Genomic DNA, 72,089 nt, shown 5'->3' with positions numbered 1-72,089 from the left:
ACATAGTAGGGCTGGAGAAACCGGATTTCAAACCTCCTTTGCGAACGGACGGACGGAGAGCCTCTGCAACTTCTGCAACTTCTATTTGAGGATAAATGCAAAAAGTTCTATTTGTAGGCCCAATATGTTCCTAAAAAGTTTTTAAAAACTGTTGGGATTCTTTAATATATATATATATATATATATATATATATATATATATATATATATATATATGTATATATATATATATATATATATATATATATATATATATATATATATCAGTTAAAAGGTACTCCACTGACAGTGTAAAATAATTTTACACTGTCATCCAATAGAAAATGATAAAGGTGTCATGTCATTTAGTTTTTTTTAAATAAAAAAATCTTTAATTAGATACATGGGTGGTGATTGGTTGACATTGTAAAAGTATTTTACACTGTCAGTGCATCACCCCTTTTCTCTCTCTATCTATCTCTCTATCTATCTCTCTATCTCTCTCTCTCTCTATATATATATATATATATATATATATATATATATATGTGTGTGTGTGTATATAAGCCTTCTATATATTTTATATTGTTAACAAACCTAATTTAAAACAAAAATATTTTATATTATTGAATTTATAAAAACTTTAAAATAAATTTATATATAACTTTCTTATGAAACAATTATAATGGATGAATAAATAACTTTTTTATGACCGTCATCGGTTCATCTATAACACGCTTCACACAAAGTTGACAATCGTCAGTTGAATCTTTTACATGGTTATTACATAGTTGACCGTCATCGGTTGAATCCCTGACATGTTCCACACATATTCGGACCTCATCAGTTCATCTGTAACATGCTTCACGCATAGTTAACCGTAATCAGTTCATCTGTTACACGCTTCGCACATAGTTGACCGTCATCAGTTGAATCCCTGACATGGTTGACACATAGTATACACATATTATTGATAAAAAATATTCTCATATTTTTGTATAATAATCAATGACATATATTTGAACATATTATTTTATATGTCATCAATAAATATGTGTATACTGTATTTCATTTTATTAGCGATAAAATATTATATGTCCCATAATATATTTAAACAATAATAATAATAATAATAATAATAATAATAATAATAATAATAATAATAATAATAACTAATAATTGATAAATATTATATTTAAACAACTCACCACGTTTCAATTAACCACCTACTCCCAAAAATTGATGATAACTAACCATTTCTTTAATGATTACCCCCACTAATTTACACACAAAGAAAATTTTGGTCAAATTTTTTTCTATTCTTAAATTTAAATACTTAATAATAATTAAATTAAAATAGTATTACATCCCACTAACTCATTATTATTTATCAATAAAAATTAAAACTATTAACTATTAGTCAAAACGTCCCACTAACTCAATTCACGATCCAACCTCTATTTATATTAATTACTATTAATGATTTAAGAAAATTTTATTAAATTAAAATATTTACCATCGTCAGTCCACACTCCCTAAAAATGAAATAAATCCCACTAAACCATTAACTCCACTTCCTAAATAAAATGATACGTATTCTATCATTAATTAATTATAAAAAATAATGCTTTTCTAAAAAAAACTTCCTCAAAATTTAACTTCTCATTATCTCATAAAACTATATCAATTTATATTTCTTTTAAGCTGGTTCTCTTTCCCCTTCTTCATATTAATTCTCATTTTTAAGGTTTGGTAAAAAATTTGTAAGAATAGGAAATATAATTGTAAAGAGATGGAGGTTAGAAAATATTGTTGTAATATTATTTTGTTAATTGATTTTTGTTATTCAATATTATAGTAATGGAGGTAAAGGTTTTTTAATTTTATTTTGTTGATGTACGTACATTACACGAAAATTTAGTTACAAAATATTATACATGTAAGTTTTAAAAAATAAACAAAATAAAAGAAAAAGAAAATAGAAAAGTACTATATGTTATTAATAGTATGTTTTTTTAAAAGTTAAATAAATAAAAATAAAGAAAGGGATGGATATATAAATGGCTTGCATAAATATATTGTCATGCTGTCACAGTTGATGGATAATTAAGAAAAAATAGGGTTGGCTGGATATGTAAAAAATATAGTTGAGTTGTTTAAAATTTTTGAAAGTGTAATATAAATATAATGTGTAAAATTGAGTAGGACCCATCTAAATACTCATATTTAGAGACTATGGTACATATATAGTATATAAATCAAAATGAAGTGGGGGCATAGGCCTACAGTGTTGCAAACGTGGCTCCGTCCCAATGGTAAAATGTCTTGAAAACCTTCTGTTAGATAATTGTGAGAATATAGTTTTTGAGAAAATATATTTATGGCATTATTTTGAAGATTTAGAATTGTAAAAGTTAAAGAATTTGAAAGGATGTTTTGGGGTTCCAATTAAGAGGAGTAAATGAGATCATCGAGGATTGGAAGCTGGTAGGGTATTGGTAGTTGTGGATATTAAATTTACTTCATCTATACCATTTATAGTTACCACTACACTACTTACTCTTAAAACTTGCATTTGCTGCTGAAACGTAAAGGTGGAAAAATAACATAAGTTCTTCTGTAATCTCTCCAATCTTTTCATCTGTTCATACAATGGCATCTGCAAGGTAAGTTTTAGATCATATGTTAGTATTATTTGTTTGCATGCTCTGTTTAACAAATAATCTTTAACATGGTGTGTTGATTCCAAAACTTCTTTTTGCAGATCTTTTTTTACAGACCACAGTGAAGGGAAAAACGATGAGGAGGCCAGAAGCAAATCACCAGATTGGTCATTGTTGTAGGTTCTGAAACTTTGATCACTTAACTCACACACATAGCTTTTGAAAGTGTAGATTTTATTTATATGTTATTGCAATCATCGGTTATAATTTATATGTTATGATGTAAGCTGATTTATATTTCCTTGCAAAATTTATTTTAGTCGGGATGTAGTGTCTGTTGGTTATGACATTGTTGGAAGTAGGACCTGTCGTTCATCATATTGCTTATGGAAGAGGGAGGTTAAAGATGCGCAGATTGCTCGAAGTAACCTTCTTGTAAGTTAGTTGCTAAAACCATAAACATGTACATATATGAATTTAGTTTATTTTATATTAAGCGTAAACATAAAAACTAACATTGGTTGAGATGTAAACGTGCAGCAAATCCCGCAGGAAGTTGTTATGACTGGCTGTCTTCAGCGAGTGAGGTATATCGACATTGTCGATGGCATAACCGGTGACACCTATCAGTCTGAAGTGCATACTTTTGAGAGGGGAGGCCACACTGAGAAGTATTTAGGTGGCGGCTGGAACAAGTTTGCAAGGAATCTGGGGCTATGCAATGGAGACTTGGTGGGATTCAGCATCAAGTATCCTCCTGCTGAAGAAATCGTTGTCACAGTTTTGAACATTGAACACAGGGGATGGTAAGGCCAGATTTTGTGGGGTTTGTTGAAGTTACTATGTATTTTGATGATGTTTTGAAGGTTGTTGCATGTATTTTGAAATATTGTGGTACTATTATTTCCAAGACTTCTATTTTGTTTAAGAATTAGCTATGCAAGTTGAACATTGGTTGTGTGTTAATTATCTATAGCATTTATATTCCCTATTGCAGTAGTTATATTATATATTGAAATGCTTATATTTATGTTAAATATATGTTGCAAATTTTGGCATATCTGCCCATGTTTGGTTTCTCATGTTTCTGGGGATTGGGATATATATGTCGTTCAGCTTTTCCCATGCAAACTATGTCGTTTTCGAAAAAGGACAAATGCTACAGAAAATACAATTGTTCACACATAGCCACCTCTGCTGGTCCCACCACCCCATTCTTTCCAATACTTTAATCAAAAATAGCATAATATATTGATTTCTTGAGCATTACTTAAAGTAGTACCAGTACTACTAGTAGTACATTATTTTTTCTGCAAAAAATCTACTTTACTGACACAGTTGATATTCACCTTTTGCTTCATTTAATATAGCTTTTTTTTTCACACGTGGACAACACATTCCTTTCCTTCATCCATCTTGACCCATTTGTGCAATAGTAGGCGGTAAAAACTAAATATTCTATGCATTCATTTTACCGCCTAATTAAAATATGGCGCCTTTAAATACACTCCCTCCAAAAAAAACCAAGTGCTGTAACATGATAAAGTGGTGATTTTTCTATGGGCCATATGTATTATTTGAAAAGGTTATTTTAATATAAGTACTTAATTTTAATTGAAATATGTATATTTATAAAAAAAAAACATATTTCAATTGTGCATTAAAAAACAACATATTTATTAATTGGACAAAATAAGAATATTTGTGTTTAAATAGTAAATTTAAGTAAGTATTTAAATAAAAATCTGAAACAACCAATGGATTGGACATTAAAATATATATATATATATATATATATATATATATATATATATATATATATATATATATATATATATATATATATATATATATATATTGATTTCAATATATACTTAACTGCAATATTATTGATTAAAGTATATTATAGTATATATTGATTTAAGGCCAATGCAAAAATAATGATTAAAGTATATTAAAGTATATATGTGTTGACGTTGATGAATTTAAATACTTATTTGGTGCTATAATATTGATTTCAATCTAATGCAATAATTTTCACAAATACGTATATATTTAGTTTAATATTGTTTGAGATGTATCTTCATTAAAAATATAATTTTACAAATACATACTTTACAAATAAATACACATAGTTCGACATCATCAGTTGAATCCCTGATATGTTCCACACATGGTTCGACATCATCAGTTGAATCCCTGACATGTTCCACACATGGTTCGACATCATCAGTTGAATCCCTGACATGGATCACACATAGTTAGACATCATCAGTTGAATCCCTGACATGTTCCACACATAGTTCGACATCATCAGTTGAATCCCTGACATGGATCACACATGGTTCGACATCATCAGTTGAATCCCTGACATGTTCCACACATAGTTAGACATCATCATTTGAATCCCTGACATGTTCCACACATAGTTAGACATCATCAGTTGAATCCCTGACATGGATCACACATGGTTCGACATCATCAGTTGAATCCCTGACATGTTCCACACATAGTTAGACATCATCAGTTGAATCCCTGACATGGATCACACATGGTTCGACATCATCAGTTGAATCCCTGACATGGATCACACATGGTTCGACATCATCAGTTGAATCCCTGACATGTTCCACACATAGTTAGACATCATCAGTTGAATCCCTGACATGTTCCACACATGGTTCGACATCATCAGTTGAATCCCTGACATGGATCACACATGGTTCGACATCATCAGTTGAATCCCTGACATGTTCCACACATGGTTCGACATCATCAGTTGAATCCCTGACATGTTCCACACATGGTTCGACATCATCAGTTGAATCCCTGACATGTTCCACACATAGTTAGACATCATCAGTTGAATCCCTGACATGGATCACACATGGTTCGACATCATCAGTTGAATCCCTGACATGGATCACACGTGGTTCGACATCATCAGTTGAATCCCTGACATGTTCCACACATAGTTCGACATCATCATTTGAATCCCTGACATGGATCACACATGGTTCGACATCATCAGTTGAATCCCTGACATGGATCACACATAGTTCGACATCATCATTTGAATCCCTGACATGGATCACACATGGTTCGACATCATCAGTTGAATCCCTGACATGGATCACACATAGTTAGACATCATCAGTTGAATCCCTGACATGTTCCACACATAGTTAGACATCATCAGTTGAATCCCTGACATGGATCACACATGGTCCGACATCATCAGTTGAATCCCTGACATGGATCACACATGGTTCGACATCATCAGTTGAATCCCTGACATGGATCACACATGGTTCGACATCATCAGTTGAATCCCTGACATGGATCACACATGGTTCGACATCATCAGTTGAATCCCTGACATGTTCCACACATGGTTCGACATCATCAGTTGAATCCCTGACATGGATCACACATGGTTCGACATCATCAGTTGAATCCCTGACATGTTCCACACATAGTTAGACATCATCAGTTGAATCCCTGACATGGATCACACATGGTTCGACATCATCAGTTGAATCCCTGACATGGATCACACATGGTTCGACATCATCAGTTGAATCCCTGACATGTTCCACACATAGTTAGACATCATCAGTTGAATCCCTGACATGTTCCACACATGGTTCGACATCATCAGTTGAATCCCTGACATGGATCACACATGGTTCGACATCATCAGTTGAATCCCTGACATGTTCCACACATGGTTCGACATCATCAGTTGAATCCCTGACATGTTCCACACATGGTTCGACATCATCAGTTGAATCCCTGACATGTTCCACACATAGTTAGACATCATCAGTTGAATCCCTGACATGGATCACACATGGTTCGACATCATCAGTTGAATCCCTGACATGGATCACACGTGGTTCGACATCATCAGTTGAATCCCTGACATGTTCCACACATAGTTCGACATCATCATTTGAATCCCTGACATGGATCACACATGGTTCGACATCATCAGTTGAATCCCTGACATGGATCACACATAGTTCGACATCATCATTTGAATCCCTGACATGGATCACACATGGTTCGACATCATCAGTTGAATCCCTGACATGGATCACACATAGTTAGACATCATCAGTTGAATCCCTGACATGTTCCACACATAGTTAGACATCATCAGTTGAATCCCTGACATGGATCACACATGGTTCGACATCATCAGTTGAATCCCTGACATGGATCACACATGGTTCGACATCATCAGTTGAATCCCTGACATGGATCACACATGGTTCGACATCATCCGTTGAATCCCTGACATGGATCACACATGGTTCGACATCATCATTTGAATCCCTGACATGGATCACACATGGTTCGACATCATCATTTGAATCCCTGACATGGATCACACATGGTTCGACATCATTAGTTGAATCCCTGACATGTTCCACACATAGTTAGACATCATCAGTTGAATCCCTGACATGGATCACACATGGTTCGACATCATCAGTTGAATCCCTGACATGGATCACACTTGGTTCGACATCATCATTTGAATCCCTGACATGGATCACACATGGTTCGACATCATCATTTGAATCCCTGACATGGATCACACATGGTTCGACATCATTAGTTGAATCCCTGACATGTTCCACACATAGTTAGACATCATCAGTTGAATCCCTGACATGGATCACACATGGTTCGACATCATCAGTTGAATCCCTGACATGTTCCACACATGGTTCGACATCATCAGTTGAATCCCTGACATGGATCACACATGGTTCGACATCATCAGTTGAATCCCTGACATGTTCCACACATAGTTAGACATCATCAGTTGAATCCCTGACATGGATCACACATGGTTCGACATCATCAGTTGAATCCCTGACATGGATCACACATGGTTCGACATCATCAGTTGAATCCCTGACATGTTCCACACATAGTTAGACATCATCAGTTGAATCCCTGACATGTTCCACACATGGTTCGACATCATCAGTTGAATCCCTGACATGGATCACACATGGTTCGACATCATCAGTTGAATCCCTGACATGTTCCACACATGGTTCGACATCATCAGTTGAATCCCTGACATGTTCCACACATGGTTCGACATCATCAGTTGAATCCCTGACATGGATCACACATGGTTCGACATCATCAGTTGAATCCCTGACATGGATCACACATGGTTCGACATCATCAGTTGAATCCCTGACATGTTCCACACATGGTTCGACATCATCAGTTGAATCCCTGACATGGATCACACATGGTTCGACATCATCAGTTGAATCCCTGACATGTTCCACACATGGTTCGACATCATCAGTTGAATCCCTGACATGGATCACACATGGTTCGACATCATCATTTGAATCCCTGACATGGATCACACATGGTTCGACATCATCATTTGAATCCCTGACATGGATCACACATGGTTCGACATCATTAGTTGAATCCCTGACATGTTCCACACATAGTTAGACATCATCAGTTGAATCCCTGACATGGATCACACATGGTTCGACATCATCAGTTGAATCCCTGACATGTTCCACACATGGTTCGACATCATCAGTTGAATCCCTGACATGGATCACACATGGTTCGACATCATCAGTTGAATCCCTGACATGTTCCACACATAGTTAGACATCATCAGTTGAATCCCTGACATGGATCACACATGGTTCGACATCATCAGTTGAATCCCTGACATGGATCACACATGGTTCGACATCATCAGTTGAATCCCTGACATGTTCCACACATAGTTAGACATCATCAGTTGAATCCCTGACATGTTCCACACATGGTTCGACATCATCAGTTGAATCCCTGACATGGATCACACATGGTTCGACATCATCAGTTGAATCCCTGACATGTTCCACACATGGTTCGACATCATCAGTTGAATCCCTGACATGTTCCACACATGGTTCGACATCATCAGTTGAATCCCTGACATGGATCACACATGGTTCGACATCATCAGTTGAATCCCTGACATGGATCACACATGGTTCGACATCATCAGTTGAATCCCTGTTCCACACATGGTTCGACATCACATGACATGTTCCACACATGGTTCGACATCATCAGTTGTTGACATCATCAATCACCATGGTTGATCATGAATTCCACACATGGTTCGACATCATCAGTTGTTGAATCCCTGACATGTTCCACACATGGTTCGACATCATCAGTTGAATCCCTGACATGGATCACACATGGTTCGACATCATCAGTTGAATCCCTGACATGTTCCACACATGGTTCGACATCATCAGTTGAATCCCTGACATGTTCCACACATGGTTCGACATCATCAGTTGAATCCCTGACATGGATCACACATGGTTCGACATCATCAGTTGAATCCCTGACATGGATCACACATGGTTCGACATCATCATGGTTCGACATCATCCCTGACATGTTCCACACATAGTTAGACATCATCAGTTGAATCCCTGACATGTTCCACACATGGTTCGACATCATCAGTTGAATCCCTGACATGGATCACACATGGTTCGACATCATCAGTTGAATCCCTGACATGTTCCACACATGGTTCGACATCATCAGTTGAATCCCTGACATGTTCCACACATGGTTCGACATCATCAGTTGAATCCCTGACATGGATCACACATGGTTCGACATCATTAGTTGAATCCCTGACATGTTCCACACATAGTTAGACATCATCAGTTGAATCCCTGACATGGATCACACATGGTTCGACATCATCAGTTGAATCCCTGACATGGATCACACATGGTTCGACATCATCAGTTGAATCCCTGACATGTTCCACACATGGTTCGACATCATCAGTTGAATCCCTGACATGTTCCACACATGGTTCGACATCATCAGTTGAATCCCTGACATGGATCACACATGGTTCGACATCATCAGTTGAATCCCTGACATGTTCCACACATGGTTCGACATCATCAGTTGAATCCCTGACATGTTCCACACATGGTTCGACATCATCAGTTGAATCCCTGACATGGATCACACATGGTAAGACATCATCAGTTGAATCCCTGACATGGATCACACATGGTTCGACATCATCAGTTGAATCCCTGACATGTTCCACACATAGTTCGACATCATCATTTGAATCCCTGACATGGATAACACATGGTTCGACATCATCAGTTGAATCCCTGACATGTTCCACACATGGTTCGACATCATCAGTTGAATCCCTGACATGGATCACACATGGTTCGACATCATCAGTTGAATCCCTGACATGGATCACACATGGTTCGACATCATCAGTTGAATCCCTGACATGTTCCACACATGGTTCGACATCATCAGTTGAATCCCTGACATGGATCACACATGGTTCGACATCATCAGTTGAATCCCTGACATGTTCCACACATAGTTAGACATCATCAGTTGAATCCCTGACATGTTCCACACATGGTTCGACATCATCAGTTGAATCCCTGACATGGATCACACATGGTTCGACATCATCAGTTGAATTCCTGACATGTTCCACACATGGTTCGACATCATCAGTTGAATCCTAGACATGTTCCACACATGGTTCGACATCATCAGTTGAATCCCTGACATGGATCACACATGGTTAGACATCATCATTTGAATCCCTGACATGGACCACACATAGTAAGACATCAACAGTTGATAATTTAGAAAATAAGAAAATAATTTAGAAAATACTTAAAAATTAATAATTAATAAGAAAATAAGAAAATAATTTAGAAAATAATTAATAACTTTGTGAAAAAAATTAATAAGAAAATAACTTTGTGAAAATAATCAATAATTAATAATTAATAATATAGAAAATTAATAATTAATAAGAAAATAACTTTGTGAAAAAAATTAATTAAAAATTCATAAGATAATAATTTAGATAATAAATCCACTTTGCCATTAATGAAAAACTATTTTTCCTGTTTGTGTGTTTTGGAACATCAAAACATTGAAAATTAAAAAAATAAAAACAGAGGTTAATCATCAGTTGCATAAAAAGTAAGGGTGAAATTAGGGTTTATTTCCATCTTCAATCGATACTGCTACTGCCAACGACATTGCGCGAGATTCACGGACACACACGACCATGGCTGAATGGGGAAGGTTTGTTCCAAAAATTTGTTTAATTCCTTGATCTTAAACTGTTCTTCTGCTTCTCCAATATCGGGTTTTCATGTAATGTGTTTGTATAATGTCTATAATGCAACCTGATAATCATACTGTATTTGAAGAAGACAGTAATATCCGTGTAAAAAGTGATACGGGATATTGAAGTGGTTGTTTGTTAAAATGCAGGGTGAAAGAAGGAAGCTGCGATGAGGATGATTCCCAGGAAAGGAAAATACCTGGGAAACGCACAAGGAGCTTTGTTTTGAAGCAAATGTTGGAGGAGGTCGCCAGGAACAAGAAAGAAAGCAAAGTTAAAGGTAAAGACGGTCAAGGAGAGATGCCATCATCTGCATCCCAAAGGTACTTAACTTATGATTTTTAATAACATGAAAACCAATTTCTCCTTGCCATTTCTTGTTGAGTAGGATGCAGGTATGATTGTAACCATTAAGTGTTTTATTGGACCCTGATATGATGAACTCACTACCAGGAAACATAGTCTGCATAAGGATACTTCCAACATTAGGAAGGAAAAAGGCACCATGGAGAAAGGAAAAAGGAAATGTGAGAGAAGTGGTGAGGTAGAGAAAGGGAATCTTAAAAGAGAAGGATGTGCTGAAGGTGGTGTTGGTTGCAGCCACAAACATAAGGGTAACAACATGGAGTCTTCGGACCTCCACGACATTCAAAGAGATGAGCATGAATACACAACTATATCATCGGATAGCGAGAGGTAAATCAAATGTGTACTGGAATTGTGTTGAAGTAACTGCATAAGCATTTGTTTGACCTTTTTATACATTGTGTTCGTATGAAGCGCCGACACGCCATTCAGAAGGCGTGTCGCCGCGTCGGACATGGATACTCGCACGACACGCGTATGACACGTACATTGCATTGTTATATTAATATATAAAATATGTTCTTGCCGTGTCCGTGTCCTATGTTTTCTGTATTAGCGGAGTCCTCGTGTCCGATGATATGTCCCGTGTCCGAGTCCGGGCTTCATGTTAATTGTGATTTTGTTTCAGTGTCAGGGTGTATAGCCCTATAATTGTGGATCAGGACGAAGAGATGTGGTCGCGAGAAGTAGTTGATGCGAAGAGGACGCGGAGTAATGTTATGGTAGGAAATGAAAAAATTTGATCTGTTGTATAATTTCAATTGTGTTTGAATTGTATTGAAGCTGATAATGATTTCTACTTAATTTGCAGCAACTTCCAGCCAACGTCATCGACAGCTGCCAGCTGCGAAACTTTTCAAATATTGAGCTCTATGACTGTGACAATAATGAACCCTATGACTGTGAGATTAAGAAGAGTTCGAAGAAGAAGGAGTGTTATTTGTGTGGGGCTTGGTTTGACTATATAAGGCATGCTGAAGTGCAGGTTGGTGACAAACTTCGCTTTGCCATCCGTTACCCACCTGTTGAACAAATCATGGTTTATGTTGAGCGCAGGGGTGATACCGCAGGAGGACATTGAAAGGATCCGTCGTGAATGAATTGCTGCGGAATACTCAGTTTTTTTTGTAAACTGTATGTTATGTTGGGTGCTGAAATACTTGTAAAACATAAGCACTCATATTGAATATTTCAGGTTTTAAAAGAATACTTGTAATGTAGTTTATTTGTCTATTTTATCTATTAATATATCTAAAATTTGTTTTATGTGTATAGTTAATTTTAATTTTTCATATTTCAAAAAATTTCATGATATTAAGTTGGATTTATTTAAAAAATAAATATATCTATTAATTTGAAAATATATGTTTATTTTTTATTTTAATACAAGTTTTAATCTATAAATATCATCTACTTGCTTACAATTTGTATTTTTTATATGACCAACATGATACTTGTCTTAATATTATTGGTGGGTCAACAAGTCAAGTTCTATTTATTAGGAATCATTGGGGGTGTTGGTGTCACTCTTGGCTGCATATAAAAAACGAAGCCTTGTTTATATATTATAAGTGGAAGGCATGTAAATAAATGAATACATTGTTTGCCCTAGTGGCTCAGCTCTTGCCCTTAGTCTTCTCCCTTCTCCAAGGTCTGGGGTTCGATCCCCTCTCAGACCTTTTGTTCATTTTATTTTTAGTTTTAGCTGTTTTGTATTCTGGTCAACAATATTATGATGCTTTTTTTTTCCAACTTTTTCTTTTAACAATTTATTTACTTATACATAATTTTTATAAATAATTTAAATTTTAACAATGTTAATTTTACTTTGATAATTTTTATAGGTCAATATAATTTATTTAAACGTTAAAATAATTGTTTTTAAATACAATAACTTTTAATTTAAATTAACGTGAGATTTCTAAATTTAGACATAATTTATTTTTTAAATTAAAAAAAATCAAATTTTATAAAATACATTTAGCGTCAGATTTTGTAAGTTAATTTTTTTTAATTTAAGTAAACATCAAGTTTTTAAATAAAAAACAATATTTTTTTAAATTTAAAAAAAAAATAAAATTAACGTGAGATTTTATAAGATTAATATAATTCATTTTTTAAATTAAAAAAAAAATCAAATTTTACTAAATAAATTTAGCGTTAGATTTATTAAGTTAAATTTTATTTTTTTTAATTTAAATAAACATCCAGTTTTTAAATAAAAAATAATATTTTTTAAATTTAAAAAAAATTAAAATTAACGTGAGTTTTTATAAGATTAACATAATTTATATTTTAAATTAAAAAAAAAAAATCAAATTTTACAAAAAATATGTTAACGTATTTAAATAAAAAATATGTTAATGTATTTTAAAAAAATGTTATTGATTTTTTTAATTTAAATGAATATCAAGTTTTTAATTTAAATAAATAAATATGCAGTTTTTAATTTAAATAAATAAATATGCAGTTTTTCTATTATTAATTTTAATTTTAGTAATGTTTATATGTTAATGAGAGGGGGTGCATGTTGCAAAATTAGAATATAATGAGTTGGTGCAGGTAGCAAATATGAAAATCAAAGATCTATGCATTCTTAATTTGCTGCATTTCTCAATTTTGCTCCCTTCCGATTTTTCTTTTATTTTTTCAATTTTTTCAGCACTCAATTAATGCATAATCATTGGCTTGCAGCATTTTCAGCTTTACTGTACAATTTGCATTGGAAACAGCAATGTGAGAAACTATCATTAAAGCATTTTTATTGTGTGTGTTTGGTACACCATAGCATCCATGGGCCCAATTCAATCCAATGGTACCCCAATTTAATCCAATGGCAGAAAAGCATTTGAAACAAAAAAAAAAAAAAATTAAGTCTCTCACGGTGAGAGACCTAAACAGGCCTCTCACCCTAGCCTGAGCCTTTCTATACGGATCTATCGTGTTATCTAAGAAGCCAAAAGAGTTTATGTTTTAGAAAAAAGCTTATGGAAAGTAGATGCAAGGTGTGTGTGACTGGTGGTGCTGGTTACATTGGTTCTCTCTTAGTCAAAAAGCTTCTACAAAAGGGTTACACTGTCCATGCCACTCTTAGAAACTTGAGTACTCATTCCTTCATTCTCTCTCATTTTTTTCTTTTTTTCACCTAAAATATTATTAACCGTGAATTCATTGATTCATTGCAGAGGAGGAGTCCAAGGTAGGTTTATTGAAAAGCCTTCCTCATGCAAACACTAGACTTGTGTTATTTGAAGCTGACATATACAAAGCAGATGAGTTTTGGCATGCAATCCAAGGATGTGAGTTTGTCTTTCATGTTGCTACTGCCTTTCAACACCAAACTCATTCTCAGGTTCATTGCTCAAATATTATTACTCTTTTCTTTTCTTTTGTAGCATGAACTTGAAACTTTGTCCCATTAAAAACTAGTATATAGACAAGAGAAATATATCACGAATTCGAAACTACATATCCAATAATAATTATAATTTTTTTAATTAAAAAATCTATTTGCAAACTCAAATTTTAATGTTCTAATATGATTTTTTTAAAGTATGATCTAATAACTAACCATAAATATGGAAAAAAATTATGATGCAAAAACTTCTTTAAACTCGACACTATAAAATAATATTTATCAATAAACAAGATAAATTTATATCATTTTCTTAATTCTTTAAATTATAGAAAAAAAATACTAAATGAATACTTGATGTATAACCAACTTATATTCTCATATTTATTATGAAAGATGAATTGATATTAAAATAACTATTACATAAAACTTATATATTATTTAACATGATAACTAAAATAAAATAATTTATTTTAATACACATAACTATTAAAAGTTATTATATTATTTTATTTATAGAAAAAGATTAATAAAACTCATTAAATTTATTCAGTATTATAAAATCCAATAAAAAGTATTCATTATATTTAAAATATTTAATAAAATTACAAACTAAACAACTAAGAATTCTTAGACTTCTATATTCTCTTGTTTTTAATACAAAAATTAGTTTTAAAACACAATCTTATACCAGCGCTTTTTAGGATAAAAGCGCTTTCGTAGCCTACCCCTATAGCAGCGCTTTAAAAAGCGTTTTCATATCCTTCCCTATAGCAGCGCTTTTGTAAAGCGCTTTCATATCCTCCCCTATACCAGCGTTTTTGAAAAGCGCTTTCGTAGGATCCCCTATAGCAGCGCTTTTTTCCCTTGATTTTTAGTTTTGTTTTTAGCGAAACCTATAGCAGCGCTTTTCCCTAAAAACACTCTCGTATGGGTGTTGCTAAAAGACAAATTTGACGTAGTGAATAAGCAAAATGATAAAAATAACACATTTATACTCTCTCTCTCTCTCTCTCTCTCTCTCTCTCTCACACAGAGCACTAAGGAAATTTCTAGTGAATAAAAGTGATAACAGAATGAGAATGAGTGAGATAGAAGAGACTAGATAATTCACAAAATTTATAATATGGAAGTGAGGAAAACACTACTTTATATAGTAAAAAGTTTAGCTTAAAAGGTAATAATCTATGAGCTTGAGCATTGTCTATTCAATTAGAAACGATAAGCTAGTTGATTAGAATAAATCAGAAAAGGAAATCCTAATATGTTACGTACCTTAATCTATTAAAGGGCTTTCTAACCAACTAAGAGTTGAACTTGCTCCGCAATCAATAAGATGAAGGCTCTAATCGATTAGACAATGAGTTTAACTTTCATAATTGATCAAAATTTATTCTTAATTAATTAAGCATTTTCCAGAATTGGTTTTTAGAATAAATGAGGAAAATATGAAAAGTTTAAACTAGTTTTAGTGCGTGCGCGCATTGCCTTATTACTTCAAGATTTACTCCTACTTAAATTACACTCAATTGATCAAATACATGATAAAAACACTAAGTGCTTGATCAGGCTAGCATTCCCATACTCAGTTACTTTTGTATGATTAATTTGACTCTTTTTAGCTCTCCATAGAGGATTTTTGATACTTTTATTTGAGCTTTCTTCTTGATTGATGATACTTGCGATTTAACTTTTTCTTGTTCAATTGTCATCATCAAAATCTTTAGAATACTTTAACTTTCACAACACATAGAACCATAACCTTCTCAACCACAATATTTTTTGACTCGATCATGTTTCATATGAAGTACAAACGAATATCAAGGTGCTTTGTCTTCTCATGAAATAGTTGAAAATTAGCCAAGTGAATCAACCTTTAAACATGAAAATTTATCTTCACACATTTTGGAGTGATCCATAATTCCACAATCATGCCTATTAACAATATGACCTTCTTGACCTCTTCAACAAGGAAATTATATTTTGCTTGAGTAGTAGATAAAATGAATACTAATTGTTGATTTTCCTTCTAACTTATAGTTATTCTAAGCAACATAAACTTATAATTCGGAAGACATTTTCTAGTGTCCACATTATCTACATAGTTCGCATCCACAAAACCTTTTTAAAAATATTTATCTTGAGTTATCTCTGTGTACTTCAAGTCAACCGTCAATGAACCATTCAGGTATCAAAGTATCAATTTTAAAGCTTACAGGTGAACATGACCTTAATTTGCCAAAAACTGACTTACTATGCTAACTACTTATGTTAAGTTTGGTCTACTACAAACCATACCATACATGATGCTTACAATCCTACTTTCACATGTAATAATCTCCATCATCTTCTTATCTTCTTATGTTTGAAGAAGTCATATAGTTAAAAATTTAGTGTGATGATACAAAGGAGTGTTAACAATTTTAGAATCTTACATTCTAAACCGCTCCACCACATTCTTCAAGTAACTATATTGAGACAATAACAATTAACTCCCTTTGTAGTTTTTTGTGGTATCCATCTCTATGATTCTCTTAACTTTGCCAATATGTTTCATCTAAAATTATCCTCGAGCTTGCTGATATCTTCCTTGCTAGAGCTGCCATTAAGATATCATCAACATACATAATAAGATAGATAATGATTCCCTTATTCTCAAAAAACCATGTTTCAGAAAAATTTCATCAAACCGGCGATACCACTTCCTTGAGATTTTTGCTTAAACCCATACAAGTATTTCTTTAATAAAAAAATAATAGATTAAGCCAAATACAACACTACATTATATTTTATCATAAAAAAATCATAAGCATTGAGTTGATCATATGATATATGTTAAAATATTTAATAATAACATTTGTTAAAAGGTCATTACTCAAAGTTTTTATTAAAATAAAAAGTTAGACTAAAATTAAAAGTCTATGGACGAAAGATGGACAAATATTTGTTGTCCTAACCTCTATTAAAATACACAAAAATCATATATGGAGTTTAATAATATATATATAAAAAAGTAATAAAAGAAATAGTAAATAAAAATATTAAGGAATTCCACGTGTATTTATAAAAAAATTAAAATGCCACGTGGACTGCCATGCAAGCAGACAAACAGAGGGAATCTTTACTACAATGTGGCAAACATGGGTGTATCTGTGAGAATCTGGATATTGCGAGGGGAGTTTTAAAAAAAAAACCTTTACCAGGGGCTAAAATCAAAATTCGCTAATATTACAGGGGGTTTTGTATATTTAACCCTTAAAAAAAATCATTTTATGAGAATTTTTAAAAAAATATTAAAAGTTATTTTCAATTATTTTTTATAAGTAAAAAGAATAACTTTTACATCTAATTACTTAAATATTTATTATTTAAAGATTTTAATATAATCAAAACCATGTAAAATTTTTTAAATGATATATCTAATAAATAATTTTTTTTATAAAATCAATTTAAAATAATAAATTTAAGTGATATTTTTAAAAAATAAAAATTATAAGAATAATAAAATACTTAAAATAATATTAAAGAATTAAAATAAACTACACTTTGTGATTTTAAAATAAATTATAAAAATCCTAAATTATTATGTAAGTTAATTTCTGATTTTAAAATGAGATCATGCAAACCCTTTATCGTTAAATTATAGCAATTAAATTGCTAATATATATATATATATATATATATATATATATATATATATATATATATATATATATATATATATATATAATTGAACCTAAGACAAGAATTTACATTCTTCCCTGAAAACTCAAGCATGTCCACTAGGACATTTGTTAATTTTGTAATTATTGCAAAGTATAATATATTTAATTTATACATAATTATATTTTTACTTAAGTCCATATATAATTTTGAGGATCTAAAATATTTGAGGCATGTGCGGTAGGCTTGGCTGCACATCCACAGGGCCGTTCCTGCCTGTGTGAATCCCAACTTATTAGTTTGTATAGTGGTGTTATTTTCAATCCGCTTGAACTTAAATAAAGGCACTGTGAATATCACATAAACTGTCTCCTAAATTTCCTCAATGATTCGAAAGTACAGTCTATGTGTGCCATTATAAGAATCTTATCATTAGAACTTGAGAAATACATAGATTCAGCCTTAACCATAATCCCACTATTTTGCATTATACTACCACCATCCTTTAAATTTGTATAAAAGGAAAAATTACTAATGTTGTATGTAGTCCAAGTTATTACTTTATATTTAGACATGTATGACATCCATTTAATTGTCTTGGATGAACTCTCATCATTAGAAATCCTTTCATTCGGCCAATTTATGAAACTCTTGTTGTGCTCTTTCAACAACCACTTGTAACTCATCTGCAGGAATGTTTCCTTGATAAATCTTTTGTGAATGGATATGTAAGGTTGAACTTCATCAAAATTATTCAATATATAAAATATGCTTGAATAACTACATCCGAGCCACTAACTTAACATTTAAACCTTGTGTAGCTCTACCTTCAGATCTTCCATCATGACGAAACTTTGAAATTGCTATAGAGTCTTCTTCTGAAAAATAGTTTGAACAAAACGCAATAGTTTCTAGATAGAGTTTGATATATTAGGGGGAAATGTGTTCTTTTTCCTAATTCTTTTGGGCCAAATCTTGTCATATACCAATCATCATCATGTCTAGACAGAAATTCTTGCCATCTTTTGTCTTGCCTTAATATTTAGAAGTGTTTCAATCAAACCATCACACATATTTTTCTCTACATATGTCACATCAAGACAATATCTTATACTGAGACTAGACCAATATGGAAGATCAAAGAACACCAAACTCTTTTTCTATATATTTTTCTCAACGAGCCCTTTTTGGCTATTTCCAAATATAACATTAATAAATTGTTTTTGTTTATAAATTTCCTCCCCAAATAAGGGCTTAAGAGTGATATCAAACTTATGCTCTCTATTAAAAGCCTTATGTAATCTATGATATGGATGATTAGGGTTTAGAAATTTTTAAGGCCCAAGATAGATAGTCTTTTCCATGTTGAAGTTGGTGGGAGCATGTATTAGATTCACATATATGACACACTTTATATCCCTTGACGTTGTATCCTACAAATTACCATATGCAAGAAAGTCGTTGATTGTGCAAAATAACATGACACACATCTTAAACTTCTTACTCCACTTACGCATCATCAAGTCTTCATCCCAAAAATAATTAAATCTTTAATCAATGGACTTAGATAAACATATATGTCATTTTCTGGTTATCTTGGCCCTAAAATCATCATAGACAATAACATATATTTGTGCTTCATGCACAACCATGAAGATATGTTGTAAACCATGAGAAGAACATGCCATTAAGTATGGTTAGTACCCATATTATCAAAGGAGTTCATTCCATCAGTATCAAGTACAATCCTAAGGTTTCTTGGCTCATGGCCAAAATCTAGATACAACAAATCAACCACTTCTTTCTCATACAAGAAACTTAATCTATTAGCTTTCATCCAACTATGATCCATAATAAGTTCTGAAATTAAAATAAAAAAATCCATGGAAAATCATGCATCTTAAATGAAAATTTTCTAAGTCACATTATAAAAACAAAGCATTGCTAAGTGACAACAACACATAACATTCTCAACAAGACAAAAACACAAAAACAGTCTCAACCTCACTCTCAATCACAACAACATGTAAGATTCAAAACTTTAATAAGTCACAATACCTAAATAACAACAACAACAACAACAACAAAAATCACAATCTCAACAAAACAAAATAATAACTACATCAACAATAAACCTTTTACTCATCTAAAAAAAAATAACAAAATATAACATTCAATCTCAATATAAACAACAACATTTAAACTTTAGGATTTAGGATCTCAACAACAACAACAATATATTGAAAACACCCTTTCTTGTTGTTTTGTTGATGTATCACCAACTTTGAAGGTTTAGGCTTCAAAGATGCAAAAACAGTATATTGAAAATTTTAGTTTGAAGATTATGTAAAATTTTATTTTATCAACTTAATGGTATTCTTGAACCTTTTCATTAATTTTCAAGATATTAAAAATTTGAGAAGATATTACGACACAAAATGGGCTTAAAATGAATGAAGAAATAAATTGTATGTGCTGAAACTTGAAGCTTGTCCCTGAGGGACATTTCTCCACGTGTGGAAAACCTGACCGTGATTAAAAGTTATTTAATTTTAATTAAAAAATAAAAAAGGAACATGCCATATTTCACCACAATTTTTATCTTTAATCGAGGTGAAATGTGTCTTGAAATTTAAGAATAAAGAAAGTCACCTATGTGAAAGTTTGTTATATATATATATATATATATATATATATATATATATATATATATATATATATATATATATATATATATATATATATATATATATATATATATATATATATATATATATATATATATATATACATATATAAATAAGGGCATATCATATGAGAATGCCTTCTTTATATGAGAATGTGAGAATGAATCTGAATCATTGAATTTTAAAATAAATGGTGGAGATTATGTGTGAATCTTTTTTTATCTCTCTTCAATTTTTTATTATAATGATGGAGGAGAGAAAAAAAAATTCACACATAATCTCTGCCATTTATTTTAAAATCCAATGGTTCAGATTCATTCTCACATTCTCATATAAAAAAGACATTCTCATATGATATGCCCTATATATATATATATATATATATATATATATATATATATATATATATATATATATATATATATATATATATATATATATATATATATATATATATATATATCAAAGATTTTATAATTCTTATAACAATAAATTCTAAGAACTTTTTATCTGTATCTCTAAGTTTATCTTTAGAAAATACATTCACACAACAAAAGTGATAGAAAAACACATTTATATTTTCCCAGAAATCGAGAAACACCTCTAAAAAACCCAAAGTGCACCTTGCGCGCCCATGCCAAGTTCAACATATTGAAAATGTTTATTATTACTATGATGATTTTATTTTGAATATGCACCAACTTACTATGATTAAATTTTTCAATTTGTAATCATATTTGATTTCATAGTTTAATTATTTTTTTATATTTTTCGTTAATTATTGAAAAATATTAATCACGTACTTTTTATATCTATCATAATACTCACCCATATGTAAATGTTTGTGGCAGTTTAAGAGCATTGAAGAAGCTGTAATAGCAGGTGCAAAAAGTATAGCTACGAATTGTATTAAATCAGGAACGGTAAGAAAACTGATATACACTGGCACAGTTGTTGCTTCTTCTCCATTGAAGGATGATGGAAGTGGCTACAAAGACTTCATTGATGAAACTTGTTGGACCCCTCTACATCTTCCTCTCACTGCTCTCCATAAGGTAGAAATTAATAATTATACACCTCTCCATGACACTTCCAAAAACGAGAGTATATAACAAATCATAGTTAATTATTTTGTTAGGAATATGCTGATTCCAAGACACTAGCTGAGAAAAAATTGTTAATTAGTTATGGCAAAGAGGCAAATGGAAGTGGTGGAATTGAGGTGGTTAGCCTAACTGTTGGCCTAGTGGGAGGAGATTCTCTTCTAAGTTACATACCAACAAGTGTTGCAATGCTTATTGCTCAGCTTAAAGACAATGAAGACATGCATCAGTCTTTGAAATTCTTAGAAGATATATGTGGAAAAATTCCATTAGTCCATGTTGATGATGTTTGTGAAGCTCATATCTTTTGTGTTGAGGATCCATCTATCAATGGAAGATTCTTGCTTGCAAACTCATATGCATCGTCAGTAGAGATAGCAAATTATTATCTTCAAAGCTATCCAGAATTCAATTTGAAGGAGAAGTAAGTTTATATTATTGATGAAAATTGAAAAGTAGAGTATTGAATTATAAGTATGTAAAATGTGAAAATATTTGACATTTGGTTTTAGGTATTTGGAAGGGTCAAACAGAGAAACCAAATGGGCATCAACAAAGCTAACTGATGAAGGGTTTGTTTACAAGTATGATCTCAAGATGATATTGGATGATAGTATTGAATGTGCAAGAAGGATAGGCGATCTCAGTATGTAATGATATATACATGGGGATTTTTCAATCCACCTTTTATATGCTTGAATCTATCACAATTTACTACTCAAAGGATCTTTGTAATATTGTATTTTCAGTTTAAATAAATTTTCAGAAGAATCTTTTTGACATATCCGAGTAGAATCTTTTCAACCAATCCCAATATTTTAGAGGATAATTAATAAACTCTATATAATTAAATTATGTTTGTATAAACTCTCTATTTATTGATAAAATCTCTTTTTAGAATTTGCATGCATATAATTTTAAATTGTTTGGTAGAATTTTATCAAATAATAGTTAGTCTTTGTATTGAAGAAAAAATATTATCGTAGAATTCATTAATGAGTGAGATAAGTCATATGATTAAATTTTTTGGAGTACAAGTTAGGGTTAAGATAATTTTTCTTAATAGTGGTAATAGTGTATTAATTAGGCAAGATTGGGATAATGCATGATGAGTTTAGTGGAGGTTAAGTTAAGGTCATGTATAACAAATGTAGAAAGGTTAAGGTCATGTGTGATGAGTTTAAGGATGGTTAAGTCCATGTGTAGAGTTGATAAGTGATAAATTTTGCATGAGAGCCAACTCATTCTCTTCCCATTTTCCTTTCTAATTCCTATACCATTCCCTTTATCCCATTCATGCATGAAACAGAAATTCTCTTAAGAAAATATCACAAACTTTTTATATATTGATCTTAGTTCAATTAATTTTTTTCTTCCTCCTCAAGTTTCTTTAATCTAGGGGGTCTAATTTTTCTACATTTTAAAAATTAAACATGATCAATTTCTTCTCATTTTCACATACTTGTAAATTTTGTTATGAAAAATTTGATCTTCTCCAATGAGGCTTATTTGAGTCACTTTGTACTTGCTTGAACCACTTATGTATTAGGGAGGTCAAAATTCAAAAGTTTATAGTTTAAAAAAAAGTGATCTATCTCTTAATAGAAAAATTTCAAAGAAATAATTTTGGTTCTGAAAAATTTATAAAAATAACTTTTAATATTAAAATTTAATTTCTATTCATCAAAACTTTTAGATAACATATTTGAAATCACCATAACATTGTGGATATAGTGTACACCATTTTATAACAAAAGTTTCCTCTAACTTATGTGTGTGGCTATGGGCCCTTAATTATTTTAAGATTAATATTGAGCTTTTAAAAGTTTACTCCATTAATATTTTATTATAATTTAAAAAATTAAGTTTTAATAATTTGGAGTTATGATGAAATTCTTGGTTTATACTGTAAAAAATTTATGTTTAAATAAAAAATGCTACTGATCTAATAATTTATGTTTAAATAAAATTGATTATGAGATTTGAAAAAAATTGTCATCGTAATAAAACTGGGGAAAATACTGGGGAAATTTTTTTCCATGCACTCCAACCTTATAAAACAAGAGAGACTTTGACTTGTTTTTTTTACTAAGAAGATCAATGGTGAAAAACAATACCGATCCTCTTACTAAGAAGATTAATGGATTATGCAAGCTTGTAGAGGCCAACTCAAAAAAGCACTTGGCAATGCTAAATGCTCTCGTGAGTGATGTTTATTCCATGAAGGAGACTTTCTCCCAGAAATTTACTGAGCTGGAGATGATGTTACATGATGATCTGTTCGATTGGGGACGGGAAAGCCAACACTAAACATTGTAAATATTTCCTATTACATCAATAAATATATTATTTTCACACAATTTCTTATCTTCATTCAATATTCATATAACTAAATATTTCTTTTTCAAAAATACATAGATTCTTCTAAACTGCATATGGAGAGTGATACACTCAAAATGACATCACCATTAAAGGGAGTTGACAATGTGTTAAACCTCTCACTATTTAAGTGCCACTAACCAATCTTTTGAATTCACCCCCTTTAACAAAATAATCGACACTCTAATTTTTAAAACAGGGGTGAAATTTTAGCCATATAAATATATGAGAAAAACTTCATTATCACATAGTTTTTTGATAAAATTACTCACAAAGATATTTAAACTTATTTATTATCATTTTTATTGAAAACGAATAAAATAATAACCTAATAATATCTATCATATAAGAAAAGTCTGACAAATTCTCATCACACAGGCTGCCACATCAGCAACTTTCCCCTCAAAAATCCACATCACCATCCTCAAAATTAACTTCTTCTTCCATTATATTTGACAGTTACATCCTTATGTTCTTCAATTTCTACAGTCCTCATAACTGTCCTTAATCTCATCCTCTTCCAAATTCCAAAACCGTTCAAAAATTTCACGATCCATATTCCCCAAATTCCTTTTCACTTTGCCTCACACAATTGAGATTATTCACTTTATCCTGTTCACGGTTGTAGATCCTTTTAAATTGGCTTCATTTTATGGTAAAACATTCATGTGTGTGTGTAGTCTTGACTAATGTCACGACACACTGTGTTTGGAATTGTACAAGATTGTATGGTTGAGCTAATACAGGTTTTCGTTGGATGTCATGCTCGATGTCATGACATTAGTGTCTGACAGCAGTAGCTGTTACTTTTTAGTTGTTATGTTTCCTTATTTATCTCAGGCTACTATTTAGGAAACTATATATTTTGTGTTGTATGATTTGTGCTAAAATATCTCGTACTACAACATATGTAAACACCCTGATGATGTGGAAATTAGGTTAACTTGGTTAACCCTAATTTATGTTTGGAAGGCCCAAGTCCTGCTGCCTGCTGTCTATAAGAAGATTGCGAATCCTACTTCCAGAGGCAGAGATTTTTAATTGTGAAGAACCATAGTTCTGTGTCTGTGTGTTTAGTCTCTTGTACTCCAAGCAATTATCTTTTGATGATTGTATTGGAATAGGCTATTTTTGTATTTTGTCACTCTAAGCTTTTAAGCACGACTGTGTGTCTCTTGATTGAAGCTTTTAAGCAAGATCAAGGTGTCTTTTTGAAGTGTGTTGTAATACGGTGAACTAACTTTATCGAAATGTGCGGACAGCAAGAGTCGCCACCGACTTTTATTTTATCCAATTTTAGGAAAGGCTAAAAGAACAGGAAAAGACCTTTTAAAAGATTTTTGAGTTCGGGGGGTAAGTTATGCAAAGGGAAGGTGTAAGGCACCCTTTGCATCCATGGTTATCCATGGGCTCTTAATTGCTTAGCTCACTTTTGAATTGTTTTGAATTGTTTGAAAAAGTAGTGTGTGAATAAGAAAAGATTCGTTTAAGGACTTTAGCTTGCAAATAAGCGTAGCCTTGTTTGAAAGTATTTAAAAAATGAGTGGGAAAAGATTTTGAAGTTTTGAATTTGAATTTGAATATGAGCAAGCATTTAATAGCAACTACCCTAAGTTTGAAAAAAAAGTCTTTTAGCCTTTCAGGGCTATCCATACCATAAGAGGGTAGAAAGTCCTTTTATTGGATTTAAAGGGTCATCGAGGTTTATCGTTCGCCATAAGACTGACCCTGCCATAAAGAGGGCAAGTAGTCTAAGGGAAGGATATAATAGTCATTTAATCTTTAGGCAACGGGCGAGGATACCTTAGCAATAGGGACAATCATCATTCGAACCGAGGCAACTTCGAGGGAGTTTCAATAACTTTGAAGGCAACAGGCAACATTGCTTTAGGTATCCTCGGAATCGAGGGTCTTGACTATTTAGTATACTTAAAGGCAACAAGGCAACAAGGCAACAGAAGAGGTTACCCTAAAGGTGAGTGTGTGCACCAATCACGTGATTGTATTCAGATAATATTTATCTTATAGTTATAGTTATCTAATTCTGTTAAAGGCTTGCACTCCCTAAGATTACTAACCACGCAGTTAAAATCATACGGAAATTAAAAGCGGAAAGATAAAAATCCTACGCTATTACAATAAACACCTGCGGGGATGGGGGAAATTAAAAGACAGAAAGAATAAAGAATAAGAGGGATGAATAATTATGTTGAGCCCTATCTTCCTCGAACCCTTGATCAACTCTACAAATTAAGAGGAAAATAAATAAGGGTGAGTGTATTGACTATTCGAGGCAAACCCTATTTTGGGCAAAAGGCAAAAAGTAAAATAATATTTATATAAAATAAAATAAGGATTGGAAACTTAGCTCTGTTGGTGCGTAGTCGGAGGATCTTGGCTAAACCTGAAAAATAAAGAAGAGAAAGGTAGAAAACTTTTTGTGGCAAATAAAGGCATTGGTAATAAATAAAGGAGGAATTATGTAATTAAAAGTAAAAAATAAAAAATAAACATATAAAAATTAGAAGACTTAGCTTTTGGTCGGGTGAAGCGCGTGGCTGAAGAACTTGAAGTAACCCTGAAAATTTGTGCAAAGAAGAGAATTTGTTTTAGTGTATGAGTGATCCCAACAGTAATAATTTAGGCAAAAATGGCAAGGCAAACCCCCAAAAGGGACAGAAATTAACTAAGGTTAACGGACAACACCTATCAATGACAGTGATTAGTTATCATGCTAAAATCAGGGTTTGAGGCAAAATTAAAATTGTATTTAGCCAAAATTAAATTATTACCCTAAAATAACTATTAATCTAAAAAATAATTATTTTAATGTTATAAAAAAATCGGGTTTTCGATTAAAAATAAATAATTATACAAAAAAGATTTTATTTGATAAACATATTTTCTATATAAAAAAAAAATTATTATTAAGAAGAAAATAAATTAAATAAAACAAAAGATTTATGCAATTAAAACTAAAAATAAGAATAAAACTTAGCTGGATCTGGTGTGGTTGATTTATGATGGTTCACCGTGGAGCTGCAGGATGAGGAGCGTTAGATCTGCTCGCTGGTCAGATCGTATGGTTGATGATTGACGGTGTACCCTGCGCACAAGCATCCTTGCCATACTGGATCTGCAATCAAGGATTGTTAAAGGAAAATAAAACAAAACACATGCAGTGAGCGGGAATCGAGCCCACGCCCCTGCGATAACCTGTTGGCCTTACCTCCCTTCCGTTACACCACTTTCAATTAGCTGTTAATGGTACAAATAACATGAATATTAAATAAGACAAACTGAGACTTTTGGATTTAAAATTCTTCCGCGCCTGGGCAGTCATCTTCTCCGTGAAGTTTCTGCAACACACAGCACTTTAGGCCACGGTTTCTTTGCGTGGCCTTAGATTTTCTTCCATTGAATCTGCAAATAATCATCGACAAACACAAGAAAACAACCCAGATAGATAGTACGTGACCTCGCGAGTCTAATGGGGCCATGAATTTGGTCTGAAATCGGTTCTAACTAAATATCCCCAAAATCAAGAACATGAACCCTAGCCATGGTGATCCTTAATACCTGCACTTAAACTCAAATAGAACCATCCAAATAGTTTGCAAACTTCATTCTAAACATGAATGTATAATCAAAACGCGCAAGTGATGCATAAATATACGAAAACGAAATCAAATTGATGAAGGTAAAAAAAGTGATCTCATACGTGCAATTTTCTGTGTTTTACGTCTGGAACTTGATTTGAACCGCTTCCTCAATCCCCAAGGGTTGCGTTTAGATGCTCAAAGACCTCTTAAACCTTCTGCAATTGCAAAACGATTTTATGCTTCCTTGAAAAAATTTGAAGCTTCGCTCTTTTTTCTGTCTGCAAAAAAAAAAAATCCTCCCCTGGTTTGATCAACTTTTTGTTTTTATAGTGCTTGGATTAGGTTAGAAACAATAGAATCCAATCTTTGCAAATCCAGATTTTGGATATTTGATTTGGAAAGAATATTGAACTTTCTTTTTGGTTCTCAATCACACAAATCAATTTTATACGTTTCTTTCATGAAAACAGATTTTATTAGATTTAATCCAATTATTTTACATTTTTGTGGTTTATCCAATATTTCAAATCAATATTAATAAAACTTACAAAAGTAAAATAATGGAATTTTGTTAGTTAACATAAAAGAAAAAATAAAAATAGATTGATCACCCAATAATTAAATAAGATAATTAAAAGCTCCAAAATTAAATTAAATTAATTTGGTTTTCAAATATTTTATTTAATTAAATTAGATCAAATAAAAACTTAACTTCTTCTTTTTTTTTTTTTTTGGGTTTTTGAATATCTTAAAATTTTTATTGATTTTTTTGACTAAAAAGTGCATAAAATGAAAAAGAAAAAAAATGAATATTTACTTAATACAAAAATTAAAGTTAAATGATTAAAAAGACTTATTTCTATGATTTTATGAATATAAATAAAATTAAAATTAAAGTTAGAATCAGATAAAAGGAAAAATGTTAGAAGCAGGATTCGGATCTGAGACCCTGAATTTACAAACCTTACTTTCTTACCGACCGGACTATGTCAATTACTTGAAATAAAATGACATACGGAAATATATCGGGCAAATTTTGGGGTATGACATGTGTCTTCTCTCTTTTGATTAAATTCTGTTTGTAATCACTACTGTGATTGAGGGGGAGTGAGTTGAGATACTCAGGTCTAGCACTAGATTGAAATTACATTGGGTAGGTCTTAAGTGAAGAGTTGTAAATGAGGGAGTTAAACTCTGAATTAATAATGCTTATAGTGGATTTCCTCCCCGGCTTGGTAGCCCCCATAGTAGGTTGATTAAACCGAACTGGGTAAACAATCATCTGTGTTCTTTATTGTTTTGTTTACTTTCTGCATAAATTCTATAATCAGTTCTGAAGTGGATGTCATAACATCCGACACGACATCGATCGTGGGTTACTAGAACTTTCAATTGGCATAAGAGCATACACCCTGCATGTTTAGTTCTGGGTGAGCTCTAGGGAAAATAAATTCTGGTACTATGGAAAAGGATGTAATAGTGTTTGGGAATAGACCACCCATTTTGGATGGATCTAACTATGACTACTGGAAACCTCGTATGGTAGCCGTTCTGAAGTCTGTGGATAGCAAGGCTTGGAGAGTTGTGAGCAAAGGATGGGAACATCCTACGAAGAAAGATAAAGATGGAATATCTGTGTTAATACCCAAAGAAGAATGGAACAAGAATCAGGAAGAACTGGCTTTGGGAAACTCCAAGGCTGTAAATGCGGTGTTCAATGGAATAGACAAGAATATATTCAGACTTGTGCAACACTGTGATCTGGTCAAAGATGTGTGGGATATTCTCAAAACAACTCATGAAGTCACATCCAAGGTGAATATGTCTGGACTTCATATGCTAACTACTAAGTTTGAGAATCTCAAAATGAAAGAGAATGAGACCATTCATGATTTGTACATGAATGTTCTTGAAATTTCCAATACCTTAGGAGCCTTAGGAGAAAAGATGTCTGAAGAAAAGCTGGTAAGAAAGATACTCAGATCTTTACCTAAGAGATTTGCTATGAAGGTTACTGCTATAGAAGAAGCTCAGGACATCAGCAAAATGAAGGTAGATGAACTCATTGGTTCTCTACAAACTTTTGAGATGAGTATAAGTGACAATGTTGAAAAGAAGAACAAGAGCATAACTTTTGTATCCAACACTGAAGAAGACTCAGAAGAAAGTAGTGGTGGAAATAATGAAAATCTGTCAGAAGCCATAGCCATGCTTGGAAAACAATTCAACAAATTTATTAAAACATTTGACTAGAAGTCCAGATCCAATGTCAAGAACATCCCCTCTGACAACAACAGAACCTATGACTCTAGCAGGAGATCAAAAACTGGAGAGAATCCCAACCAAGGCAAAGGAATTCAATGTCATGAATGTGAAGGTTATGGGTACGTTAGAGCTGAATGTCCCACCGATCACAAGAAGCAAAATAAAGGGCGAACTGTCACTTGTTCTGATGGAGAATCTGAGAATGATGCTGAAGAGGAACGTGCAAAACATGTCACAGCACTAACCAGTGTATGTACGTCTGATGATAATTCAAGTATAGATGAGCTCACCTTTGTTGAACTAGCTGGCTCATACAAAGAGCTATGTGTCAGGAATGCTAAAGTGTGTAAGCTAGGAGAGAAGCAAAAGAACCTCAAAGAGGAATTGGAAGCAAAGAAGAAAAAACACCTAGCAACCATAGACTTACTCAGTTGTGAAATCAGTATGTGAAACTCCAAACTTTATTAAATGTCAAAATCTATCAGAATGTTGAACAATGGAACTGAATCCTTGGAAGAAATTCTGCAAGCTGGACAAAGAACAGGAGACATGTATGGAATAGGAGACAAAGAACACGAGTGTGTGTCTCTTGATTAAAGCTTTTAAGCAAGATCAAGGTGTGTTTTTGAAGTGTGTCTTCTCTCTTTTGATTAAAGTCTGTTTGTAATCACTGTTATGATTGAGGGGGAGTGAGTGGATATACTCATGTCTAGCACTAGATTGAAATTACATTGGGTAGGTCTTAAGTGAAGAGTTGTAAACAGGGGAGTTTAGCTCTGAATTAATACTGCTTATAGTGGATTTCCTCCATGGCTTGGTAGCCCCCAGAGTAGGTTGATTGAACCGAACAGGGTAAATAATCATTTGTATTCTTTACTGTTTTGTTTACTTTCTGCATAAATTCTATAATCAGTTCTGAAGTGGATGTTATAACATCCGACACGACATTGATCGTGGGTTACTAGAATTTTCAACGGCGGTATTGCTTGAGGTTCGTCAACGATGAATGACTTCACGTATGGTGTCTGCGGCTGTATAAATCTTGGCTGGAAGGGTGATGCTCGCGGTGATTGGTTTCGCTTTCTGATGACCCTTCATAGTGGTCGGGTTTGAATAAACGGTGAGTGGTTTACGTGGTTTTGACTCCAATCTCGATTTTGAGTTTCTCCTCTTCTTTACTTCTGTTCTGTTTTTACTGTGTAGTTGTTATGTTGTTGAATCTATCTCTGCGACCAGAGATTTTTAGGGAGTGGAGTTTGATTGAGATATCTGTGGAGTGAGAGAGGACTGAGGTTCGAGAGAAATCAGGGATTGGAGGTGGACTCAGAAGTTAAGGGAATCGTGGGATTGAGGTGGCTCAAAGTCCCTATTTTCCAGGCTTTTCAAATGTGAATCATGGGGTTGTGATTCAAATCTTACTGATGTACGTTTTTTGTTTTCAATTTGTTCTCGATGTCAACACAAAAGGTTGATCTCAATTGATTTTTTTTGACTTGCAGGATAACATATTGTCAATGGATGAATGAACTCCAACTTCTCTTCATGACAGTGTCCTTCTTTTCTATAACCTTCAAGAATGAGGGCATGCTGATATTTGGCATACAGGGCAATTGACTTCTTGTGATTATATTTAGTTGTTTATAGTTTCGTCAAATGCTATCTGTTACATGAACCTTCAACTATTGATTCTAAAATAGTCTCTTGAATCGGTTGAAAGGAAAAATTTATATGGAGTTTCAACATGAGGTGTTTTATGCAGGTTTAGAATTGAACACTGATTGGTTTATGTGCAGTGATTCATGTTTTTCTTTTTGATTCTTTATACTAATTTGGCTCATATACTATTTCTCGATCGCTGTATAGACCGTGCTCAATAGAGTTAACACATTAACAAATATCACTTATAAGGATAATCCAACTATGATTTTGCTTGGGAATTAATTAATGAACTTTGATGCACCTCTGATTTCCTCAGTTATACGTGTGTAGTAGTTCACTGGATTTAATCTTATGACACTCAGGTTTTGTTGAACATTGATATTTGGGACTTAAAGTAAACTGATTGATTATTATCTATGTGCGGATGTAGGTTAGCAATGGTCATAGTTGGACATGTTTAGATATTTACATTTTTGCAACCCCATATCGCGTGACATGAGATTATTATTTTCTGGCCCAGGAGCATACACTTGAGATCAAGGAATGGGATGGGAGAGGCGAGTATGAGAGAATAAACTTGAGATCAAGGAATGGAATGGGAGAGCCGAGTACGAATATGTAAGTATCCATATTTCTTCATTACAACATCACTAAGTATAGTGTGTTTGAAACTTACCCTTTTTGCAATCAGGTAAAAAATCACGGCTTATAAATTTCCCTCTTGAAAGATGGAATGTTGGGAACCCTTCAAGCACTTTGGGAGGTCTTCCCTTTATTTACAAACACTGGATGGGGTGAGAACTCAACTATCGGTTTTCTGGATAAACATATGGGAGCCTCTTTTGAAACACGCCCTCAGCCATGGGTTACGAATATCAGCGCTACTGACATTCACTATGGGAACTTCCTTGCTGTTTCGAAAAATCGAGGTCGTTGGGGTGCCTTTGAGACTATAGAGAAATGGGTCAGTGGCGCTTATGTCGGTCACAGTGATGTTTGCTTAAGAGATTCGGACAGAAAGATTTGGGTTGGAGAGTCTGGACATGAAAATGAAAAGGTAAAAATGTTTAAGTTACATTTAACTTATTGGTTCAAAGCATGATACATAAAGTAAACTCTTTTGAGTGTATCAATCAGTAGTGTATGCACCAATGAAAATTGGCAGCATCAATTCACTATATGAAAGTGTGGCTGTTCTTGATGAGAAATACTTATGGTGACCTACCTGGTAGAATCGGCTCACTATATTTCTGTGCTTTTGTGACGCGTGTGTCATTTTCCAATGGAATTACAGTTCTGTTTTCTTTTTATACTATAAATTAGAGTTTAGATGAGTTGGATTTTAAGATTGATCAAGGCCGACATCAAGACTCACAGAGTGTTTGTTTACAACAATTTTTGTTTTCTTTGTTGTAGATATAGTGAAGATCTTAATGGAGTCTCATTCTAAATGGGTATCCCGCTATTTGCGCCATAGCGGCCGCTATAGTGTTTGGAACTGCTAAGGCTCTTCCCATAATATCCGGTCTTCACTCCGCTCCGCTATTGAATACTCTGTACTAACTTATAAAGCATAGTTTGAAGGACCGTTTCCTTGGTAACCTTGCAATGGTTAGAAGATAATTCTCAGTTCTCATTCAAATGTTTTTATTTTCATAAATCTTTGAATGGTTGGTCCACCTCATGCCATGTTTGAGGAAATTAATCTGGATCTGTTTAATCAATGAAAAACTGTACTTCAACTGGCTGCAAAAAGCAATATTAAGCCCGTGACGTTGGAACTTAGAGGAAAATCACCTTTCATTATTTGTAAGGATGATGATGTTGACAAGGCTGTTGAAATTGCACACTTTGCTCTATTTTTTAATCAGGTTTGTGCAAACGATTTCCACTACTTTCTTAAAACACAAATTTTCAAATGTGGAATAGAAACTTATGCCTTATGTTGGATGCTTTCCAGGGGCAATGTTGTTGTGCTGGATCCCGTACCTCCGTACACGAGCGTATCTATGATGAGTTCTTGGAGAAAGTGAAGGCGCGGCCTTTGAGACGTGTTGTTGCTGATCCGTTTAAGAAGGGTGTAGAACAAAGTCCTCAGGTATTTTTCTTTTCAATCTTATTAAATCATGTTATTTGTAGTATTCCCTTATATGCGCTTTTAATTGAGATTCTGTTTTCAGGTTCCATTGATGTAGTTGGAGTATTTGGTCGACTATCTAGCAGAGTTATAGCTTATAGTGTATGATATGCTTAAGTACACTTCGTCACTAATAGCTGCAACAACGACTTTCTTGGCTAAATATATACTACTTCCTAGGGAGAAACCTTGGGTATGTATTGCCGGAAACCTATTTATATAAGTCTTGTAGTACCCTTCTGATCTTACATATGAATATCTGCATGTGCATATTCTTCTAATCATAATAATGCTCAAACTTTTCTAATTTTTCAGTTTATATCACAAAGACAGAGGAAAATAAGAGGTAGTGCTTTGAAATTGCTAATGGACTACATCCGTACTTTTCCATGCAAGGTAAATCACCTTACATGACATTGCTTTGGTCCTATTATAATCATTCAATTTTATCAAACACCGTCTTAGTTGTCATACCCTACTTCTTACCACTTCGGATTGTACATGTATATCTTTACAGACGGAGTTATTCCTTCTGATTCAGTGGAATCGTTTATCAATGCATAAGGTATGGTTGGACATGGTGTGAGGCTATTACGGTAGCATTCGAGTACTGTAGAAACAGGAAACTGACCGCTTCAGGTCTAAACTTAGAGCCATTTCTGACTTTACATCAAAGCTTCAAGTTGAAGTTGTAACCACTTTTGACAAATCTGTATTGTTGAATTTTGCAGAATGAACAAGTATTTGGACCTATCGTGGTGGCAGATGGTATGAATGGGGCTGCTATGTATGAATTGGTGCGTGTTGGTCGTGATAATCTTTTGCGATAGATGATCGTATTTTTCCATTATATGCAGGATACTCTGTTGGAGCTTGAGTTTTAAGGTGTAAGAAAGAAGTTCACCATGCTTCAAATGGAAATCAGTTTTTGCATATTTTGGAAGTGCACTTCCGAAATTTGTTAGGTGGTCTATTTCGGAAGTGCATTTCTGAACTGACGCAGTTTTCTTCATCATCAAATCAGCAACAATGTAGTGGAATAAGAGATGAAATGAAGATTATTTACCTTAAGTTGTAGCTTTCTATGCCCTCTTCAGTATGATCAACCACTTAAAACTCGATTTGGAGACTAAAGATGGATTGAAAATGATGGAGGTTTTGGAGAAGGTTTGAGTTGTTGTTTGGAGGAAAATGAATGAAATAGTGAAGGATGGAAAAAGTATATGAAGGGTGTTTTCGGAGATGCATCTCCGAAAAAACACTTGACAGTTTAAATCTAACGTTTAAATTGAAAAAAAGTGCTTTAGGAGATGCATCTCCGAAAACACCCATTTTTTGGTGTTTTCGAAGTGCATCTCTGAATTCTGAGAAAATAGTGAAAAAAATGACTTCGGAGATGTATCTCCGAAGTCAGATTATGGGATTTTAAGCAGGGTTCTCACCCCAGGAATGGATAAAGAAATTGTCAAATAATATAATAAAACAGGGCCACAACCCATTGGATAGGAGGGCCTGACAGCTTTGAGGTATCAAGATTAATATCTGACTTCAACAACTTTTTAGATGATAATATTTTAATTCTTTTTTTATGAAAACAATTGAAAAACAAATAAAAAATAATTAAAAAATAAAATATAAATATAAGTAAGTGGATTAAAAATATATATATATATATATATATATATATATATATATATATATATATATATATATATATATATAAATATAAATAATCTGCATAGATTTAAAAATTTAAAAAAATAATTAAAAAATGTCACATGGACATCCTAATTGGACATAATAAGAAATTTTTGGTGAAATAGTGCGCTTGAGGCGAGGGTCTTATTGACATAATCTAAGTATTACGAGAATGTGATAAAATATGTTTTTTACAAGAGGTTAAAACGAATCTTACTTACATTACACTAAGGTTTTATATATTTAACCCTATTTTTTAGGGGTGTTCATTGGTTCGGGTAAATCCGAACCAAACCATAGTGTTTGGGTTGGATATTTTTTCAATTCGGGCAAGAACCGAACCAAACCAATAAAATCCAATGACAATCGGTTGGGGCATCGAATTTTCAATTTTCTACCCGCAAGCCCAACCCAAACCAACCATAATTAATTATCATGAAAATTACTACCAAACATTCAACTTCAATGAGAAAAAAAAGTTGTATGAGGACAAGTTATGCTATTTTAATTTGTTATTAGAAAATTGTTAGTGGATTGTGACAAATGAACATAAAGCTATAAAACACAGTCATTATCATATTAACTCAATAAGTTATTAATAATATATTTTTTACAATATTATTAATACTATAATTAAAATTTCTAGTCTAATATTTAAATTTGAACACTATTAATAATATATTTTTTATTACTACTATAATTTTTTACAATATTATTAACAATTATTTTTGTAAGTAAGTTATTTTTTAAAAATATTTTTGCATTTTTTTATCTATCCGATTAATCCAACCCAAACCAATCCGTTATTTCTCGGATTGGTTTGGTTTGGGCTTTATTGAAAAAACTTGTAAATCCAATCCAAACCAATCCATTTAATTTTGGTTTTTTCTTTACCCACCTCCCTATGGGGGTCACCTCCAGCGAAAACCCCACTTTACCCCTGCTTCGGAAATGCATTTTCGAAATATTTTTTTTTCTAAATTTTTCCAGACTTCGGAAGTGCATTTCCGAAAAAATCCCAAAAATTAGGATTTTGATTAATTCGGAGATGCATCTCCGAAAAAACAAAAAAAAAATCTAAAAATCCAAAAAATTAATTTTAGGATATTAATTAATTCATATATCATAAATTTGATATAATTTATGAGTAATGAATAATAATAATTATTTTTGGAGAATAGATATTTTTTATTCCACAAAAACAATGAAAGTACAGTCGATCCAACAGGATCCAGACAGTTCACGCAACAAACAAAGTACCAAAACCAACAACAACAAAATTAAAGCTTCTAATCCCTACGCAGCAACTCTACATGGCCCTGGAGTTTCTTATATCCTCTACCCCGAATATAAACAATATGTTGAATTTGGTCCAGGATAGCAGCTTGATCCATAGGTGTGTTGTTAAACACAATGTCATTTCGTGCTCTCCATATAGCATATGTTGTCTCAGCTAGTATCATTTTCAACAACAATCTTCTCCACCCTTTTTTTGACAATTCCTTGATCAACCAAACTCTCTCAACATTCCAATTCTGTACAGTATGTTGGTAGCCGATCCATTGCAGCATCCTATGCCAAATTGTAGATGAATCTTTGCACTGGAAGAATAGGTGGTCTATCGATTCCATAGCCGGGCAGGACACGCAAGTGGACTCTGTGCTGATCCCAAATCTTTGCAATCTATCTTTTGTAGGAAGTCTTCCCATGAACAATAGCCATAAGTGGAATTTAGCTCTTGGTCTTGCTGCATTGTTAAAGAAAACAGTCTGCCATTCAACTTTTTGTTTATCTCCTCGTAATCTATGGTACTGTTTGGAAACTACAAATTTATCATCCTGCAGAATACTGTGCCAATCAGGGATATGTAAACAGAGTTCTCTACTCTTCATAATCCTCCTCAGAATCCAAGAACAATCTTGAGGTGGATTCCAATCATGGATGTCCCTGCCTTTGACATAATATGCATCTAGCCATTTAATCCAAAGTTTATCCTTTTTCCCTTGAATGTTCCACAAGAGCTTTAGCATAGTAGCCTGGTTCCATTCCATCAATGAGGTAATATTCATCCCACCAGCATTTTTTGGATTGCAGACAATATCCCAAGCTATGGGAGCTTTTCTGCTATTGCTGCTCTTTCCACTCCAAAGGTACATTCTGCAAATACTCTCTACCTGTTTGATTATTTTCTTTGGGAGGGGGAATACTTGCATCCAATAGGCAGCCACAGAGAAAAGTACACTTTTAACCAGAAAAGCTCCCATAGATAATAATAATTATATATTTTGATATAATTTATGAGTTATGAATAATAATTATTATATATTTCCATTCTATTCATATTTTAAAATTTAAAATAATTTTAATTAAAAAAACTAAAATAATTTCACTTACAAAATGAGTTATAATTTTTATTTATATATTTATATATTTATAATAATTATTATGTATTTACAAAAAAAATTAAAAAAATGAGTGTTTTAATTTATATATTTATATATTTATATAATAATTATAATAATTATTATATATTTATAAAAATTATTATATATTTATATATTTATATAATAATTATTATATATTAATTATAAATATATTTATATAATAATTATAATAATTAAAAAAATGAGTGTTTTAATTTATAATAATTATTATATATTTATATATTTATATATTTCACTTACAAAATTAATAATTATTATTATATATTTATATATTTCTATTCTGATTCATAAATAAAAATGAGTTATAATTTTTTATTTAGTTTAAAAAAATTATAAAAAGATTTTGTCTTAATTTTATTCAATGAATAAATTTTATATTTAATTCTATATAATTTAAAATTTACTTATGAAATTAAAATGTTTTTGATTTATATAAGTTAATAAAATAATTTTTAACTTTAAAATTGTTTAGGAAATTTTGATTCACCTTGGTTTTTTTGATTCACCTTGATTTTATATCTATTAATTGTATTGATTTACCTTGATTTTAATTGTATTGAATTCTTTCGGAAGTGTATATCCGTAACATTTCAAGACCAATTCGGTCTCGGAATATTTGGGATATGCATCTCCGAAGACACCCCTCCCAAAAAAGTGTTTTCGAAAATGCATCTCCGAAAATTCAAAAAAGGGGGTGTTTTCGGAAATGCATCTCCGAAAACACCTTTTTTTCGTATTTTCGGAAGTGCATTTCCGAAATAAGACAAATTTTGAGAAAAAAAAGCGTTTCGGAAGTGCATTTCCGAAGTGAGGGTATTTTGGGTTTTTCACCAGAGGTGACCAAGAAGATAGGGAGGTGGGTAAAGAAATTTTCTTAATTTTAATCGGTTTGGGTATCAAATTCTCTCAAAACCGAACCAAACTGCCCCGCAAACACCCCTACTATTTTTTTTCTCGAATTTGGGCTGAACATTAAATACACAAATACTGATATGAAATCTTTATTATGTTACGTTGATTACCATTTCGTTGATTTCAAGATATCGAAACATAGTTTTAAAAATAATATTTTAGATTTTTTTACAAACATAACAATTATTATCTTACATAAATACCCTCACAAATGCAAGAGAAATATATTATATATCACAAACTATACATATTCAATAATAATTTTTATTTTTTATATATTTTTTTGACAAACTCAATAATTTTAATATTCTATGAAAAATAGTGGTTATTTTAAAAAATGATTTAGCATGATCAAATAACTAACCATAAATATGGAAAAATATGGTTCAGAAACTTCTTTAAACATGACACTATAAATAATATTTATCAAAATTTATATCATTTTCATTTTTTTTAATTATAGGCAAAAATACTAAAAGAACACTTGATGTATAACCAACTTATATTCTCACAAAAAGAATTGATATTAAAATAGCTAGTATATAGAAATTAATTATTTAACATTCTGACGAAAATCTAATTAATTATTTTAAGATATATATCTATTAAAAGTTTTTATATTATTTTATTCATACGAAACAATTTAATAAAATTCTTTAAATTTGTTAAGTATTATAAAATATAATAAAAAGTGCTCATTCTTTTTAAAATATTTATCATAATTACAAACTAAATAAATTAGACTTTTGAATATTCTCTTATTTTTAGATAAAAACTACACTCAGCTCTTTTAAGTTTGTTAGTTTGACAATGACACTCCTCTCTAATTTTAAAATATGAGCTAACCTCCCCAAGCTTACATATATCAGCGGAATTTTTTAATGAAAGACAAAAAATCCTAAGTAGATATTATCCATACCTATGTTTTTTTAGGTTTCACTAAAAAATATAGGAGGACATAAGATAAGAGCCATTTTAATAGATTGTAGAGAAAGTTAGTGCATATTTTAAATTTAGACTTAAATGCATTTTTAGTCCTTTTATTTTGATGTTTTTAACTTTCATCGTCTTTGCTTCTTCTTCTTTCGTTTTCGTTTTTCAGAGATGTCTCAGTGCACGAAGGCGAGTAATATCGGAGCTACACGTTCATGTCAGTTTCGAAGCGAGTGCAGGTGTGGGCTTGAAGCTCCATTGATGACCTCATGGACTGATTTGAACCCAGGTAGACATTTTTTTGGGTGTGGGATGTACAAGGTAATGTCATGGTTGCTGTAACTGAAAGATTACATTTTAATCTCATATGTATGTAGCTGAACGAATTTGTGATTCTATATATGTGTTGTTTGCAGGTACAGGGCCATAAAAGGTGTAGCCACTTTGTTTGGTACGACGATGAACTGTCTTCAAGGGCCAAGGAAATTATTTCTTCACTACAAAAAAATTTGGAGCAAGAAAGGGCTAGATTGGATGAAGCTTATACTAAAGTAGCAGAAGTGAAGATGAAGTTGAATGCAATGAACTTACTGATGAAATTCTCAGTTTCAATGACATTTGTTATGGCAGTAGGACTTGTGATGCTAAATGTAATAAAGTAGGATTTATGTGATTTTACGGCATCTGATTTTACGACATGTGATTTTACTTATGTTGTCAATTCAGTTATAACTTGTTATTTCTTGTCAATTGTAATGGATTATGTCCCCCATGAAATCTAATGTAAACTTGTGTTTTAATTGAAGTTGTGTTTCATAGAATTGTCTTGAATTGAAAGGTTATGCTATATAGTTGAATTGAATTCAAAAAATAACAATTTCAAAGCTTGAATTTAACTTGTTCATGACATATAATTTGTTCATGCTAAACATGACAGTAACTTGTTCATGACATTGCCAAAGCATACATAACAAAATAGCACAACAAAATAAACATAACAGAAACTTGTTCATGATCTTGCCAAAGCATACAAAACAAAATGACATATTCTAATCAAAATAAACATCACAGAAACTTGAATCCAATAAATATTCTTGAGTGGGCTGTGTTGCAGGTGGACCCTGAGATGATGATGAAGCAATCTCAGATGCATTTGTATTATTCTCTGCAACCTTAGTAGCCTTAACCTTTGTAGTAGCCTTTCCTTTACTCTTAGCAGCCTTAACCTTTGCAGTAGCCTTTCCTTTAGTCTTTGCCTTAACCTTTGCAGTTTTTGCCTTCTTGTTTCCACCAACAGGTATGGATCTATCTGCAGCTCTTTTACCCTTGCAACTTATTATGTTATGCCCAGCAGCTCCACATTCCTGCATGAAACTGTTGACAAAGTCCTTGGCAGCACAATAGAGTTTCTTGGCTCATCATTTTGACTTGTTCCTAATCTTTTTTGGGCGTCCAATAACCCTTCTCATCAAGGGTGGGTTGACTGCAACTTCTCCATCCATAACAGGCCACAATTGTGGTCCATTAGTTGGATATATTATGTTGCCATAACACTCCAAATATTTAGAAGTCATGCAAATAACAGCCACAACACTTGCTTAATATATCAGTTACATATTTCTAATAACAGCTATATCAAACATCTAAATTCTTACTTGTAATAATCATCAACATAATCTTCTGGAGACTTCTTCATTTGCCACATCATGAGATTGCATGGCTACAAGGAATCCCATTCAACATCCATTTCCTGCATGAACATGTTCCCTCTTTGAGATTGATACAGAAAGTCTCTCTCCCATTGGTTACTCCAAATATTGCCACGTCATCATCACCATGCCAAGTAGGAGTCCATCCATGAGCATTCTTCTTGTCCTTTTGGTGATGTAATGTTTAATTCCCTCTAACAAGCTTATAATTGGTTTGTCCCCGTGTTCCAGAATAGCTCTTTTAAATGCTTCGCACCAATTATTAACTTGAAGATCACACTAAACATGTGTCTTGAAGTGTGATCTAGACCAAAATTTTGCAGATATTTCCTTAATATCTTTCCAAGCCTCTTCATTTAATGCTTTAAGCCTAATCATCGCTCTATCCCATTCTGGGATGGTAGTAGCCCTAGCTGCACTCCAAAAGACCTCCTTCAAAACCAACCCTGAATATTTCTTCTTCCAATTTCCATACAGATGCTTTACACACAACCTTTGCTCAACATGTTCACTTATTCCTTGAATAGCTGGTACAAGTCCCTGAAAATGTATGCATAAATCAAAGTCACAGTTAAAAGACCATAATTAACATAAGTTAAATGGATATGCATACAATAATTACCTTTTGTTGTTTTGAGATAAAGGCATATGAAACCTTGTTAACTGACTACAAGTCTTCGAGGAGAAGATTTATGAACCATTCCCAAGATTCCTTAGTCTCAGCTTCTACAACAGCATATGCAATGGGAAATATTTGGTTATTTCCATCACTCCCAGCAGCTGCCATCAGTTGTCCACCATAGTCACCTTTCAGAAAGCATGCATCCAGACCTATTAATGGTCTACCGAATTTTGTAAATGCCACTTTACATGCATTTAAACACACATAGACTCTTTTAAATACAGGTCCATTAGTTGAATCACTACACTTTAAAATAACATTGCTGTTGGGGTTAGAATTCAAGAGTTCTTATGCATAGCTCCTCAGATGTGTGAACTGATCCCTCCCAGCCCCTTGTAACAATTCCACAGCTTTTCTCTTAGCTCTATATGCTTGGTCTGTTGACAACTTCACACCCCATCTTTCAATCGATATAGCTATCAACCCAACTGGTTTTATATTAGGAGTATGTCTAAGAATGTGGAAAAAATGCTTTGCCAACCATCCAGTATTTGATTGCCTGTTGTAGGCAGTCCTAACACAAGCATGTTCTTCATACAGGGAGGTGATTTACCAAAACTTATTTCCAGCCCTCTTACTAAACCGCATATGATAATTGCAGCCCTATTCACAATTGACCAACATCCTTTTATCATTTTTTTAAAGTACACATTTTTGTTGTTAACCATTGCATACTCTTTGACAACATCCTTAATGATATCCTTGTTGTTAAACACCAACCCTAACTTGAACTTTTTATTTTCACAACTTTGGAAATTTTGAAAATGTTCATACTCTTCTTCATCTTCACTACCAGGTGGAGTGTATAGCTGATCTCATTCCTCATCCACAACATTGTCAGTTGGCATTGCTGATGTATCTGTAGCTAACGCTGTAGTCCAATTCAGTTCTATAGACTCCTCATCAGAATCAGGCACAAAGTTACCATCATCATCTATACCACCATCAATATTATTATCAGCCTCATTCACGTTCTCACCCTCAGCATTATCCTCTACCCCAACATCATCCTCATCATCAGTATTTTTCTCACCTGCAGCATTATCTAGTCCTTCACCATTATCCTCTACCTCAGCATTATCATGACCCTCAGCATTTGTATCACCTTCACCATTTTCCACTCCTTTAGCATTTTCCTCACCCTCAGCATTTACATTAGTACCATCCTCATCCATGTCTGCACCCTCATCAACTATTTGTATATCAATAGCATGCTCGACATATACATTCACAATATCAAATCCCTCAACATCTTTAATAAATCTTAGTTCATACCTATCATTTTCTATAGCTGTCAGACCCCTAGCAAAACTAAACCTAGGATTCACATACCAAATTCACTTCAAACTTGTATATCCCACTTCATGAATTAATTTCTCTAGTTCTATGTATGATATATAATCAACATCCCAAGCCCAATTCAATTCTATTACAACTCCATCTAGGTACAATTTAACATGACTGTGAACAAGTTTACCACGATGGTGAATCCTTAGCCTAACTTTTTAGGCAATAGCTGGCCTGAATAAGAAAAAATTTAGGGTTAGGTTTTTAGATTAAACAACTTTTTCGTTTTCATACGTAAGGACCACAATCAAATCAATACAAACATATAAAATTAGGGTTTTGAATAGTTGGGACCACAGACAGTATAAAACACATTAGGACCACATACAAAGATGGAGAAATACGTACCTGAAGCAAAACTTTTCATCTTCTTTCAACTTTGATGAAAGTGGAACTGGAAACTTTTCTGACATTACAATGAAATGCAAATCGAACTTGGTTAGGAACTAAACTATGAGAACTGAGCAACGTGGATGCAGAAAGACTCGAACTTGGTTAACTAAAGAACTGAGGAAGACGAAGGTGTTTAAGGATAGGGCAACAGAGTCAATTTAATCCATAATATACAATAAAATGTTTTATGAAAATATTAAATATTAAGTTAAGAATTAAAAATTGAATTTAAAAATAAAAATAGTGATGTGGCAAGTGACTTGACCAAATATTAGTTGCCATCTCATTAAAATTGCACTTAAGTGATGGAGGGCTTTCAAATATTCACCAAAATTGAAAATGGGAGACCTAATAATTGGCTTTTTTAGTGTGAGGACTAAAAAGTTAAAAACATCATAATAGGGGGACTAAAAGTGCATTTAAGCCTTAAAATTAAAGAGAGTGTTGATTCTATTTTAATAAACTTCGTGGAGGTGTGTGTAAATTCCCCTATTTTTAATACAAAAGTTAATTTAAAACAAAATCTTATATAAAATACTCAAGTAGAGCAAAAGTGATAGAAAACAAATTTATATAGGCCCCAGAAGTGAGAATTGTGCCTTGTAGACGTAGAGTGCACATTGCGCACCCAGATCACATACCTCACGACCTATCTAAGTGGATTTTGCACCTCACGCATCAGATCCACGCGCCTTGGGCACCAACCAATATCGAAATAAGGGGTGGCAAAATGGATGAATTTGATGGTTAATGGATGGACCGAACCAATCCAGTAATCCATTACCAATCCACTAAACTCTCTTAATAAAAATCTAATCTAATCCATCCACAAGAGAATAAAATCCATCAGATCCATCTATTAACATATTTCTAATTGATGGATATCTATCCATCCAAAAAATAATTAAAAAATTCTTAATTTTTTTTAAAATTTCATAAATAAATAATATAAATATTCAAAAATATTTTTTAAATTTCATAAAAACAATTAAATATTCTAAAATAATTTTTTCGTTCTTCCGAAAAAATACGATTTTTTTCGTTTTTCTGGAAAAAAAAGCTCAAAATTTTTCATTTTTCCGAAAAAAATTCGATTTTTCATTTTTCTGAAAAAAAACTCAACTTTTTTGGTTTTTCTAAAAAACCTGACTTTTGGTTTTCCTGAAAAAATCGACTTTTTGGTTTTTCAAAAAAACTCGATTTTTCATTTTTTTGAAAAAAAAACCCGACTTTTTTTCGTTTTTCCGAGAAAACTTGACTTTTTGGTTTTTATGAAAAAACCTGACTATATAAAGTCTTAGCTAAAGAAGGTGTGTACTTGCGAGTTCGTAGAATTCATTTTGTAAGTACATTAATATAGTTTTTAGTAAAATTACTCTTTGGTTGACAGACTAATAGGTTGGATTTCATTATTACACCTATGATCCAAAATATAGCCAATTTCCTTTGTATGCTTTAATGGTCATAGGAAATTTGGCACAGTGTGGAAAGGCTCAAAAACAAGTAAAATGCTTCTAGAGCCCTCATTTTTTTTCACAGATCTTTTATCACATATCATTAATTTTGTAGTGTGTTTTTTAGATCATAATCGACACTGGAGCTCTCTTTGGCCTTAAGTGGCTACTTAGGCAAACTGGCAAACTGATCCTTAAAGAAGCCTGGTGGATATTTGGGAACCTGGCAGGTGGAACAAGAGGCCATTTATAGGTAAATATGATTTGACCTCAAAAAGTATTTGTTTGTTTGAAAATTATAAATTGTAATCTCATCGCAGGTGGACAATTGGTTACTTAAACAAAGCATAACTTTGTTTTTTTTTAAACTCTAAACTCTAAATTTGTTCCTTGATAAATAGGCCGTCATTGATGAGGGTTTTCTCCCTATTTTGATTGATCTTATGAAGAATAAATTTGACACAAGGTATAAGTCTGCATGGGCCATTTATACTGTCAAGTGTGAAAGCTTTAAACAAACAAGGTAAGTGTTAAGAAATGTGGTTAGGTCTAACTCAACCCTACAAAACCGGCTTGTAGGGTGAGGATTGTCCCCACTTATAAGGACATGTTCAGGCCATATATTGTCCGATGTGGGACTCTTAACACACCCCTCACGCCCAGGACTAGACAACTGGAGCGTGGGAATAAATGGCGGGTGGCCCGATAGCGGAAACCATAGAAGGTGGCCCACCGGATCTTAAACCAGGCTCTGATACCATGTTGAAATACGAGAGACTAAGAGGCATTTGAATAAACCGTGTGTCTTGTAAAGCACTACGGAGACTTTATTATATATAGAGAGATTATAGCTAATTACATAATATAGTCGATGTGGGACTATTCTATATACAAATATTCTTAACACTATATTTACAAATATTAACAGTTGTAGCCAAGCGCAACAGTTGTTCACTAACCGTATCATAGCTAGGAACAATAGTACCTGATAAAATCTGGTTACGAACGGATTCGAGTTCTGATGATAGTCCTATAAGTGCCATGACCATGAAATATTTACTCTGCTGTTCGGCATGAGCTGTTGCATCTTTTGCGTAAGGCATGAGGGTTTCATAACTTGCTTTCAACGCATCAGGCTTACTCAGATAAGCTTGCACATCCATATTTTCCAACGTCAGTGTGTTGAGTTTGTGGATGACACTGTATAGAGAGTGAATGTCGTTGGAAAAGACTTTATTGGTTATCATCGATCCTAAAAGAGATATCGTTGCTACTCACAAACTCTACAACGATACCTCGTATCGGCCGATATTACCTTCTTTGAGTCAATTCCTTACTTCGAGTCCAGCCAAGTAACTCCGGAACCCCTTCAAGAAAGTACTCCTACACCTCTTCCGGAAGTCTCATTTCCCCTTATCCCCCACCATTCTAGCCTTACGGTTGACCCTCCCACTACTCGCCCATTTCAAACATATCAGCGTCGCCAACCCACTTCTGTCGTACCTATTCCTGAGGCAGTACCTGTCCCTGAGGTCATTGCAGACTCTCCTCCGACGCCTTCGCCATCACCGGATCCGATCCCGCAACCTGAGTCCGATCTTCCAATTGCTCTTCGAAAAGGTATACGTCAAACACGAAATCCTTCTCCACATTATATTGATTTATGTTATCACCGTCTTTCTCCTTTGCAGTATACTTGCTTGTCTTCTTTGTCATCTGTTTCTATTCCTAACACTCCAGGTGAAGCATTATCTCACCCTGAGTGGAGGCAAGCAATGATTGACGAAATGTGTGCTCTTCAAAGCAGTGGTACTTGGGAACTGGTTCATCTACCCCCTGGGAAATCGTTAGTAGGTTGTCGTTGGCTTTATACAGTGAAGGTTGATCCAGATGGTAAGATTTATCGTTTTAAAGCTCGTTTGGTAGCCAAAGGATACACTCAGATTTTTGGGTTGGATTATAGTGATACTTTCTCGCCTGTAGCCAAGATGGCATCTGTTCGACTTCTTCTAGCCATTGCAACCATTCGACATTGGCCTCTTCATCAACTTGACATCAAAAATGCCTTTTTACATGGTGATCTTGAAGAGGAAGTATATATGGAGCAACCACCTGGGTTTGTTGCTCAGGGGGAGTCCTCACAAATGGTTTGTAGGCTACACAGGTCTCTTTATGGTCTTAAACAATCTCCGAGAGCTTAGTTTGGCAGATTCAGCACTGTAGTACAACAGTTTAGTATGGTTCGTAGTGAAGCTGATCACTCTGTGTTTTATCGTCACTCTGCCCAAGGGTGTATCTATCTTATTGTATATGTGGATGATATTGTGATAACTGGCAGTGATCATCAAGGAATACTCCAGTTGAAACAACATCTCTCGAATCAATTTCAAACAAAAGATCTTGGTAAACTCCGCTATTTCTTGGGAATTGAGGTGGCTTAATCTAAAGATGGCTTGGTGATATCCCAACGGAAATATGCTATGGATATTTCGCAAGAAACAGGGTTGTTGAACGCTAAACCAGCTGATACTCTTATGGATCCAAGTGTCAAATTGCTACCCAATCAGGGGGAGCCTCTATCTGATCCAGGAAGGTATAGGAGATTGGTTGGAAAATTGAATTATCTCACAGTCACTCGTCCAGACATCTCTTTTGCAGTTAGTGTGGTAAACCAGTTCTTAAATTCTCCTTGCCAAGAACACATGGATGTTGTTGTCCGGATTCTAAGATACATCAAGTGTGCTCCAGGAAAAGGTCTCGTGTATGAAGATAAAGGACATACTCAGATAGTTGGATACTCTGATGCTGATTGGGCAGGGTCACCCATTGATAGACGATCCACTTCTGGGTATTGTGTACTTGTTGGAGGAAACCTTATATCCTGAAAAAGTAAGAAACAAAATGTAGTTGCAAGATCAAGTGCCAAGGCAGAGTATAGGGCCATGGCAATGGCAACATGCGAACTCGTTTGGTTAAAACAGTTACTCAAAGAACTTCAAATTGAAGAAGCAAGATCAATGACACTGATTTGTGATAATCAAGATGCATTGCACATTGCACATTGTACATGCGAATCGTAGAATTTATTCTGTAAGTACATTAATATAGTTTTTAGTAAAATTACTCTTTGGTTGACTGACTAACAGGTAGGATTTCATTATTACAACTATGATCCAAAATATAGCCAACTTCCTTTGTATGCTTTAATGGTCATAGCTTATTTGGCACAGTATGGAAAGGCTCAAAAACAAATAAAATGCTTCTAGAGCCATCATTTTTTTCACAAATCTTTTATCACATATCATTAAATTTGTAGCGTGTTTTTTAGATCATAATCGACACTGGAGCTCTCTTTGGCCTTAAGTGGCTACTTAGGCAAGCTGACAAACTGATCCTTAGAGAAGCATGTTGGATAATTGGGAACCTGGCGGGTGGAACAAGAGGCCATTTATAGGTAAATATGATTTGACCTCAAAAAGTATTTGTTTGTTTGAAAACTATAAACTGCAATCTCATCGCAGGTGGATAATTGGTTACTTAAGCAAAGCATAACTTTGTTTTTTTTAACTCTAAACTCTAAATTTGTTCCTTGATAAATAGGCCGTCATTGATGAGGGTTTTATCCCTATTCTGATTGATCTTATGAAGAATAAATTTGACACGAGATATGAGGCTGCATGGGCCATTTATACTGTCAACTGTGGGAGCTTTAAACAAACAAGGTAAGTTTTTCCATTAGATTTAATTTTCTTTCATTCTTTTAGCCTCCCTCATTCTATTCAGGGGGTATTATGGAAAATATCTAATACCATCAAATGTGGATATTTATGTAGGTACTTGCCGCATCTAGAAGTTATTGGATGCCCAAAGGGATTATTTGATCTCATGAGTTTTACCTACAACCCAAAGTTACTTGATGTGTGCCTAAATGGGCTAAGAAATTTCTTAATTCATGGCGACATGCTAAGGAGAAAATCTATTGTCAACGTTTATGCCGAATATATTAAAAATGGTGACACGATTGCTTTGTTGAGGTTGTGGTCTTTGAAGAATCACGATAATGAAGATATTTCTTATTTCGCGGGTAAGATTTTTGAAGAACATTGGTCTTCGGAAAAAGATATAATTCGAAAAAAGATATAAAGAGTTTTGGGAATGTAGTGATATATTGAAAAAAAATCCATCCAAAAGTTTTAACTGTCAATAATATTGGAATCAACTCAGTTCTAATTAGGGGTGGCAAAATGGATAGATTTGATGAATATGGATTGGATGGTTAATGGATGGACCAAACCAATCCATTACCAATCCACTAAACTCTCTTAATAAAAATCTAATTCATCCGCAAAAGAATTAAAATCCATCTATTAACAAATTCCTAATGGATGGATATCCATCCATCCAAAAATTAATTAAAAAATTCTTAATTTTTTTTAAATTTCATTAAAAAAATATAAATATTCCAAAATATTTTTTAAATTTCATAAAAAAAATTAAATGTTCTAAAATATTTTTTCCGTTCTTCCGAAAAGAACTCGAATATTTGTTTTTTTGGAAAAAAAACTCGATTTTTTCATTTTTCTGAAGAAAAAACCCGATTTTTTGGTTCTAAAATATTTTTTCCGTTCTTCTTTTAGTTTTTCTGAAAAAAACTCGACTTTTTTGTTTATTCGAAAAAAACTCGATTTTTTCATTTTTCTGAAGAAAAAACCCGATTTTTATGAAAAAACCCGACTTTTGGTTTTTCCGAAAAAACTCAATTTTTTTCGTTTTAATGAAGAAAAAAAACTCGACATTTTGGTTTTTCCGAAAAGACTCGATTTTTTCGTTTTACTAAAAAAAACTGACATTTTGGTTTTTATGAAAAAACCTGACTATACAAAGTCTTAGCTGAAGAAGGCGTGGCGTGTACATGCGAATCGTAGAATTTTTCTGTAAGTACATTAATATAGCTTTTAGTAAAATTACTCTTTGGTTGACTGACTAACAGGTAGGATTTCATTGTTACAGCTATGATCCAAAATATAGCCAACTTCCTTTGTATGCTTTAATGGTCAAAGGTTATTTGGCACAGTGTGGAAAGGCTCAAAAACAAGTAAAATGCTTCTAGAGCCCTCATTTTTTTCACAGATCTTTTATCACATATCATTAAATTTGTAGTTTGTTTTTTAGATCATAATCGACACTGGAGCTCTCTTTAGCCTTAAGTGGCTACTTAGGCAAGCTGACAAACTGATCCTTAAAGAAGCATGTTGCATAATTGGGAACCTGACGGGTGGAACAAGAGGCCATTTATAGGTAAATATGATTTGAACTCAAAAAGTATTTGTTTGTTTGAAAACTATAAACTGCAATCTCATCACAGGTGGACAATTGGTTACTTAAGCAAAGCATAACTTTGTTTTTTTTAACTCTAAACTCTAAATTTGTTCCTTGATAAATAGGCCGTCATTGATGAGGGTTTTATCCCTATTCTGATAGATCTTATGAAGAATAAATTTGACACGAGGTATGAGGCTGCATGGGCCATTTATACTGTCAACTGTGGGAGCTTTAAACAAACAAGGTAAGTTTTACCATTAGATTTAATTTTCCTTCATTCTTTTAGCCTCCCTCATTCTATGCAGTGGGTATTGTGCAAAATATCTAATACCATCAATTGTGGATATTTATGTAGGTATTTGCCGCATCTAGAAGTTATTGGATTCCTAAAGGGATTATTTGATCTCATGAGTTTTACCAACAACCCAAAGTTACTTGATGTGTGACTAAATGGGCTAGGCAATTTCTTAATTCATGGCAACATGCTAAGGAGAAAATCTATTGTCAACGTTTATGCTGAATATATTAAAAATCGTGACACGATTGCTTTGTTGAGGTTGTGGTCTTTGAAGAATCACCATAATGAAGATATTTCTTATTTGGCGAGTAAGATTTTTGAAGAATATTGGTCTTCGGAAAAAGATATAATTCGAAAAAAGATATAAAGAGTTTTGGGAATGTACTGATATATTAAAGAAAATCCATCCAAAAGTTTTAACTGTCACCAATATTGGAATCAACTCAGTTCTAATTAGGGGTGGCAAAATGAATAGATTTGATGAATATGGATTGGATGGTTAAAGGATGGACCAAACCAATCCATTAATCCATTACCAATCGACTAAACTCTCTTGACAAAAATCCAATTCATCCGCAAAAGAATAAAATCCATCTATTAACATATTCCTAATGGATGTTTATCCATCCATCCAAAAAATAATTAAAAAATTCTTAATTTTTTTAAAAAAAATTTCATAAAAAAAAACTTAAATATTCTAAAATATTTTTTAAATTTCATCAAAAAAATTAAATGTTCTAAAATATTTTTCCCGTTCTTCCGAAAAAACTCGAATATTTGTTTTTTTGGAAAAAAAAACTCGATTTTTTTTTCCGTTTTTCCGAAAAACTCTTCTTTTAGTTTTTCTGAAAAAAACTCGATTTTTTCGTTTTTTTCGAAAAAAAACTCGATTTTTCCGTTCTTCTAAAGAAAAAAACTCGACTTTTGGTTTTTCTAAAAAAACTCATTTTTTTCATTTTTCTAAAGAAAAAAAACTCGACTTTTTGGTGTTTCCAAAAAAACTCAATTTTTTTATTTTTCTGAAAAAACACGATTTTTTATTTTAAAAAAAAAGACTCGAATTTTTGGTTTTTTATGAAAAAACCTAACTTTACAAAGTCTTAGCTGAAGAAGGCGTGGCGTGTACATGCGAATCGTAGAATTTTTCTGTAAGTACATTAATATAGGTTTTAGTAAAATGACTCTTTGGTTGACTGACTAACAGGTAGGATTTCATTGTTACAACTATGATGCAAAATATAGCCAACTTCCTTTGTATGCTTTAATGGTCATAGGTTATTTGGCACAGTGTGGAAAGGCTCAAAAACAAGTAAAATGCTTCTAAGCCCTCATTTTTCACAGATCTTTTATCACATATCATTAAATTTGTAGTTTGTTTTTTAGATCATAATCGACACTGGAGCTCTCTTTAGCCTTAAGTGGCTACTTAGGCAAGCAGACAAACTGATCCTTAGAGAAGCATGTTGGATAATTGGGAACCTGGCGGGTGGAACAAGAGGCCATTTATAGGTAAATATGATTTGAGCTCAAAAAGTATTTGTTTGTTTGAAAACTATAAACTGTAATCTCATCGCAGGTGGACAATTGGTTACTTAAGCAAATTATAACTTTATTTTTTTTAACTCTAAACTCTAAATTTGTTCCTTGATAAATAGGCCGTCATTGATGAGGGTTTTATCCTTATTCTGATTGATCTTATGAAGAATAAATTTGACACGAGGTATGAGGCTGCATGGGCCATTCATACTGTCAACTGTGGGAGCTTTAAACAAACAAGGTAAGTTTTACCATTAGAATTAATTTTCCTTCATTCTTTTAGCCTCCCTCATTCTATGCAGTGGATATTGTGGAAAATATCTAATACCATCAATTGTGGATATTTATGTAGGTACATGCCGCATCTAGAATTTTTGGATGCCTAAAGGTATTATTTAATCTCATGAGTTTTACCAACAACCCAAAGTTACTTGATGTGTGACTAAATGGGCTAAGCAATTTCTTAATTCATGGCAACATGCTAAGGAGAAAATCTACTGTCAACGTTTATGCCGAATATATTAAAAATGGTGACACGATTGCTTTGTTGAGGTTGTGTTTTTTGAAGAATCACGACAATAAAGATATTTCTTATATGGCAGGTAAGATTTTTGAAGAATATTGGTCTTCGGAAAAAATATAATTCGGAAAAAGATATAAAGAGTTTTGGGAATGTACTGATATATTGAAAAAAATCCATCCAAAAGTTTTAACTGTGTCCAATATTGGAATCATCTCAGTTCTAATTACGGGTGACAAAATAGATGGATTTGATGAATATGGATTGGATGGTTAATGGATGGACCAAACCAATCCATTAATCCATTACCAATCCACTAAACTCTCTTAATAAAAATCCAATTCATCCGCAAAAGAATAAAATCCATCTATTAACATATTCCTAATGGATGGATATCCATCCATCAAAAAAAAAATTAAAAAATTCTTGATTTTTTTTAAATTTCATAAAAAAATAATTTAAATATTCTAAAATATTTTTTAAATTTCATAAAAAAAATTAGATGTCCTCTTTTTATTTCTCTCTCTCTCTCTCTCTTTGCATTCATTATCATCTTTGTTTGCTCTCTCTCTTCCTGTGAACTGTTTTCAGTTCCTCCTTGTATTCATGTATTCTCTTCCCGTAGAGCTTCTTGTCTGAACAGGCATGCAGAGTCTCAAGCTTTCATGGCTAGGCAAATTGAGAACAACAATGGGATTCATGATATGTTAGCTAAGATTATGTCTAAGCTAGGGTTGTAGTCCTTGAGTCCTTGTAGTTTTCTTTACTTGCAGCATATTTTTATTTGCATACCTCTTTTTGTAATTCTGTTGGTTTGATCAATGAAAAGTTCTTCTGTTTGTCGTTTTCTACATCTGAATCTTTTATATTCTTTTTGATGTTATGACAAAAAGGGGGAGAAAATGTGATAAATGATCTGATTTATTTTATCAGTTACTGGGTGAAAGTCCCCACATTTCTAACAAGAACTTGTAAGTTCTGTGTTGTTTAAGTGTTTTACAGGATTGAAGACATCTTTCAAAGCTCAACACTAGAAGCAAAACCATGGGGAAACGCAATTCTGTAAAAGGGAATAAGCTCATGGAAACTGAAGCAAGCTGTGTGCTATGAAGCTTCAGAATCAGAAGCAAGAAGGAAGGATGTTATGATATTCTAATGATGGAATATGCACTAACTTTTTCTCTGTCCTTATATGCTCTGATATATTTGTTTAAGCTTTACTATATATATGATCTGATGCATTCTGTATGTTCTGATACATATTTTATGCTCTGATATATATATATATGTGTTATGCTCTGATTCATTCATGCTCTGACTTTTGTCGTATAGTTTGTTCTGTAACATTTCAGAATGTAGAAGATGCTCTGATGATGCTCTGGTACATTCAACAATGTTCTGATACAATCTAGCATGAAATGATTCAAGAAGAAATTCAAGCTCTAAAGCTGTCCTCTGGAAGCAAGAAGCAGAAGCTGTGAATATTCTGAAGATCTAAGCATGTGTGATCGTCTCAACTGAAATAGAAGATACTCAGGGAAGTTCTTTATGCAAAATTTCTTTCAGTATTTATTTCAGGGGGAGATTATTTATCTCAGGGGGAGATTGTTAATCTCAGGGGGAGACACATTCACACATTATGTTTATATGCTGTTGCTATAAATGTGTAATTGTCTTTTGCCGTCTGTTATTCTGATTGCAAATTCATATCATTTATATATGTTTTTGTCATCATCAAAAAGGGGGAGATTGTTAGAACAAGAATTGTTCTGATCAAATTTTTTTAGTTTTGATGATAACAATGTATATGAATTTTGCTTAAGATAATGTGGTACTCTAATCCTATGCAATTTCCTTTTCAGGAAATATATAAAGAGTATGCACAAATCAGCGCTCAGAAGCTTTGACTCTGAAGGTTCAACATGCAACATCAGAACATGGTCTGGCAAGACATCAGAAGATGGTCAAGCAGAATCAGAACATGGTCTATGGAAGCATCAGAAGGACTGGAGTTCAGAAGCAGAAGCACTGAAGTAATGGTATCACGCTCAGAAGCACTTCAAGGTCAGAAGATCAGAAGATGCTTATGCACCAAGCTGTTTGTACTCTGATGATATTCAAACGTTGTATCTACAAAAGATCAATCAGAATCAAGTACAAGATGGCAGGCTACGCTGACTGACAAAAGGAACGTTAGAAGCTATTAACGGCAACGTCAGTAGTCACAGCAAAAGCAAGGCTCGAGGTAGTTGACAAAAGTGTGAAACATTAAATGCAATGCTGTACGGAATACGCAAAGCATTAAATGCTCCCAACGGTCATCTTCTCATGCGCCTATAAAATGAAGTTCTGAAGAGAAGCAAAGGTTAACAACGAAACTGCATACAACTCTTAACAAAAACTTTGCTGAAACGTTGTTCATTTTGAAAGCTCTCAAACTTCATCTTCAACCTCACTTATTGTTGTTGTAATAATATAGTGAGAGTAAGCTTTAAACTGTAGGAGAAATATCACAGTTGTGATTATCGCTTTTAAGAAGCATTGTAATACTCTTAGAATTTGTTTACATTAAGTTGTAAAGGACTAGAGTGATCAGTTAGATCAGAATACTCTAGAAAAGTCTTAGAGGGTATCTAAGCAGATTGTTCCTAGAGTGATCAGGTTGTGATCAGAAGACTCTAGAAGACTTAGCATTGTCTAAGTGGAAAACCATTGTAATCTCGTGTGATTAGTGGATTAAATCCTCAGTTGAGGTAAATCACCCGATAAGGGTGGACTGGAGTAGTTTAGTTAACAACGAACCAGGATAAAAATAATTGTGCAAGTTGTTTTTATTTTACAAGTTTTGATACTACACTTATTCAAACCCCCCCTTTCTAAGTGTTTTTCTATCCTTCAGAGAATGAGTGAGATAAAAGAGTAGATAGTTCAAAAAATTAGTGATTTGGAGGTGAGGAAAGAAATACTTTATATGGGAAAAAAATTAGCTCATAAGAGCAATAACCCATGGGTTTGGACATTGTCTAATCGATTAGAAACGACAAGCTGGTTGATTTTACTAGACTAGAAAAGAAAACCCTAATTTTATATGTATCTTAATCAATTAAAGGGATTCCTAATCAATTAGGAATTGAACTCTCTCCTTAATTTATTGATCAAATGAAGGATTTAATCGATTAGACAGCGATTTTAACTTTCCTAATTGATAAGAATTACTTCTTAATTGATTAAGCACTTGCCAAAATTAGTTTTTTTTAGGAAGAAATTAGAAAAGGAATAAAAGCTAAAATCAATTTTAGTGTGTGTTTGCAACACCTTAGTACTTCTAGACTTACTCATGCTTAATACATTGATAATCAAATACATGATAAAAACACTAAGCACTGTATCAGGAGAGCTTTCACATCTTATGTACCTTTTATTTGATTGATTTGACTATTTTTAGCTCTCCATAGAGAAACTTGGATACTTTGATTTGAGCTTGCTTATTGACTGGTGATACATGTGATTTAACTTTTTCTTGTTCAGTTGTCATCATCAAAATCTTTGGAAGATTTTAACCTGAAAAACACATCGAACCACGATCTTCTCAACCACAATCTTTTTTGACTCAACTGTGTCCCATATGATGTTTAAACAAATATTAATGTGTTGTCCTCTCATGATACACTTGATAGCTAAGTGAATGACACTTTAACTATCACAATGTATCTTCACACACTTTTGGGTAATCAGGAACTCCAAAATCATGCTTATTAACAATATGGCCCCTTGACCTCTTTAAGAAGGAAAATATATTCTGCTTGAGTATATATAAATTGAATATTTCTTGTTGATTTGATTTCTATATTATAGTTATTATAAATAACATAAACATAAAATTCTGAAATAGATTTTCTAGTGTCCACATTAACTGCATAATTTGGATCCACGAAACCCTATAAAACTTATTTATCTTTAGTTGCATTTGTGTACTTTAAGTCACTCTTCAATGAATCATTCAAGTATTTGTAACCACTTTAAATATTCTCGTTGAACTTGACTCCGATGTACACAAAAAAGATTTATTATGCTAACAACATATGCTAAGTCTGATCTATTATAAACCATACCATACATGATTCTTACATAAGTTCCCTTATAAAATAATGTTTTACCACGAGCAAAAATATTTTATTGAAATTAGTTCCCTCCATTTGAGCAAACCCTTTTGATACAAGCCTTTCTTTAAACCTTGGTTTTCAATCCCCACCATACCTTTGTTCTCCGTTAAGATTGAATTTCATCCAAGCGCACTTTTTTAACGTAGTCTCATAACCTCTCGAGTATGGTTCTTCATCAATGAATGCATATCATCATTCATCTCCTTCAACCATTTTTCTACAGTCTTTGCTTTTGAATGATTTCTTTAAGGTCTCAGGTTCTTACTTTTGCAACCTTTGAGCCACATTCAAAGCATAACAAATAAGATTAACACAAACATATCTCTGAGGTGGTATAATCTTCTTCCTACATATATCATGTGCTAATTGATAATTTAGAGCTATTGTATGATTCCCGTTTCTAGAACTAGAAGTAGGATCCACATCTTCCTTATCATTTATAGTCACATTAATAGGAATCTCCTCCTTAAATATAGCCCACACCCCTATACATGTCTCAGTAAAAGTAGCATCCCTACTTATGATAAAATTTATCCTTCAGGTGTTATGTTTCAAAATTTGTATTCCTTCACACCTTTAGGAAAACTAATAAACAAACTCTTCATTGCCTTAATATCAAGCTTGTCTTGATTGGTATGCATAAGCTCCAAGGCTCCAAAAATCTTCAAACTATATTAGTCTACCGGTTTCCCATTTTAAAACTCCATAAATGTCTGGAAGATCCTATTCTAATGGATGGACATTGTAATACGGTGAACTGACTTTAAAGAGATGTACTGTAAGAAAAAGTCGCCACCGACTTTTATTTTATCCAAATTAATGAAAGGCTAAAAGAATAGGAAAAAACCTTTTTAAAAGAAAACTGAGTTCGGGGGGTAATTTATGCAAAGGGAAGGTGTAAGGCACCCTTTGCATCCATGGTTTTCCATGGGCTCTTAATTGCTTTGCTCGTTTTGAAAAGAAATGTAGAAGAAGAAACAAGGACTTTAGCTCGTAAATGAGCGTAGCCATGAGAGTGTTTAGAAAATAGAGTAGAAAAAGATTTTTAGAGCAAGGCAATTAGGAGCAATTACCTGGTTAGATGAAAAATGTTCTTTAGCCTTTCAGGGTGAAAGGGCCTATCCATGCCATAAGGGGGCAGGAAGTCTTTCGTTTGGATGTTTACGGGTCATTGAATTATCGTTCGCCATAAGATTGTCCCATGCAAAAGAAGGGTAGGTAGTCTAAGGGAAGGATCAGAATAGCCTTCTTCGTTAGGCAACCAGAGGATACCTCAGTACTTCGTAGACAACTTCGAGGGACGAGGTCATATTTGGCAAATCGAAGGCAGCATCATTAGGGACTTATGACCTTTGAATGAACAGAGGGCAACATTGCTGAGGTATCCTCGTATTCGAGGGACAAGGCTATTCTGCAAAAAAACACAAGGCAACAGGCAACAAGAGGGGTACCATAAAAGGTGCGTGGGTGCAACAATCATGTGATTAATTCAGAATAAGTTATCTTGTAAAAATGATGCTAATTCAGTTCAAGGCTTGCACTTGTAAGTACAAGTATACACTCACCAATGAGTTTTTGATTCATGGAAAACATCATAAGTGAACAAATACAAAAGCACAAGTGAATGACTCAAAGAAAAGTCTCAAGAATGTAGGCCGACTCACCCACGCTCCTTGGTCGACCTAAATTGAAGAAAAGTCTCAAGAATGTGGGTTAACTGATTTCAGGTCGACCTAGGCTACCAATAGTCTACCCAACTGGCAGCAATTACAACTTGACTAAATATGCTTCTGCTAGGTCGACCTAATCAACAAAGTAGGTCAACCTATCTGCTCAAAAAACTGCCAAATCGTATGTGTTTTCCCTGCATCACAAACCCAGCTCCTATATATATATATATTCCTTCATGTTAATTATTCATTTTTGAACACCAACAACATAAAGATACACAAAGGCTTCTCATCTTCGATCTTCGTCTCAACTCCAACACAACTACACACAATCATTTTTGCGTTGAGGGTTTGCGTTCAAGATCGATAACATCCATGGAACGGAATTGAAGATTCCTAGTGGGTGAAGATTTGTGGGGTTTTTGGTGAATAAAATCTGCGGATTTTGTCCTCCAAGATTGGTGAATTTTGGGGGTTTTTATCAAGAGGCTTTATCAAAGATTCAGCTGAGTGTGAAGATTGAAGAACAAGGGTTGAAGCAATTCAATACACTGCAGCAAGGGAATCAAAGTGAAGCTCTTGGAAGATACTTGATCTGGCTCAAGATCAAGGGGAAGAAGATTCAAAGGATCAACATATTCGGTTTATCGTTATCGCTTTGTTATCTTCTTTGTATAAACTGTTTTCAATCATAATGAAAGACATCCTAATTCCCGTTTGGAATTGGGGGCAGATGTAGTCGTAGCGAGGACGATCGACGAACTGTCTGAACAAATATCGTGTTCTTATTGCTTTTATCTTTTCGTTTACGTTTCGTTATTTCTGGTTATAATTGCAAATTGATCAAAGGTTCAAGTGTTAAACTTGTGTGTTAAGACCTTCTACAAACATCACAAGTCACCACACATTGAATCATAATCAATTTAGTTATTATCACCAAGTGTTTGATATATTGCTTAAACTATTATCAAGTCATTACAAACAAGTTAATCAAGCGAGTAGTTTAAACGATTTACATTGATGTAACTGTTTGATTCTCTAAGCGATCTTTTCATCATTAATCCTTAACTATTTTGTGGTTCTGTCACATATCCGATTCTTTCAATAGAGGTTCGGAATAGACGCAATTCGATCCCGATACGCTTTCGCCTAAGGTTGAAATAATTCTGAAAAATTCGGTGTGATCTATTCACCCCCCCTCTAGATCCTTAAGCCTAGCGTCTAACAAGTGGCATCAAGAGCTCTGGTTTATTCCGTGCTACGTGAAACACTTATTGGAAAGATGGCTTCCGGACCTAAAGGGGCTCATAATAGAGCTCTAGTTTTCAACGGTGAAAACTATGGCTATTGGAAGGATTGTATGTGCGTTCATATCAATGCAATTGATAGGAACATTTGGACAACAATTGTTAATGGTCCCTTTCAAATTACCATGACAAATGCAGCTGGTGCCGTTGTTCCAAAACCAGAAAATACTTGGGATGCTGAAGATGAAAAGAGATATGGATACGATTGGAAAGCGAGAAACATTCTAATCTCATCTCTAGGAGTTGATGAATACTATCGTGTTTCCCATTGTAGATCCGCTAAAGCTATGTGGGACACATTGCAAGTTGCCCATGAGGGCACGGATGATGTCAAACTAGCTAGAATCAATACGTTAACTCAAGAGTTCGAACTCTTTCACATGGAAGATGGTGAATCCATCGAAAACATGCAAAAGAGATTCGTGCATCTGAAAAATCGTTTAAATTCTCTTGATAGACCTGTTTCCAATGCAGTTGCTACTAACAAAATTTTAAGGTGTTTAAACAGGGAATGGCAACCCAAGGTTACAGCCATAAAGGAAGCAAACGATCTAAATACCTTAGACATCACCACTCTCTTCGGTAAACTGGAAGAACATGAGCAACATCTTAAATGCCTTGACATGCATGAGAAAAGGGCAAAGAAAGATAAGAACATGGAGAAAGAGGTTGAGAAGAAGTCAATAGCTCTAAAAGCTTCAAGCTCCAAGACCTCAAAGCAAGAGCTAGAGGATAGTGATACTAGTGATGATGAAGACTCCGATGATGAGGAAATGGGACTGTTTGTCGAAGGTACAACAAATACTTAAAGAAAAATGGAGCAAAACATTCCGACAAAGGCAAACAAGATGAGAATAACAAAGGAAAAACCAAGGGTCCTTGTTTCAATTGTGGCAAAGTTGGTCATTACAAACCGGATTGTCCATACCTTAAGAAGGAGAAAGAGAAGAATCAAAGCAAAGGTCACAACAAGTCTAGAAGAGCCTACATAGCATGGGAAAGTGATTCATCTAGTGAAGACTCATCAAGCGATGAAGAAGAATCGGCAAACTTATGTCTTATGGCTCATCAACACAAGAAAAAGAAACGTGTAAGTCATCTTAAACCCGAACTTGTAGATAAGGTATCTCATTCTCAATTAAAATTAGCCTTTGAAGAACTACATAGAGATGCAATTGAAGCTTTCAAACTTTTGGCCTCAAACAAGAAAATTTTTTCATATCTTGAATCGAAAGTTGAGAAAACCGAAAAGGATATGGAAGCTTTAAAACAATCTATGCTAGATATTCAAGAGGATAAAGTTGAGAAAGATCCTACATCATGGTTTGGTTATGAGACATGTCACATTTGGCAAAAAGAAGTGAGAAATCTAAAGGCCAAATTAGATAAGGCTCTACAACCAAAAGTGACATTTGCGGTTGATCCGAATAAGTTCAAAAGATCGTATACTCCTTTATATAGTAAATAAACTTTTGTACCAAAAGTATCAACTAGTAAAACAACATATTCTCATCATATTACCTGTCACTATTGTTGCAAAAAGGGTCATACCATTGAAAAATGCAAATTTAGGAGGATTTTGGTTCCTAAAGGAGTATTTCAATGGTTGCCAAAGTGCAACAATTTATGTACTCACTACCAAGGACACAATGAAAATTGGGGACCTCCCTCTCTAAATTAATTTTTCAGGAAAAGTGTCTTGACACTGCCGAAAGGTTGTGGTTCCTTGATAGCGGATGCTCAAGACACATGACGGGAGACATATCACTTTTTGTTGAGTTTCACGCAAAGAAAAAGGGGTATGTCACCTCTGGAGACAACAATCGGGGAGCTATACTTGGTAAAGGAAGTGTAGTTTTCAAAGGATCATCTATGTGATGCATGTCAAAAGGGGAAACAAACAAAAACCTCTTTTAAATCGAAAAATGTGGTTTCAACATCACGCCCTCTTGAACTTCTTCACATGGATCTCTTTGGCCCTTCAAGGACTAAAAGCTTAGGTGGCAGCACCTATGGTTTGGTCATTGTTGATGATTACTCTAGATTTTGTTGGACAATCTTCCTACCTAGTAAGTATCAAACTTTTCCAGCCTTTACTCAATTTGCAAGGTTATGTCAAAACAAAATGAGCACTAAAATAGTTGCAATTCATAGTGATCACGGTGGAGAATTTGAAAACTATCTCTTTGAAAAATACTGTGATAAACATGGAATTTAACATAACTTTTCAGCTCCTAGAATACCACAACAAAACGGAGTGGTTGAACGTAAAAATCATGTTCTAGAGGAGTTGGCAAGAACAATGCTCAATGAGGGTAGTCTACCCAAATATTTCTGGGCTGATGCTGTTAGCACCGCATGTTATGTTTTGAATAGGATACTAATACGTCCTATACTAAACAAAACACCATATGAACTATTAAAGGGTAGAAAACCAAATGTGTCACATCTCCATGTATTCGGTTGCAAATGTTTTGTGTTAAATAACGGTAAGGATAACCTTGGGAAATTCGATGCTAAAGCTAAGGAAGGCATATTTCTTGGTTACTCTCAATCTAGTAAAGCATATAGGATTTACAACTGTCATACCCCAAAATTTGCCCTCTTATATTTACCAATATCACTTATTTCAAATGAGTGAAATGGTACATTTGGTAAGAGTGTAATGTTTGCTGGTACAATGTCCCGGGTTCGAATCTCACCTCCCCCAACTTTTTATCTTATTTTTTATTAATTATTTTATGATTTTTATATATTTAAATCATGATTTAATTATAAAATAATAAATAAATGAAAGATATGATTCTTGCTTGGTTTTTTAGTCAAGATATCAATCAAATATGCCTCCCAATCATTAAAAATTCGTGCAAATAAAAGTGGATATGATTGGAATAAAATTTGATCAACATAGAAAGATTTCCATGAATCAAATTTCCAAAATTTGCAAATCAAGTGGATCCAAGCCCAGAAATTAAACCTAATTGATTCCTATACATAAGCATAAGGATTCCATACGCAGGGAAGAGGATGGCTGCAGTCAAAAAAGCTCTAACTTCTCTTGAAAAATGTCAAAGAAAGTCAAGGTCGATTTCGGATTTAAAGGTTGAATCAAGGCATTCTGAAGATTCAGACATACTCCTGGGACATCAGTGAAGGAATTCCATTCGTTCCCTCAAGTCGAAGCGCCCAGAATCTCACCCCATTCGCTCACGGTTTGTCCCAAAAATTTTGGGATCGAATTCATACTTACACGCTCATTCAATACGTTTTGACCGTATATTTGTGTTCCTAATCATGTTTATATGCTTTCTGGTTAGTTTAATTGTATTTTAAGTGCAGGTAAAATCGTATGCCATGTTAGGGTTCCAAGAACTCCAAATTAGGGAACCGTGAATAGGCACAAAATTAGCCAAAATTAATATCCTCATCATGCTCAGGAGGTAGTTTCTATGCGGTTTAAGTGTTCAATTGGAATTTATTTGGAAAATATTGCGAGTTTGATGATTGCAGGGTTTTAGCAACACAAGAAACCGTAGGTAAAGGTCTGAATTATTTCCAGAAGATCCAAAGGTTGAAGATGAAGGAGCTGGGCGCGGGACTGCTTCAGTTTGAATTTTCTCGGTTTTATTTTGATTATATTATTATTAAAGTATTGTGAATTCATGTGATAACCATGGCGCTAATGGCAAGGGGCGTATTACTCCAAGTTGCAAAACGTGAGTTCGATACTTACTCACGACATTATTTTTAAAAACTTGTTTCGTTCGCAGATCCCATGAATACAATCAATGTGAGTCTACGATGGACCTTCACGCGCCAGCCCTCAGATCGGGCAGATGCCATATCCAACATACTCCAGGTTGACAGCATACCATGGACCTGAAGAGGCAAGCCACACCAGAATATTCAGCTAAGTTTCTATATTATTTTTAGTTCTTTTTATTTATCTGTTTATTTTAACTATCGAATTTCTTTTTTTACATAAAATTAATTTCTCTTTTTGTTTTCTAAAAAGGCATAATAAATCATGAAAATATTTTTAATTGTGATTAAATTGTTTTCTTATTTAAATTGTTTAGATTATTCATTTAACTAAATTATAATTAGCTTTTTATTCATTGATATTAGGTTTAGGATTTAATCAAAACCCTTTTTTATCAATTTAATTAATTAGGTAGAATACCAATAATTAATTAAATTGGTTTTATTCTATTAACCATGGCTAACTTGTGCCCTAATTAGGGTTTACGAGATCATGCCCTACACTGAATGTTTTCTGTCTATGCCTTTTCAGGGTTACTCTTCAAAAATCTTCCGACAGCGCGCGCCTTCAACAAAACTCGAAGCTAAGATCAACCCTAAAGGCGCCTTAGCAACCATATCAAATCAAATTCAAAAGTTCTCAATGGTCAGAGTCAACGCTTCTGGCAAACCCTTGCCCTCAACCCTGTCAGGAAAAGCTAAGTACTTTCTCTCTATTCTATTTTTAATTTATATTTCTATTTTCTTTTGTGGTTAATGAAGTTTGCCCTCGAGCTTGATAATGCACTCACTCTCTGCTTTCTGCCTCTTCTTTCTCCTTTTCAGGGTTTGTCAATTGCCAAAGCTACGTTGTTGGTAACCCTAAACCCTATTTTTTGCCTTTTATTATTATTACTTGTGACAAACCCCATTGGGGATCCGCTGGTTTCACTTTCCCCTCCCCTTTATTGCTTTATAACTGCGTGGTTAGTAATTTAGGGAGTGCAAGATTGTAATTGACTTAGAATAACTAAATACAAGATAAATAACTGAATTGAATCACATGATTGGTGCACACACGCACGCTTTTGGGTAACCCTCTCTGTTGCTTGTTGCCTGTTGCCTGTTGCCTTTGTGTTTTTGCAGAATAAGCCTCGTCCCTCGAATTCGAGGATACCTCAGCCATGTTGCCTCGATAAAAAGGTCACGACCCTAATGATGCTGCCTTCGATACACAAATGACCTCGACCCTCGGATGTTGCCTACGAAAAAAGGCTGAGGTATCCTCTGGCTGCCTACGAAAATGGCTTATTCTGATCCTTGCCTCAGACTACCTGCCCTTCTATGGCATGGGACAGTCTTATGGCAAAGGATGCTTCGATGACCCTTCAACCTCCAAACGAAAGGCTTCCTGCCCTCTTATGGCAAGGATAGACCCTTTCATTCTGAAAAGCAAAAAGAGACCTATCATCTGAGTTTAAGGTAATTGCCCCTAATTGCCTTGCAATGCTCAAACCTTTTTATTATATTCTTTCTCATAATTTTTCAAAAGGGCAACGCTTATTCATAAGCTAAAGTCCCTATCTCTTTCATCTACATTTTCTAAACAAACGAGCAAGCAAAGCAATTAAGAGCCCATGGAAAACCATGGATGCAAAGGGTGCCTTACACCTTCCCTTTGCATAAATTACCCCCCGAACTCAGATTTCTTTAAAAAGGTTTTTTTTCTGTTTCTTTTTGCCTTTCCGATATTTGGATAAAATAAAAGTCGGTGGCGACTCTTGCTTACCGCGACATTTTCGATTATAAAAAAGTCAGTTCACCGTATTACAGAACTGGCGACTCTGCTGGGGATAAATTTCGATTAAGAGGGGTTACCTTAAAGGTTTAGGATTCATTTTAAAATGTTTTCTATTGTTTGCTTTGTTTGTTTTATTTTTCAGGGGCGTTTTGGGAAAACTGAAGGACGAATCCTATTCCCGGATTCAAGAACACTTAAGATTAGGAGCGACATAGTCATGGAGACCCCCCTTGTGCATGCTTGGGGTTGGTCAAAATGAAGTTCGCACTTGAGTTAGGCCTCCACTGGTTATTGTGTACCTCTTTTGCATGAGAGAGGTTTACGCATGTATCTTTGGGTGCGTCGGAGCTCAAGGACCTTTAGTAACCCTTAACCCATCTTAACTTTTAGGAACGTAGTGGGGGGGCTATTCTTGGTGCATGCCAAGTTATGGTCGCTACCCGATACTACAGCTCAGATAGGTTTCTTCCTAAAGTATCATTGCGTGGTATGCATGTACCATGTTCGAGGGTGCTTTAGAAGGGGCTGACAATTCTGAGTCACTTGGTAGAACCCGTTGCTGAAATCTCCTTATCCATAGAAATACCCTTGGGAAGGACACCTGATCAGACTCCATGCAAGCCTTAAGCCAAAAAATTGTGTGACTTGTGTGACTTGTTTGTGTTTGCTACTAACCTTCGTTCTTTGCAGGTTTTGTTAAAAGGACGTGTTTGCCCTTACTATCTCACACTATGCCTAATGAATTGCATCCGCATAACATTCATGACATCATAAGCATAACACGATTTAACTAACCCTTTCAAGGATCTTAGAGATTTAGGGCGCACAATTTTAGGTACTCTTATCAAGGACCGAATTTCAAATCAAGGGGCAAGAGGATTTATTTTCCTCTGGCCGCATACCTTCCAATTCAGAGACACATTACCGATCAAGGGGCAAGAGAATTTATTTTCCTCTAGCCATATACTTTCAAATTCAGAAGTATCTCGATTCAGAGGCGATGACCCACTCGATATGGTGAGCTTGATTCTCAAAGAAAGACGTTCAAAGACAAAGTTCAGATTTCTTCAGACAAAGATGCGACCAAATCACTTTCCAATGTTCCGCCTCGACAATCATTCCTCTCAGATATAATCGAGCTGGAGATTCATTCTGACAAGCCCTTCTACATTCCAAAACTTCGTCAAAAAAAAAACTCATCGACTCTAACAAGCAAGCATTATCTATCAGATATGGTCTAATGTACGACTCGTTCCGGTATTTCCAGTCAGATATGGTCTAAATGTATGACTCGTTCTGGCATTATTCATCAGATATGGTCTAATGTATGACTCGTTCTGACATTCCCCTTCAGATATGGTTTAATGAATAACTCGTTCTGATATCCTTCAACAGATATAGTCCAATGTATGACTCGTTCTAACATTCCAACAGATATGGTCTAACGTACGACTCGTTCTGCTATTCCTCAACAGATATAGTCTAATGTATGGCTCGTTCTGATATTCCTCCTCAGATATGGTCTAATGTATGACTCGTTCTGATACTCCTCTACAGATATGGTCCAAAGCATGACCCGTTCTGGTCTTCTCAATCAGATACACATTCCAGAAGCTCGAACCCCGGATACTCTGAATCTCTACACCAAGTCCCACAACAACGAAGAAAGCCAGACGTACCTAAGCGTCAATTCACCAAGATCAATATGTCACTAGCTCAAGCACTACAACACTTGTTGAAGTTAAAGTTGATCACTCTAAAGGATCCCCCTAAGAATCCTAGTACTTCTGCTCGAAGCTATAATCCCAATATGAGGTGTGCATACCACTCTAACAGTCTTGGACATTACACAAACAATTGCTGGACATTAAGGAATAAAGATTCAAGATCTGATCAATGACGGAGGAATCAAATCCAACTCTCCTGAAACTCCTGTGGTAATCACCGCTCCTACGCCTAGTCATGACATGATTGATCGACATCTCGACGGACGAACTTTTGGATCATTAGATCTACTTTCATTTGCAAGTTCTTTCCTGTTTGTTTAAACATTTGACTCATGATAGACATTATCTGTTTTAATAATCATCATCAGTGCATTGCATATATTTGTCTTGAATAAATTATTTCGCTATCACTCATTTTTAATTGTGTCTTTACTTTGCATATGTTTTATGATACTCAACTCCTGCTAAGCTGTAGGCCTCTTGAGGGAGGATGACGAAAACGATACCGCAACCTCATACAATATGCTTTTGAACGGACTATGCTGACGATGTACAGGCATTTGTTCAATTCCTAAACAATGGAGATATAAGGATGTTAATCCCTCGTCAACCCCTTTGAGCCTAAGAAGTAGAAGTTTCTTTCTTGTAATAATTAAAACCCTTGATCATAACCTGGGGCAGGGTAGTTCTCAGTTAATTTGGCTGAGCATTCTATTTTAAGAGAATCAGTCAGTACACCTTTCAGCAAAGGTTTCAATCACAAGCATTCATCCGCACACATCAAAGGAGTGTTGGAGATGTCAATGAAAAGACAATGATGGTTCATCAATCAATCAAACAAGGCAGTCATTATCTTTCAAAAAGGAAAGAACGAAAAACATATATACAAAGAAAAGCCTGCTAAGCCAAAAATAAAAAAGATGACTTAGGCAAAAATCAAGGCATCCCGCTGACTGTAAGCTCAAAAGAGACAGTTCAGGCAAAATTTAGGGATATCAAAAGGATGAAAAAAAAAGTCAATAAATTCTTGAACAACTCAAAGTTGTGGTTACCAAAAGGAAGAAGTGACTGCCATCTCGAAAGTTCTCTCTGCTTGTGAACCATCATCATTATCAAAGGTGCAAATCCAAAAGTCTCTTGGAACCTGAATGCATAAGTTGAATTAACTGAGCTTAGGACTGAAGATCATCACGAAGAGGGGTGGGTACAATCAAATTTTGAGCCTTTATCCTTTGTTTCTTAAACCGTGAACCAAGCCACGTTACAACCCTTGAAAGTCCTAACTGAAGCATGGTTAGTTCGAAAGCATACTGTCACAACAAAAGGTATCCCGACTCCTTAAGGTTTACTACAAATGTTAAGTTGATATCTTGTTTTTATAAACATCACATTGTTACGAATAGCATGTTTTTACAAATATCATGCTTTTACACCTTTTGTTTTAATGTTTTCCAAAGACTCAAGACAGACGTATGCATTGCATCTCATGAATTCATTATTAAACATATTCTGCTACATAATTTCAAATGTTAGCATCAGAAAGAATTTGCACAGGGTATGACTAATGACTCAAAGTGATCCCGACCAACAAAGGTTATCCCAAAGAAGCAATGTCTCCTACGTATACAAGGGGCATGGCACGCTTTGCCCACTCAATCTGGGGCAATCAAGTCAAGATTCGAAGAATCTCTCAAAAGTCAAACAGTCAAAGGCATACGTCCCAAGTGGGTTTCAAACTATTTCCCAATCAATCTGGGGCAATCAAGCCAAGATTCCGAGAATCTCTCAAGGATGCCAAAATAATCAGGGGCACGCATCCAAGAAGATCTGAAGCTACTTCTCAACCAACATGGGACATCATATTGAGCATATGATTACTAGGGGCATGTCTCCTAAAGTGCACATCTTATGAAGTCCTCGCAAGGCGAATCTTTCCAAAGTTCCTGTTAACTGGGGCAAATCTATACAAGTCCAGTTTGACATTTTAAGTGACGTGTCCTAAATCAAGTAATAGTTACTATAATACTGGGGGCAACTTTCACCCATGTCTCCCCACAAAGTCGGGTTCACAAGATCATATCCCCACATAGTAATCATTAAGAAGATATATTCAAATGCTCTCGTCCCGACAAAGACATGGTTCCCCAACAAAGTTTACATCTTCAACACCACTGGTTCTACAACACTTTGCTCTTCTCCAACATGGGTTACTAATACTTTTGTCCCCGATCAGGGAACATCAAGTCACTGATCATCTCCAAGCAGAAATCATAAATCCCCAGCTGAGCATATTCAAAACAAGATTAGACATCAAAATCACAAAGGCGTAGAGATTTATTTTCTCGATCAAAGCAACATAAATCATATTCACATATCATATGGCATAAACATATTCATACATCGCATACATCGCCTCATAACGAATTCATACATAACACACAAGTTTCTCATTTATTTTGAGAAACTCATCATACATACATCATAACATTGCATAAAAATTAACCTTACCTTTTTCAGAATACAGGTACAGACAAATGAACGAAATTCCCAACTTTCTAAGATCTAATTCATTTACCACGAACGGTAATGACACGATCATTTTCAAGATCTAATTCAGTTACTACGAACGGTACTGACACGATCAACGCTCAGAGATCTAATTCTATCATCACGAACGGTGTAGACACGATCAATGACCAACCAAGTCTAATTCAGCTACTACGAACGGTACTGACACGACAGAAGATCTAATTCAGATACTACGAACGGTACTGACACGATCAACTCTCAGAGATCTAATTCTATCATCACGAACGGTGTAGACACGGTCACTGACCTTCCCAGTCTAATTCAGTCACTACGAACGGTGCTGACACGACAAGAGAATCTAATTCTATCATCACGAACGATGAAGACACGATTATCTCCTCAGATCTAATTCTATCATCACGAACGATGAAGACACGATCATCTTTCCAAGACCTAATTCAAGTATCACGAACGATACTGACACGATCAATTCCAAAGGATCTAATTCATCTACCACGAACGGTAATGACACGATCAACGCGCAAACGACATTTCTCAAATTTCAATTACCAGATGGCATCCACAAGCCCATCTCCCATAAAAGTCCCTACTTCAACTAGGGCAAATTTCTTGGTATTCTAGTGTTCAATCACCTTCCACCTTCAGATACCGACTGGCATACAAACCACTCTACATCTTCAGGTTTAAGATAATTGAACAGGGGCAGCTGTCATACCCCAAAATTTGCCCTCTTATATTTACCAATATCACTTATTTCAAATGAGTGAAATGGTACATTTGGTAAGAGTGTAATGTTTGCTGGTACAATGTCCCGGGTTCGAATCTCACCTCCCCCAACTTTTTATCTTATTTTTTATTAATTATTTTATGATTTTTATATATTTAAATCATGATTTAATTATAAAATAATAAATAAATGAAAGATATGATTCTTGCTTGGTTTTTTAGTCAAGATATCAATCAAATATGCCTCCCAATCATTAAAAATTCGTGCAAATAAAAGTGGATATGATTGGAATAAAATTTGATCAACATAGAAAGATTTCCATGAATCAAATTTCCAAAATTTGCAAATCAAGTGGATCCAAGCCCAGAAATTAAACCTAATTGATTCCTATACATAAGCATAAGGATTCCATACGCAGGGAAGAGGATGGCTGCAGTCAAAAAAGCTCTAACTTCTCTTGAAAAATGTCAAAGAAAGTCAAGGTCGATTTCGGATTTAAAGGTTGAATCAAGGCATTCTGAAGATTCAGACATACTCCTGGGACATCAGTGAAGGAATTCCATTCGTTCCCTCAAGTCGAAGCGCCCAGAATCTCACCCCATTCGCTCACGGTTTGTCCCAAAAATTTTGGGATCGAATTCATACTTACACGCTCATTCAATACGTTTTGACCGTATATTTGTGTTCCTAATCATGTTTATATGCTTTCTGGTTAGTTTAATTGTATTTTAAGTGCAGGTAAAATCGTATGCCATGTTAGGGTTCCAAGAACTCCAAATTAGGGAACCGTGAATAGGCACAAAATTAGCCAAAATTAATATCCTCATCATGCTCAGGAGGTAGTTTCTATGCGGTTTAAGTGTTCAATTGGAATTTATTTGGAAAATATTGCGAGTTTGATGATTGCAGGGTTTTAGCAACACAAGAAACCGTAGGTAAAGGTCTGAATTATTTCCAGAAGATCCAAAGGTTGAAGATGAAGGAGCTGGGCGCGGGACTGCTTCAGTTTGAATTTTCTCGGTTTTATTTTGATTATATTATTATTAAAGTATTGTGAATTCATGTGATAACCATGGCGCTAATGGCAA

The 72,089-nt window shown here is 33.9% G+C and overlaps 2 protein-coding genes across 2 annotated transcripts; both read left to right on the top strand.

Annotated features, from left to right (window-relative positions):
• The first annotated feature begins 14,201 nt into the window (after positions 1-14,201).
• LOC131623745 (putative anthocyanidin reductase) lies at positions 14,202-22,767 on the top strand. Its single transcript, XM_058894770.1, has 5 exons — positions 14,202-14,319; positions 14,403-14,569; positions 21,774-21,977; positions 22,061-22,449; positions 22,538-22,767. Exons 1-5 carry the CDS (start codon positions 14,205-14,207, stop codon positions 22,677-22,679), a joined length of 1,017 nt encoding a protein of 338 aa, XP_058750753.1. The 5' UTR covers positions 14,202-14,204; the 3' UTR covers positions 22,680-22,767.
• Positions 22,768-40,225: 17,458 nt separating this feature from the next.
• On the top strand, positions 40,226-40,716 carry LOC131596624 (uncharacterized). The gene is made up of 2 exons (XM_058869348.1): positions 40,226-40,375; positions 40,471-40,716. Exons 1-2 carry the CDS (start codon positions 40,226-40,228, stop codon positions 40,714-40,716), a joined length of 396 nt encoding a protein of 131 aa, XP_058725331.1.
• The last annotated feature ends 31,373 nt before the right edge of the window (positions 40,717-72,089 follow it).

The sequence above is a fragment of the Vicia villosa genome, linkage group LG1 (genome assembly GCF_029867415.1).
Source record: "Vicia villosa cultivar HV-30 ecotype Madison, WI linkage group LG1, Vvil1.0, whole genome shotgun sequence".
Taxonomy (NCBI): domain Eukaryota; kingdom Viridiplantae; phylum Streptophyta; class Magnoliopsida; order Fabales; family Fabaceae; genus Vicia; species Vicia villosa.
The sequence above is the reverse complement of the archived record's forward strand: the minus strand, read 5'-3'. Positions and strand labels throughout refer to the sequence as shown.

What these genes read in the sequence shown, in the direction of transcription:
- LOC131623745 (XM_058894770.1), top strand. Translation starts at nt 14,205, where the DNA reads ATGGAAAGTAGATGCAAGGTGTGTGTGACTGGTGGTGCTGGTTACATT. An exon ending in TGCCACTCTTAGAAACTTGA is followed by an intron (nt 14,320 to 14,402) that starts GTACTCATTCCT and finishes GATTCATTGCAG; the next exon opens with AGGAGGAGTCCAAGGTAGGT. An exon ending in CTCTCACTGCTCTCCATAAG is followed by an intron (nt 21,978 to 22,060) that starts GTAGAAATTAAT and finishes TTATTTTGTTAG; the next exon opens with GAATATGCTGATTCCAAGAC.
- LOC131596624 (XM_058869348.1), top strand. Translation starts at nt 40,226, where the DNA reads ATGTCTCAGTGCACGAAGGCGAGTAATATCGGAGCTACACGTTCATGT. An exon ending in TTGGGTGTGGGATGTACAAG is followed by an intron (nt 40,376 to 40,470) that starts GTAATGTCATGG and finishes TGTTGTTTGCAG; the next exon opens with GTACAGGGCCATAAAAGGTG.